This window comes from Cucurbita pepo, chromosome 13 (genome assembly GCF_057944985.1).
Source record: "Cucurbita pepo subsp. pepo isolate OVF chromosome 13, ASM5794498v1, whole genome shotgun sequence".
NCBI classification, from domain to species: Eukaryota; Viridiplantae; Streptophyta; class Magnoliopsida; order Cucurbitales; family Cucurbitaceae; genus Cucurbita; species Cucurbita pepo.
The window spans coordinates 9668644-9740732 of NC_141810.1; the positions used below are offsets into that span (position 1 = coordinate 9668644).

The 72089-nt window shown below is 37.6% G+C and overlaps 2 protein-coding genes and 1 pseudogene across 3 annotated transcripts; 2 read left to right on the forward strand and 1 right to left on the reverse strand.

The window, feature by feature from the left end:
* The first annotated feature begins 29419 nt into the window (after positions 1-29419).
* On the forward strand, positions 29420-31077 carry LOC111808614 (zinc finger protein JAGGED). Of its 2 annotated transcripts, none has more exons than XM_023694704.2 (5): positions 29420-29598; positions 29687-29781; positions 29853-29984; positions 30073-30154; positions 30250-31077. In XM_023694704.2, coding segments are annotated over exons 1-5 (753 nt in total). In that variant the 5' UTR covers positions 29420-29596; the 3' UTR covers positions 30692-31077. The 2 variants fall into 2 exon arrangements, with proteins under 2 accessions (XP_023550472.2, XP_086973183.1); XM_087117057.1 differs by having other exon boundaries at positions 29423-29602.
* Positions 31078-45535: 14458 nt separating this feature from the next.
* Positions 45536-47049, reverse strand: LOC147789706 (uncharacterized). The gene is made up of 3 exons (XM_087116948.1): positions 46623-47049; positions 46239-46385; positions 45536-46143 (listed from the first exon to the last, which is right to left on the reverse strand). The coding sequence occupies exons 1-3, from the start codon at positions 47047-47049 to the stop codon at positions 45536-45538; spliced, it is 1182 nt and encodes a 393-aa protein (XP_086973074.1).
* Positions 47050-51505: 4456 nt separating this feature from the next.
* On the forward strand, positions 51506-52249 carry LOC147789707 (secreted RxLR effector protein 161 pseudogene; annotated as a pseudogene).
* Positions 52250-72089: the final 19840 nt, after the last annotated feature.

Below are 72089 nucleotides of genomic sequence, written 5' to 3' on the forward strand. Positions count from 1 at the left end.
CGATTCAAATCATTCTCTTTAGTAAAGTTTTAGATCATAGTTCCATCTACATCCTACTATTTTTCTTGAAATTTAAACGCTACCAGAGACCAAGTTATGAGCACCGAAAAAGTATCCGCTAACATCCTTACCGTTCTTGGAAGGACTCTCATATCTCTACCTTTGGACCAAAATTTCGGCTAGGTTTCTTCACGAGTCCTGTAGTATTCCCTCTAGATGAACATATCAAGATTTTAGACTTTGATTCACAACAGAAAGTCCTAGATCTAAGAAAAACGCTTATGATCTTACCTCGCTCGTCTTCTCAATTTCTTGATGGAAAAGGAACTCCAACCTATGGACATAAATTTTTTACCTCAAGGTGAGATTGAGGGTGGTATTAAAACGAGAGCTAGAGGTTTGGTTTGACCGTCGCTCATGATCTTAAGGTACTTAGGAGGCATCCTGACCTAGGTCATTGTCTAGTCAACCCAACTTTAGCGCCCTAGTAGATTAATTGTGAAATTATAGAATACATTAATCAATATCGGACCTCGTTTACAAAAGATTAGTTGGTGAACCCTATATAGGTCCATAATATCATGCAAAGTTATGTTGGGAATGACCCTACACGTCTGCCATTTACTAGGGTACTAATGTGGTCCATCACCCCTCTGGAAGTGGGTTGATGGAGCAGGGCCTTCATCCCTCTACTAGGACAAATCATGCTCAAATCTGAAGGCTCTACCCTAGAGGACCCATTTAAGGCAACATTCATGGGTACTCTCACATCATCCTACGAATCAAGTTAGGTACACTACTAGGATTAGCTACCTATCTCTAATAGTTCTCATGATGCACCAACTAGGATAGGTAGGTGGTTTCCCCACTAGCAATACTGATAACAATAACTCTAGGCATTGTAAGCTAAGCTCAAATTTTCTTTGAGTGATGTGGTCTTTAGCTAGGTCTCTCGAGGAAAACACGATGATTTTGTACCCTCATCTCCTTTTGAGTCTAAAATTGATCAGCCCCTATAGATGATCTTTGTCTTAGAGAACTAGGGTTTGATTCTAAAATCATGTGTCGTTATAAAAGAGTGTTCAAGTTACTAAAAACATAGTTAACAAGTCTACAAGACAAATTGTTACATGCATCTATGCCCTAATCATAATAAGGGTTCACATAACATTCTTCAATGTGTAATAAATGTTTAAATACCACATATATCAGCATACAACATCAAATCATGAATTTTCATGCCTAGCAAAATCAATTCAATTAACTTGAAGAACTAAAATCATGTTTGAGAATTAAGGCTTATCGGGTTCTATCAATTAATAAGAGTTTTTATTATGTGGTGTAAGGCCATAAACATGCTTAATCATAGATTAATAAGAGGCCAAACTTATTAAATCATAGTGTTTTCAACTTATTCCTACGATTATATTTTGAAACGAAGGTGATATGGGAACTTGTTCATGTGTGTTAGGAACCTCAATTTCCATGATTTTGATCATCTAAAGCTCATTAAATTTCTTAGGTAGGTTCTAAGTTAAGTGGAGAAAGAAACTAATGGAAACATATTAAAAATTAGCTTAGAAATGACTCAAAATGAACAAAAATAGTGAAAAATGTCACATTTATGGTCCATAGCCACATCACCCATCTTCTACCTTTGAAAAATGAATTTACAAGTGACGTGGTTTCCCAGTGATAAGGATCATGGTGTCGCAAATGTTCCAACTGGACCTATTACACGATCTTAGGCCAAGAAGATTCAACAAGCATTTATTATTTATCTACAAAATTGAATAGGCTCGGTTCAACCATCATTTCATGTGTTACAAGCTGATTAGATTGAGGAAGAACCATTTGGAGCTTCAGAAGTGAATATTTGCATGGTTGAAGTAGCGGATGAAGTTGCAAGCATCATTTCATGAGTTGTTAGAAAACTTTATTTATTATCTTTAATTTCATAATTCTGGTAACGGGTTAAAGGTGAAAATTAATTGTCAAATTTACTTCGTCTTTTACGAAGATTTGAGGGGATTGGGATTAAATCATGGTTGTTGAGTTATGGAGTCTGTTCCCTGTATTTATAGTTTGGTCAATGGCTATATCCGGTAAAGCTATATTTGGTAAAGCCATATATGGTACATAGCTATATATAGTAGATGGTTAAATCTGGTAAAGCTATATTTAGTAGACTGAACCATATATATATCCCGTCGAGTAAAGCTTTGAAATGTACTTTTCTATTCTCTGTACTCTCTCTTGTTGTACATACCTGAAGTCATCAATACAAAATCCTTTTAGCCAAGTTCTCCTTGCAAATTCTCTCTATCCTTCTCTTTGTGATCATCTAGATCGAGCGTGTGCGTTGTTGTGCGATCCTAACAACTGGTATCAGAGCAAGGCAAAATTCACCACGATCTGTGAAGATGGAAAGTTCAAAGATTGGAATTGAGAAGTTCGATGGATCCGATTTCGGTTTCTGGAAGATGCAGATTGAAGATTATCTGTACCAGAAAGATCTTCACGAACCTCTGTTGGGGGTGAAGCCGGATACCATAACCACGGAACAGTGGAAGCTCAAGGATCGACAAGCCTTAGGGATGATCCGGTTGACGCTATCCAGAAACGTGGCGTTTAACATCATCAAGGAGAAGACAACGTCAGATCTGATGAAGGCGCTGTCAAATATGTATGAAAAACCGTCGGCTATGAACAAGGTGTATTTGATGCGTAGATTGTTCAATCTACAGATGTCTGAAGGTGGACGTGTTGCGGATCATATAAATGAATTCAATATGATCATAAGTCAACTGGGTTCGGTGGAAATTAATTTCGAAGATGAAATTAAAGCGTTGATTTTGATGTCATCCTTACCCGAGTCATGGGATACTGTTGTTGCCGCAATCAGCAGTTCCCGAGGATCTGATAAACTGAAGTTTGATGAAATTCGAGATGTAGTTCTCAGCGAAAGTATTCGCAAACGGGAAACTGGAGATTCATCAGGCAATGCTCTCAGTGTTGATCGAAGGGGAAGAAGCAAATCAAAGAGCTCAAACAAACATGGGCGTTCAAAATCAAAGAACCGGGGAAAATCTCCAAACAAACCCAACGTAACGTGTTGGAGCTGTGGGGGAAAAGGACACTTTCGGACAGATTGTACAAAGCTAAAGAAGAAGCAGAATCATAAATCTGAAGATGATGATGATTCTATATACACAACAGAAGATGCTGAGGACGTTTTAATCCTTAGTGTGGATAGCCCAGCTGAATCCTGGATTTTGGATTCAGGTGCATCGTTCCATTCGTCTCCAAGTAAGGAATTGTTTCGAAATTTCAAATCAGGAAATTTCAGGAAGGTGTATCTTGCCGACAATAAAACCTTGGAGATTGAAGGAAAGGGAGATGTCTCCATACAAACTCCAGCAGGAAATCAATGGACATTACAAGATGTCAGATACATTCCTGGTCTCAAGAAGAACCTGATCTCTATTGGTCAGTTGGATAGCACAGGCTATGCAGCAGAGTTTGGAAAGAGTTCCTGGAAGATTGTGAAGGGCGCCATGGTTGTTGCGCGTGGCACAAAATCCGGAACCTTATACACTACTGCAGAGTGTATAAACATGACTGCTGCTGCTGCTGAGAGTGCTTCCAATTCAAGTCTATGGCACAATAGACTTGGACATATGAGCGTCAAAGGAATGAAGATGCTGACTGCGAAAGGAGCTTTAGAAGGCTTAAAATCTGTTGATATGGGTCTTTGTGAGAGCTGCGTTATGGGCAAACAGAAACGAGTTAGTTTCACAAAGGCTGCCAGAGAACCGAAGAAAGTGCGGTTGGAAATGGTCCATACAGACGTCTGGGGACCATCTCCAGTTTCATCACTTGGTGGATCAAGGTACTACGTCACCTTCATCGATGACTTCAGCAGGAAGGTATGGGTTTACTTTCTGAAACACAAGTCAGATGTGTTTTACCACCTTCAAGAAGTGGAAAGCTGAAGTTGAAAATCAGACCGGCTTGAAGATCAAATGCCTGAGGTCTGACAATGGAGGAGAGTACAACAAATTAGAGTTTATAACATTTTGTGCAGCTGAGGGAATTAAATTAATAAGAACAATTCCCGGTAAGGCAAGACAAAATGGTATTGCAGAAAGGATGAACAGAACCTTGAATGAGCGAGCAAGAAGCATGAGGATTCATTCTGGATTGCCAAAGGCATTTTGGGCTGATGCTGTGAACACAGCAGCATATTTGATTAATAGAGGGCCGTCAGTACCCTTGAAGTTCAAATTGCCCGAAGAAGTATGGACAAGAAAAGAACTCAAGTACTCTCACTTGAGAACCTTTGGCTGTACTGCATATGTTCATGTTGATCCAGAGAAGAGAGATAAGCTTGATGCTAAGGCTGTGAAATGCTACTTCATAGGCTATGGCTCTGACATGTTCGGGTATAGGTTTTGGGATGAGAAAAATATGAAGATCCTAAGACACTGTGATGTGACCTTTGATGAAAATGTCATGTACAAGGACAGAGAGAAGATAAACTCTGAGACTACGAAGCAAGTGGGAGTTGAATTTGAGTGGCAAGAAAATTCACACAGTGATGGTACAACAGAAGCTCAAGAAACTCCTGATCCTATTGCTGAAGAACCAGACGTGGCTGATCCTATTGCTGAAGAACCAGACGTGGAGCAAGTTGCACCTGAACAGGTGTTGAGAAGATCATCCAGAACTACCAGAGCACCAGACAGATATTCAACCTCATTACACTATCTGTTGCTGACTGACGAAGGAGAACCAGAGTCCTTTGATGAGGCCCTACAAGTGGAAGATTCAACTAAGTGGGAGCAAGCCATGGATGATGAGATGAGCTCACTTGAAAGGAATAATACGTGGGTGCTGACTGAGTTTCCTACAGGAAAGAGAGCTCTGTTGAACAAATGGGTGTTCAAAATCAAGGTTGAACCAGATGGCAGAAGGAGGTTTAAGGCTCGGTTAGTAGTTAAAGGATATTCACAAAGAAAAGGCATTGATTATGCTGAGATCTTTTCTCCAGTTGTGAAATTAACTACTATCCGAATTCTACTGAGTATTGTTGCATCGGAGAATTTGCACCTTGAGCAAATGGATGTAAAAACGGCATTTTTACATGGAGATCTAGATGAGGAGATCTATATGCAACAACCCGAAGGATTTGCAGCTCCAAGCAAGGAGCACATGGTGTGTAAGCTCAATAAGAGCTTGTATGGACTGAAACAAGCACCGAGACAATGGTACAAGAAGTTTGACTCCTTCATGAGCAAGAGTGGTTTCCACAGAAGTGAAAAGGATCAGTGTTGCTACCTCAAGAAATACACTGATTCTTATGTGTTTCTACTCCTGTATGTGGATGATATACTAATTGCTGGATCAAGTATGAGGGAGATAAACCACCTGAAGGCAAGCTTGTCTTCAGTATTTGAGATGAAAGATTTAGGTGCAGCGAAGCAGATCCTTGGGATGAGGATTTCTCGAGATAGATCTGCTGGCACATTAAATCTATCCCAAGAGCAGTACATTGAGAAGGTGTTGTCCAAATTCAAGATGAATAACGCTAAACCCAGGACTACCCCATTGGCAAATCATATTAAATTGTCAAAGGGGCAATCTCCCAAGACAGTTGAGGAACGTGAGCACATGGCATCAGTTCCGTACGCTTCTGCAGTTGGGAGTTTGATGTATGCTATGGTCTGCACTAGACCTGACATAACACATGCAGTGGGAGTTGTTAGCAAGTACATGGCAAATCCAGGGAAGGAACATTGGGAAGCTGTGAAGTGGCTTCTGAGATATCTGAGAGGTACATCCAATACTACACTTTGTTATGGCAATGGCAAAGTAGTTCTGCAAGGTTTTGTGGATGCTGATCTGAGTGGAGATGTAGACTCCAGCAAGAGCACATCTGGGTATATCTACACTATAGATGGAACAGCAGTGAGTTGGATGTCTAAGCTTCAGAAATGCGTTGCTCTTTCATCTACTGAAGCTGAGTACGTGGCCATAGCTGAAGCTGGAAAGGAGATGATATGGATGACAGACTATCTAGAAGAATTAGGCCGGAAGCAGTGCAAGAAGATCCTTTATACAGATAGTCAGAGTGCCATACAGTTGGTGAAAAACCCAGTCTATCATTCAAGGACAAAACACATTAGAAGACGGTACCATTTCACTCGCAGGTTAGTGGAAGAAGGCGATATGTGTTTGGAGAAGATAGAGGGTGCAAAGAATCCAGCAGACATGTTGACAAAATGTGTTGATGTTGGAAAATTAAAGCTATGCAAAGCCCTAATTGGTATGGTGTAGGATCAGTCTCCAAGTGGGAGAATTGTTGAGTTATGGAGTCTGCTCCCTGTATTTATAGTTTGGTCAATGGCTATATCCGGTAAAGCTATATTTGGTAAAGCCATATATGGTACATAGCTATATATAGTAGATGGTTAAATCTGGTAAAGCTATATTTAGTAGACTGAACCATATATATATCCCGTCGAGTAAAGCTTTGAAATGTACTTTTCTATTCTCTGTACTCTCTCTTGTTGTACATACCTGAAGTCATCAATACAAAATCCTTTTAGCCAAGTTCTCCTTGCAAATTCTCTCTATCCTTCTCTTTCTGATCATCTAGATCGAGCGTGTGCGTTGTTGTGCGATCCTAACAATGGTCACTACCTTATTTAGTCGTCATTTGAATATTTAATTTTTTTTTTTGGGATTGGGATTAAATCATGGTCACTACCTTATTTGTCGTCATTTGAATATTTAAAAGTTTTTTTTGTGGGTTAGTATAAATACCCTACAAATTATGATGCAAGAATCAGATTTGTGAATTAAATCATGTCCACTACCTTATTTAGTCCGCATTGGAATATTTAAAAGAGAGTATAAATACCCCCAAATTGCAAGAATTAGATTTGTGAGGAATGAAATCAAAATCTCAATGGAGCCTTTCACCCTTAGAAATTAGAGCATCAGCTTTGCCATTTTTAAGTTTCATTGCCATTTTTAAGTTTCATGCCATTCTTGTGATAATTTGCATTTGAGCCATTCAATCAAGCCTGGATCAAGTTCGATTGTGGAGTGACAATTTAGAACAAGGTTCCAAATCTCACTTTTAGATCTTTGTTCTTAAGAGATGTCTAATTCTAGTCTTTATCTCTTGGTTGATCCGAATTTTGTATGAGGTTTTAATTTATTTAATTCAACTGTTCTAGCCTCTTGGTTGATCCGAATTTTCTATAAGGAGGTGTTAATTTCTTTAATTTAAGGTTTTTTACTCCAACAAAAGCTTGGATCGTTGGGCTGAGAATTAGAGTTGATTTTATCAATTTGATATCAGAGCCTAGGTTGCATCTTCGTGGCCTACTCCAGAATTGATTTTATGTTTCATTTTTACTATTGTTTATCTTTTCTCCAAATCTTTCAATTTACTTTCTTGTGCCGTTTCCACCGTTCTTTGTCATCTTTTCAGTTTTTATTTTGTTCTCATTTTCTTCCTAAAGATAATATTTAGATCTTGAAAAAAAAAGGAAAAAAAAAATCTTATCATATTTGTTCTTAAGAGTGTGATTATAAACCGTCTTTATCATTTATTTTAGAACATTTGTATGTTTATTTGAAGATCAAATAAACTTCTATTCATATTTTCTTAAACCATGTAAATCTGGAACAGCTGTGATTGATATTTTTTTCTCATAATTTACACTTGAAGATAACTTCTAAATTTTTCCAAATTCTGTGAAAAGGATGGTTAGATCGTTCTCAAAATCTTCACGACTTTCTTTTTGGAATTCATTTTTTTTAGAGTGCAATTCGATCCAAAAATATCTTTGTGTCCCTTATTTATTTGTTCATTTCTTGTTTTATTTTGTTGTTATTTCATAATTAACTTATCTTGATAGCGTTGAATAGCTCGCTACGGTAAGAATTGCTTTATCCATATATTAGCCTACCTTGATCATAATTTAGTCACATTTTCAAATAGCCTATCTTTGTGTGTAATAAACACGAGTTTTCCTGAGTGTAAATCAGTGAGTTGAGTGTGTGAGGTTTTAAGTATATATAACTACTGTTTGTACAATCATGAACCAAGACGAGGAAAATGGAAGGGAGATCAATGAGCTAGTTGAAGAAGTCCAGAAGAATGGGGAGGAATTGGAAGATGAGAGTCATTTGACACTTATTACAAGAAGACTTCTTAAAACTCAAGTTACGGAGAATGATGTTAATGATCAAAGAGACAACTTGTTTCACATATGGTGTTTAGTCAACTGACTCCTTGTAGTCTTGTTATTGATAATGGAAGTTGCACCAATGTGGTAAGTACTATGTTTATCAAAAGGTTGCAAATTCCAACACAACATCATCCTAAACCTTACAAGCTTCCTTGGCTCAATGCCCAAGCATTAATATCTTTTATTTTGGGAAAATATAAAAATGAGGTTTTTTGTGATGTGTTACCAATGCTTGTTGGAGACATATTGTTTGGCTGACCTTGAAAATTTGATATGAGGGTCATATTGTTTGGCTGACCTTGACAATTTGATATGAGGGTCATATTGTTTGGCTGACCTTGACAATTTGATATGAGGGTCATGTATGATGGTTATTTGAATAGGTATTCTTTCGTAAAAGATGATAGAAAAACCACTCTTGTACCTTTGAATTCTGTAAATGTATTTGATGATCAATTAAAGTTGGAAGAAAAAAAAAAAGTTTGAGGAAAAAGAGTCGAAAGACAAACCAGAATTGAGTGAAAAAATAGAGAAAAATCAAAGAGAAAAAAAAGTGAAAAGAAGAACGAAAAAAGAGATTACATTGGAAAAAAAAGGAAAGAAAGTGAGTTTTTTTGGTTGTTCAAGAGGTGAGAAGAGCGATGTTTTCACAAAATACCATCTTTATAAGTATGTACAAGGAAGGATGTTTGGTCTCTAACTATAACAACTTGGATTTGCCTAGTGTGTTTCAATCTCTTTAAAGAAATTTGAAGACGTGTTTCAAGATGAAGTACCTAAAAGACTATCTTCGATTAGAGGTATTGAGCATAAAATAGACTTCATTCCGAGGGTTGTCATTTCTAATAGGCCAACATATAGAGTAAATTCAATTGAGACTAAAAATTCAAATGCTGGAGGAGCTCATGAATGTTGGAATAAACTTAAATGCTGAAGGTTAGTTTTTGTTTAAAATAAACTTAATGTTAACTTTAGTTAATTTGTTACGTTAGTAAAGTTAATTTGAAAAGGCAAGTTGAAAGAAAAGGCCCATAGTTTTTATAAGGAATGATGGTAGAGTTTATGAGCGTTTCTCTCACCCTATTATTAATGTTAGAAAAGGTACAAATACCTAATCCTTTACCTATAAAGTCAGAGCAAAAAACAAAATACAGAGCAACAGAAAATGTTTTTTCAATATTCTTTGTCTCCTTGTCTCTCCCCTCTCGACATTTCCGTCACAAATACGCGAATAGTATTTTCACAAAGCGGTATCGGAGCATTCTATCATTAGTGTGTGTGAGATTACTTCATAAATTAGTGAGTGTTATTTTAACAAATTGGTATCAGAGTCGATGACGAATATGATGGGTCAAATGCCGCTACCGTAATTAACGAAGACGAACTACGAGAATTGGAGCATCCAAATGAAAGCTCTTCTTGGTTCTCAAGATGCATGGGAGGTAGTCGAAGAAGGTTTCGAAGAACCAAAGGATACCATGGATTATACGGTGGCACAAAACAAGGCATTAAAAGAATTGCGATCAAAGGATAAGGTGACATTATACATGTTGTTCCGAGCTGTTGACGAGTCGGGCTTTGAGAAAATTGTCAGGGCAACTACTTTAAAAGAAGCGTGGGACACTTAAGAAAAAGTGTTCAAAGGAACCGACCGAGTCAAGCAAGTACATCTCCAAACTCTTCATGGCGAGTTGGAGAGCATGAAGATGAAGTCAGAAAATGTATCTGACTACATTACGCGCATACAGACTGTGGTAAACCAACTAAATCGAAACGGAGAAATGCTACCCAAGATGCGGATTGTGGAGAAGATCTTGAGGTCATTAACTGACAACTTCAAGAATGTTGTATGTGCGATAGAAGAGTCAAAGGACCTAGCGACGTTCACGGTCGATGAGCTCGCCGGTTCTCTCGAGGCACATGAGCAATGTAAGAAGAAGAGGGAGGAGACACTCGATCAAGCACTTCAAACCAAAGCATCAATAAAAGATGAAAAGGTACTCTACTCTCAAAATATTCAAGGTAGATGTCATGGAAGTCGCGAAAATGGTTGAGGTGGTCAAGGCAGCAGAAATGAAGGACATTATAAGGAGAAGTCGAGCCAAGCAAATTCGCATGGAAAAGGACGCAGTCAAGGATATTATTCCAACATTCAGTACTATAAATGTCAAAAAATATGGTCACTATGTGAATAATTGTAACTCCGACAAATGTTACAATTGTGGCAGAATGGGTCATTTTGCAAGAGATTGTCGAACCGAGGAAAAGGTGGAAGAAACGATCAACCTAGCTTTGGATGACGCAACAAACGAAGGCATTCTCTTGATGTCCCAAAATGAAGAGTTGAAAGCAAAAGAACATGGCGGTGCGAAAGACGATAGCGGTAGTCGTGATGCGATGGAAGCCATTGGAAATGATGTGATATGCAGCGGATTTTGCGAAATCGCGATATTGGAGACGAGAAAATCAAAGAAGGATGAACAACCGGATAACAAAGAGCTTGAACTCGAAGAGAGAGAGCTCCAATGACACGAAAGGGAATTTGAGGAAGAAAGAAGAAAGAGGATGAGAATGGAAGAGAAAATGGAAGAAGAAAATAAAGATTTAGAAATGGAGATTGAAAAGTTAGAGAAGGAAGTGGCGAGCTGAGTGAGAGTTCTTTCTATTTCAAATAGGAAAAGAAAGAGAATGGGAAGGTTCTTTCTATTTCAAAGAGGAGAAGAAAGAGAATGAGAAGATAATCTCTGAGCTCGTGAAGAAAACTGAAGGTGTGGAGAAAGATAATGTATTGTTAATGGAGATTGATGGTCTAGTGGAAGAGCTAGTGAGGGAGTAGAAAGATATAGAGATGCTAACTCAACACAAAGACTCATTTGATGTTAATCTGAATCGGGTTCAACAGGAGACAGTGGACTTACGACACACGATTAAGATAATCTTTCGTGATAAAGTCGAAATGGAGGAGGCAAAAATGGAAGTGAAAAATGTCGTTGCGGACCTACGAAGGGAATTGAGTAAATTGAAAGAAGCTATGACATCTGAGTCGAGCATGGCTGAGAATGGGAGAAATGAGGAGTTGGTGTCTCAAATGGGCAGTTCTCGAGAAGCTCCAAATGAAGTCTCGTCAGAAAAGGACAAACTTAGTTTGTTGCTCGAGGACAAGGAGAGGAAATTGAAGAAACCACGAATGAGCTCGAGAAAGCGATAACGACGCATGTTAAATCATTGAATAAAACATTTAAGTTTATGGCGGAGTTTTGTTGGAATAAACTTAAATGCTGAAGATTAGTTTTTGTTTAAAATAAACTTAATGTTAACTTTAGTTGATTTGTTATGTTAGGAAAGTTAATTTGATTAAGCCCGTTGAAAGAAAAGGCCAAGTTTTTTTTAGGGAATGATGACATGGTTTATGAGCGTTTCTCTCACCCTATTATTAGTGATAAAAAAGGTATAAATACCTAATCCTTTTCCGGTAAAGTCAGAGCAAAAAAACAAAGAGACCAAAGAAATACAGAGCAATAGAAAAGATTTTTTTCAATATTCTTTGTCTCCTTATCTCTCCCCTTTCGACATCTCCTTCACAAATACACGAGTAGTATTTTCACAAAGCGATATCGGAGCATTCTATCATTAGTGTGTGTGAGATTACTTCACAAATTGGTAGAGTGTTATTTTAACAATGAAGAAGGGCTATATACGAGAAAGTTGAAGTTCATGTTCTATACGAGTCTTATTGGTGCCAAAGAAAGATGAAACTTGGTGCGTGCAGATGGATTTTAGAGCCATCAACAAAATCACTGTAAAGTATCGACATCCTATTCCTAGGCTAAACAATATGTTTGATGAATTACATGGTTCATATCTATTTATAAAGATTGTTTTGAAATATGGATATCATCAAATTAGAATGCATGTAGAAGATGAATGGAAAACAACTTTCAAAATTAAGCTTGGATTGTACGAATGACTTGCTATGCCTTTTGGGTTAACTAATGCTCCTAGTACATTTACGCGCTTAATATATAATGTTTTGATGAAATATCTTGGAAAGCATGTTGTTGTGTATGTTGATGATATTTTAATTTATTTGAAGACTTCGCTTGAGCATATGGAGCATGTTAAGTTAGTTTTGATTACACTTGGAAAAGAGAAACTTTATGCTAATTTTAATAAATGTAGTTTTTGCATGGTTAAGTTTCTTGACTTCATAGTTGGTAAAAATTGAGTAGAAGTCGATGAAGAGAAAGTTAAAGCAATCAGGGATTGACCAACACCAAACATGCAGGTGAAGTTCTGAGTTTTCGTGGGTTACCTAGTTTCTGTAGGAGATTTATAAAAGATTTAAGCACCATAGTTGCACCATTGAATGACTTAGTGAGAAAGAATGTTGTTTTTAAATTGGGGAAGATGCAAGAGAATGCCTTCAATGAGCTTACGAAGAAATTAACCATTCATCATTACTTGTCTTGCCTAACTTTGATAAATTTTTTGAAATTGAGTGTGATGCAAGTGGTTTGGTCCTAGGTGCTATTTTGATGGAATATGGAAAAACATGTATTTTAGTGAAAAACTAAATAGGGCAGCATTGAACTATCCTACCTATGGTAAATAATTGTTTGCTTTAGTTTGCATATTACAGGTGTGGCAACACTACTTATGGCCTAGAGAATTTGTGACCCACTCTGATCATGAAAGCTTGAAGTATCTTAAGGGTCAAAGCAAACTGAACCGTAGACATGTAATGTGGGTGGAGTTTACTCAAGCATTTCCGTATGTCATCAAATATAAGCAAGGTAAGGATAATGTGGTATTTCCGTATGTCATCAAATATAAGCAAGGTAAGGATAATGTGGTAGCTGATACATTATCTAGAAGGTACAATGTTTTCACTTATCTTAGTGAAAAAAATCTTGGATTTAGGCATATTAAAGAATTATATAGAGATGACCAAGACTTTGGAATTATTGATGCATCTTGTCTTGCAAAAAGAGCTCTGGATAATTATGATGTGTTTCATGAATTTTTATTTAAGAAAAGTAAGCTTTGTATTGCTAAATGCTCTATAAGAGATTTGCTTGTAAAAGAAGAACATGGTGGTGGCTTAATGGGACATTTTTGGATTAATAAAACATATAATATGTTGCATGAACATTCTTTTGGCCGAAGATGAAGCATGATATTCATAAGTTTTGTAGCCAATGTTTTAAATGCAAAGAAGCTAAATCTAGATCACAACCAAATAGATTGTATACTCCTTTGAATGTACCTAATGAACCTTGGACTAATATATCTATGAATTTTGTTCTTGGTTTGCAGCACACTAAAAGGGTAAATATAATATTTTTGTTGTGGTAGACAGATTTAGTAAAATGACTCATTTTATTGCCTGCAACAAGACGGATGGTGCGAAACATGTTGCGGACTTATTCTATAGGGAAATAGTAAGATTACATGAAATCCCTAGAATAATGGTTAGTGATAGGGATGCTAAATTTTTAAGTCACTCTTGTAAAGTACTATAGGTAAATTGGGTACCAAATTGTTGTTTTCAACCACATGTCATCCTCAGATTGATGGGTAAATTGAGGTGGTGAATAGAACATTAGGAGTGTTGCTTAGGGCTATTATTTCTAAGAATATTAAGTCTTGGGACGAATGCTTGCCATTTGTATAGTTTGCATATAACAGAGCAATTCATAGTACCACTCATTGTTCTCTTTTTGAAGTTGTTTATGGATTTAATCCAGTTACGCCTCTTTTGCTCCCTATTCCTTCTAATATTTTTGTGAGTGAAGCCGTCACAAGTAGAATTTGATCAAAACATTGACCAAAGAGGTGAAGGGGAGAATTGAGAAACAAAATTTCAAAGTTGCTACAAGAATTAACAAAGGACGGAAGGAAATCATTAATCCAGTGACTGAGTTTGGATACAATTTCGCAAGGAGTGATTCCCATATGAAAGGAAGACAGAGTTACATCCAAGAGGGGATGACCCTTATAAAGTCCTTGAGAGAATTAATAAAATACATACAAAATTGATCTTCCTGGAGAATTTTCAGTACATGCTACTTTCAATGTTGCTGACTTGAGTCCTTTTACGTAGTTGATGATTTTTCTTATTCGAGAATGAATCCTTTTGAAGAGGGGAAGATGATAAGGATCACATTGTTTCAAATGTTCCAACTGAACCTATTACATGATCCAAGTCCAAGAAGATTCAACAAGCATTCATTCTTCATCTACAAAAGTGGATAGGCTCGGTTCAACCATCATTTCATGTGTTACAAGCCAATTCGATTGAGGAAGGACCATTTGGTACTTTAGAAGGGAATACTTGCACAGTTGAAGTAGTGGATAAAGTTGCAAGCATCATTTCATGAGTTGTTAGAAAACCTTATTTATTATCTTTAATTTCATAATTCTTGTAATGGGTCACAGGTGAAAATTAATGTCAAATTGACTTCGTCTGTAGATTTAAGGGGATCAGAATTAAATCATGACCACTAACTTCTTCCGTGGGCATTTGAATATTTAAAAGTTTTTTTCCGTGGGTTGAGTATAAATACCACATGAATATTTAAAAGTTTTTTTTTTCTGTGGGTTGAGTAAAATACCATTATTATGTAAAAATCAGATTGATGACGAATGAAATCAAGATCTCAATTGAGACTTTCACCCTTAGAAATCCGAGCATCAATTTTGCCATTTCTAAGTTTTATGAGTTCTTGTGATAATTTGCATCTGAGTCATTCAATCAAGTCTTGATCAAGTTCGATTGTGGAGGGACTCAATTTAGAACAAGGTTCCAAATCTTGTTTCTAAATCTTTGATCTTAAGAGGTAATCTAGTTCTAGCCTCATCTCTTGGTTGATCTAAATTTTGAATTTTGTGTATGGAGATTAATTTCTTTAATTCAAGGGTTCTTGCTTCAACAAAAGTTTGGATCGTTGGGCTGAGGAATAGGGTTGCCTAGTCTCAAAATAAGTAAGATGTCGTTCCCAGCTCAAACCCGTTTTCGGGCTGAGCAACCACTGCAATTGGTTCATGCAGATTTATGTGGTATAATTCCTCCATTGTCGATTATTGATAACAAGTATTTTCTCTTAATTATTGATAATTATAGTCATTGGATGTGGGTATACATGCACAGAGAAACAGACTGCGTGTTCAAGAAATTTAAAAGACTTAAGTTAAAAACCTTGCGCATTGACCTAGGTGGCGAGTTCTTATCCCAGAACCTCTTAAAGTTTTGCAAAGTGAAAGGTATCAATTGTCAACTCACCACACCGTACACTCTATAATAAAATTGTGTGGTCGAGTGAAGAAACAACAACATAATGAACCCTGGAAAAAATATACTCAAGAGCATGCAAACCCTGACGATTTTGTCGAGCGAGGCAATACGACATGCGGTTTATCTTTTAAACTGATTATTGACAAAGACGTTGGCCAATCGCACCTCTTACAAAGCATGATTTGGTAAGACACCTCCTTTCAAGCATCTAAGAGTCTTTGATTGTACAACACATATTAAGACGTCAAAGCCAGATATGAAAAAGCTTGATGATAGAAACCAAAACAGGGTGTACTTTGGCATAGAGAATGGGTCCAAGGCACATAGGTTATATGATCCGCAACATCAAAAAATTCATGTAAGTAGAGATGTTGTAAGGGGATTGGTGCAACGTCAGTGATAACAAATAGATTGTTACAGAGTCCACTGCTCTTGAAGAAGAGGGAGACACAACAAATCTAGAAAGTGCACCGACACCGACACGAGAAAGTCCACATGTGTCATCATCAGATGACACCAAAAGGCATGATAAATTTTCTAGGACAAGAGAGCTCAAGCGAGAGCACAAGAAATTCCACAACAAATAGTGGACCAAGAAGTTTCGTTCTTTCTCTTAAATTTATGCAGAAATAATTGAAGAAGATTTGAATCTCGTCGAGCTAGTAGTGCTCATGGTTGAGGAGTTGAAAAATTATTGTGAGGCAGAAACTGAGATGACACGGTAGGAGGCCATGCAAAATAAACTTGAAGTCATTGAGAAGAACAAGACGTGGGTGTTGAGGATTATTGGAAGTGAGTCCTAAATTGACTAATTTAGGGAATGATCATGGGTTTATAAATGAGAAATACTATCTCCATTGGTATGAGGCCTTTTGGGGGAGCCCAAAGCAAAGCCATGAGAGCTTATGATCAAAGTGGACAATATCATACCATTGTGGAGAGTCGTGTTCGTCTAACATGGTATCAGAGCGAGGTTAGTTTAGGTTATCTGATCTCTTGGAATTCTTAGTATGCTCTGTGGTTGCAACTCTATCTGATCTTCCACATCAGAAACGATTTCTTGAGATTAGTAGTGAGTGAGTTTCTTTTGTGTCGTGAGTAGTCTGTGACTCTGCAAGTCTTGTGTCGAAAGAGCTTGTTTGGTATTACTGAGGTATGGCCAACACGATGGGTGATTTCCAAATCGTTGGAGGAATCAAGAAACTCAACAACAACAACTAAAATACGTGGGCAACATGCAGGATGTCCTATTTACAAGGATAGGATCTTTGGGAGATCATTGGCGGGTGTGAAACTACGCCGCCAGAGGAGGATTCTAACGGCGCCCTGCGCAAATGAAGAATCAGAGTGGCAAAGCAATGTTGGCCTTGAAGACTACAGATGTTAGAACATATTTGGGATGACAAGACACCGAAAGAAGCATGAGACACGTTCGTGATGCTGTTCTCAAAGAAGAACGATACAAGGCTACAACTTTTGGAGAATGAGTTGTTGTCAATTTCACAACGTGACATGACGATTGCTCAGTACTTTCACAAGGTCAAGTCGATCTGTCGGGAGATTACTAAACTAAACCCAAAGTCCGCCATTGTAGAATCTCGAATGAAGAGAATTATAATCTATGGATTGCGACCGGAATACAGAAGCTTTATTACTGCTGTACAAGGATGGCCCACTCAACCATCACTTGTAGAGTTCGAAAATTTGTTAGCCAGCCAAGAAGCCATGGCTAAACAAATGGGAGGCATCACATTGAAGGGTGAAGAAGAAGCACTCTACACAAGTGAAAGTCGGAGCAATAATAGACCATCTACCAAACATGGATACAATGGTGACAAAAGAAGAAGCCACCAAGGAACTGCACAACCTGCGAGACCTCAGAAGAACGACAATAAGAGTTTACAAGGAAAGAGATTTGAAGGTATTTGCTATAATTGCAGGAAAAAGGGCCACAAAAAGAAGATAGAGGATGAATGGGATGCAGAGGTACTATGTCCCACAGTAGAAGGCAAGCTAGCACTCATGGCAATGATGGAAGAGCATATCGATTATGAGCATGACTGGATTATTGATTCAGGATGCTTAAACTACATGATTGACGATCAAAGCGGTGCAATGGAAGAGGGGTGGCCCCGGACAAAAACACACATACAAGGAAGTGATTTTTGCACAATAATGTTATTCTCTAACAGAGACAATACTTAGAAAATAAACAAAACCAACTTATTTTATTCAACTTGTTACATAGTACAGACAGAAAGAAAAACTAACTTCTTACAATCTTAGCCACACATTAATAACGGCTAATAACTTCCCTTGATCTTATCCACAAATACTAAAATGACATAATTTAAAATACAAATGAATTACGGTTAATACAAGATTAAATAAACTAACAAATCATCCCCTTAATCTTGTATTTCGATCTTCACATTCTTACATTCTTCAAACCAATTCTTTCTCGAAGCTCCACAAATTTTTGTCGTCCTATTGGCTTCGTAAGTATATCAGCCAATTGATCCTCAGTTTTTACATGATCCACTTCAATCTCTCCTTTTTGCACACATTCACGAATGAAATGGAACCTCATATCTATATGTTTGCTGCGATCATGATGAACTGAATTTTTCGTTAATGCTATAGCAGACTTATTATTGATATTTAAACGAACTGGATTTACTTCCTTCCCATGCAATTCCTTTTGGTAGTTCTACATAAACCTCTTCCTTCAACTCACCATTAAGAAACGCTGACTTGACATCCATATGATGAATCTCCCAACTCTCCTGCGCTGCTATAGCAATCAAGGCTCGCATTGTTTCAAGCCTTGCAACAGGTGCAAATACCTCATCAAAATCCACTCCATATTTCTAGACAAAACCCTTTACGACTAAACGAGCTTTATACCTCACGATCTCCCCATCCAAATTTCTCTTCAACTTATATACCCATTTCAACCCGATTGCTCGATGTCCCTTTGGTAGTTTTGCGAACTCCCACGTACCATTTTTTCAATAACAGACAACTCTTCTAGCATTGCTTGCTGCCATTTCTCATTATCTCTTGCTTCCATATATGAATTTGGCTCCTCAAGTGAAAGAAAACACATCACAGCTTCTTCATTCAACTCAATAGAATCAAAGTAAATTTCTCTTAACGATCGAAATTTTCTTGGACTAGATGAGACGTATGAATCGTCTCCTGGTGATAAATCATTTGCTGGTGATGAATCGTCTCCCAATAGAGTCCCTGATGATTCTCCCCGCTCTTCTAAAATGTCCTCGTCATTCACATAGACCTGTGGATCATAATGAACAGCGAATTTACCACCTTCCTTCTTATTTTCTTCCAATTGTTGCACATCCCATTTATATTCTAGAAACTTGATGTCTCGACTGATATGAAGTCTTTTAGCTTTAGGATCATACAAACGATAAGCTTTTGAACCTGCTTCAAATCCCACGAAAATCATTGGCACACTTCGGTCTTGTAATTTGGTTAAATTTGGTGTTGTATTTCTTGCATACGCCAGGCTTCCGAACACTCTAAAATGCTCTACATTAGGCTTTCTTCCTCTCCATTTCTCATAAGGAGTTGCTTCAATTACACTCTTCGTTGGAGATCTATTAAGGATGTAGACAGCTGTCTTCACCGCTTCTGCCCAAAAATACATCGGCAAATTTTTGCACTTCAACATGGTTCGCACCATTGCAATAACAGTTTGGTTTCGTCGTTCAACCACACCATTTCGTTGCGGAGAATAGGGTGCTGTTAAATATCTTTTAATCCCACTACTCACACAATATTCTTTGAACTCAATACTTGTAAATTCTCCACCTCTATCAGTTCTAAGCGCTTGCAATTTCTTTCCGGATTCAGTTTCAATTTTATTTTTTACACGTTTGAATCCCAAGAATGCATCAGATTTATTTTTGAGCAATTCAATCCACATATATCTACTAAAATCATCTACCAACAGCAAAAAGAATTTATTACCTCCATGAGTTGTTGGAGTAATTGGACCACACAAATCGCCATGCACCAATTGTAGAACACTAACGGCTCGAAAATTCGCTTGTTGTGAGAATGGTGTTCTTCGTTGTTTAGTGATTACACAACTATCACAAACTTGTTTGATCCTTTCAACATGCAGAATTCCTTTCACCATTTGTTTCGTAGACAGGTTTCTTAAAGCCTCAAAATTCAAATGCCCATATCTAGCATGCCACAACCAAGAATCTTTAGACAACTTACCAAGTAGACATGTTGGTTTCGTTGTTTTTAGGCTAATTGTAGATAGCCTATTTCTTGACCGCTTCACTTTTGCCAAGAACTCCTTTGCCTTTGTGAAAATGACAAGTAAACCATGTTCGATCTCAACTTTACAGCCCTGTTCATCCAATTGTCCTAAACTTATAATGTTACTTTTAAGTTTAGGAATGAAATATACATCGGAAAGGATACAATGATCTCCATTTTCACATTGCAGCATCACATCTCCACGTCCTTTTATCTCTACAAATGATCCATCTCCGAACTTCATAGTGCCGGTCACTGACTCGTTCAATTCCGAGAACCAACTTCGACAACCAGTCATATGATTGCTAGCTCCCGTATCTAGAAACCAAGTGTTGTTTTTCTTCTCAATTTCTTCTGGGACAACCTTCTCTTCATAAAGAGCCATCTCTGTCAACTCTGGTGAACCGAGAGTTCGGACTTCACAAACTTGTGCTGTAAGTAAGGCTGGCTCATCCTCATCACCTTGCGTCTCAGTCAAGTGCACCTGATCCTCCCTTTTCTTCGATCTACAGTGGGATGCATAATGACCAATCTTTTAACAATTATAACACTTCACCTTCCGACATTCTGAGGCATAGTGGCCTACGCCTTGACAATTGTAGCATTTTACCTTGCTCTTGTCACCCTTCTTCTTTTGATGTAACGGGTCGTTTCCACGTCCATGACCTCTTCCTCTCCAGCGACCACTGCGACCTTGCCCTCGGCTATGGCCTCCATTGTCGCTACGTTTTTTCTTTAACGTTGAACTTTCACCTTTGCCTTTCGATTCTTTTACTTTCCATTCTCCTTGAGTCAGTAAGACATGCTCAGCATTCTCTTTGTTGCCACCGATCCGTTCCTCGTATGCTTTAAGATGGCTGATGACTTCCTCCATGGTCATCACCTTTAAATCGACAAATTGCTCTATTGCCGATGCGATATGAAGAAACTTAGAAGGTACTGAGCGGAGAAATTTTTTCACCAACTATGCCTCTTCAAACTTGTCTCCAAAAGTACGTATTTTATTAACAACTTCTGTCAACCTTGCTGCATAATCATCAATAGTCTCGGACTCCTTCATATTCATAATTTCGAACTCAATCTTCAGAGTTTGGATCTTTACCTTCTTTATACGTTCAGCACCGACATGAATAGTTTTTAACGTCTGCCATGCTTCTTTTGCTGTCTCTTTCCCTGCTAAAAAAAACATCTCCTTAGGGATTGCTTGATAGATAGCTGCTAAGGCTATTTGATCCTTCCTTTCATCAAGACTATCCAGAGACTCAGTTGATTCGATTGCGTCCCACACCCCTTGAGCACGCAAATAGACCTTCATCTTCATAGCCCATGCTGAGTAGTTGGTTCTCGATAACGTCGGGTATTAGAGTGATACCAGACCTTCCTTTGTTGCAGACTTCGACGACTCTCCTCTCTCTCTAGTGTTGTTATTATTTCTCGGCATGATCTTTGGCATGTAACCACACTTTGATACCAAATGACAGAAACACACATACAAGGAAGTGATTTTTGCACAATAACGTTATTCTTTAAGAGAGACAATACTTAGAAAATAAACAAAATCAACTTACTTATTTTATTCAACTTGTTACACAGTACATATATAGACAGAGAAAGAAAAACTAACTTCTTACAATCTTAGCCACACATTAATAACTGCTAATAACTTCCCTTGATCTTATCCACAAATACTAAAATTGACATAATTTAAAATACAAACAGCAAATACAAATGAATTACGGTTAATACAAGATTAAATAAACTAACAGCCCCCAGAGAAGGAAGCATTACCAGGCTTTGAGCAAATTGAAGAAATTCTTCCACAGAAGATGGGGGAGCAAATTGAAGGTTTCTACAACAGAAGTCGAGGGAGCAAACTGTACACACTTGCTTAAATGCTAATGTGCATGGAGATTTGAGTAACACTGATGTTGATGAGCAAGAAGTGGCTCAACCAAGCAAACCTGGTGAGAAGGAAATGACACCTCAACAACTTAGACATTCAGAGATATTCCAAAAGTTAAATCCAGAGTATGCCAATGCAGCTATTGTAGAAGTCGGAGTTAATGAGCCAGAGACATGTGAAGCATCACAAAACTTGGCTTGCCAGAAAGCGATGGAGGAAGAAATTATAGCCCTTGAGCAAAATCAAACTTGGGAACTAGTACAACGACCAGAATATATCAAATCCATCTTTTGCAAGTGGATTTACAAAATTGAGTGTACCCTGGATGGATCGATCGTGAGATACAAAGCTCGGACTATAGATTCAGGGTTCTCTCAAGAATATGAACTACACTATGAGGAAACGTTTAGTCCAGTGGCGAAGATCACTATCGTACAAGTTCCTCCAACACTTATGGCAAATAAAGATTGAAAATTTTGGCAAATGGATATGAAAAATGCATTCTTGCATGGAGAGTTGGACCAGGAGATCTACATGAACCAACCAAATGCATTTGAAAATGAAGTTGGAGTCATTAGTCAGTATATGCAAAGTCCGAAGAAGCCTCATCTTGATGTGGCTCAACGGACCTTGAGATATGTCAAAGGTGCAATCAATTACGATCCTTCGTATAAAAGAAGCGAAGACTACAAGCTAGTTAGATACCGTGATGCTGACTATGCAGGAGGCCATGATACTCGAAGATCAATCACTAGGTATGTGTTCAAGCTCGGTTCAAGAACAATTTCTTGTTGTAACAAAAGACAACCAATTGTATCATTGTCAACTAGAGAAGTAGAGTATAGAGCAGCGGTGGGAGCAGCTCAGGAATGTACATGGTTGAAACTTCTGATAGAAGTTGGCACCAGAAAGTTGACTATTCGATACCACTTCAATGCGATAACCAATCTGTGATTTGTTTAGTAGAAAATTCAATGTTTCATGGTAGAACAAAGCATGTGGAGGTGCGCTGTCATTTTATTAGAGACAAAGTCTTGAAGGAAGAATATGGATGACCAAGTGGTAGACTTGTCTACAAAAGAGCTGAATACTTGCACACATGAGAGCTTTTGCTGTGGTGCAGCGAATGAGGACTAGTGCTGAGGGGGAGTGTTGAAATATCATCACTAGCCCAATAGAGTCAAGCCCAATAATTATACGTGAGTCGTGTTCGTCTAACAATGGGCACTCACTAGCTTATCGCACAAACACAAGCCCATCGGTTTGAAGTGGGTGTTTAAGTTGAAGAATTATAGTGAAGAAAATGTCATCAAGCATAAAGGAAGACTCGTGACGAAGGGATACGTCCAACGACAAGAAGTTGATTTTGAGGAAGTCATCGCGCTTGTAGCTAGACTTGACAATGTAAGGTTGATTCTTGCCATCGCAACTCGACATGGGTGGGGTACATCACTTGGACGTTAAATCAGCGTTCCTAAATAGTGACCTCCAAGAAGAAGTGTACATCACCTGGCCTAAAGACTTCTTCATCAAAACTAAAGAGCACAAAGCGTACAAGTTGTCAAAGGCCTCTGTGGGGTATGACAAGCATTGAAGGCGTGGAACATACGCTTGGAAAAAAAGCTTAAAGAGTCTAAAATTTCATGATATGCTCCCAAGAATAAGTAGTGTATATAAGAAACAATGGAGTTGAAATATTCATAGTTAGCGTGTGCATTGATGAGTTGGTCGTCACTGGTACAAGTGCGGAAGGCATCAAAGAGTTCAAGCAACAAATGATGAAAGAATTTAAGATGACTAACCTCAAGTTACTCACATACTATCTCAGTATTGAATTGGACCAAAAAAAAGATTGCATCGTGCTAAAACAATCGATCTATGCAAAGAAAGTGTTGCAACAACTCAAGATGGCAAAGTACAACAAAACCAAGTACCTCACAGAAGCAAATTGTGCTAAAACAATCGATCTATGCAAAGAAAGTGTTGCAACAACTCAAGATGGCAAAGTACAACAAAACCAAGTACCTCACAGAAGCAAAGTTACAACTTGAGAGGATGGTGAAGGAAGCTTGGTGAATTCTAGTGAGTATAGGCGTGTCATCGGAAGTCCGAGATACTTGACTCATACTTGTCCGGATCTTTCATATGTTGTTGGAATTGTGAGTACCTACATGGAAAAGCCAACTATGATGCATCATGAAGCTGTTAAGTACATTCTCCGCTATGTGCAGGGAACCACAAGCTACAAGCTGAAGCATTAAAGAGAGCGGAGTCTTGAAAAACTAGTTAGTTTTACCGATAGTGGTTTAGTTGGAGACATTGACGATAGAAAAAGCACAATAGAAATGTCATTTTATCTTAATGAAAATTTGATCTCTTGGCAATCTAAAAAACGACAAACTATGGCAGTGTCTTCCTATGAGGTTGAGTTCATGGCAGCAACTACATCATTGTGCCAAATATTGTGGGTGAGAAATTTATTGAGCGAAGTGATAGGAAGTGAGCTAATGCCGGTAACTCTATGTCGACAACAAATATGCGATTGCATTAATAAAGAGTCTGATATTTCATGGAAACAACAAACACATTGACACTCACTTCCACTTCATCTGTGAGTTTGGCGAGAAGAGATAGATCGTTGTGGAGTTCATATGCACTAGAACCAATGTACAAATATTTTCACTCAAAATTTCAAACAAAGTCAAGCTTACCAAGGAGATTATGAGCCAATAAACTTATTTATTTAGGAGAATTATGGATGGTTTTAAGTTGAGGAAAAAGTTTAAGAAATTTGTTAGTTCTTCCCCGTATAAGTACTCATCACATGCATGCTCTACCCACACCAACAAAAAGAATTAAAAAGCATAGTTTTTAATGGTCTTGTCAAAGAAACTCTCTCCTCGCCGTCTTATTTTTTATTCGATTATTTGTTTGAGTGGAATTCGATTAGGGGTCAAAACCCACAAACTAACAAGTACGTACCCATAAAATTACCTTCTTTGTGGGCTCGATGAAGGACCGATCCCAAAACACACTTCAATAGAGTTTAAGGGGACAAATATAACATTGAATACATATAATATAAAAAAAAAATAAAAGGGTTGTGCGTGGAGCCATTGGGCGTACTATGTGGCTAGCAGCATCAATAGTAAAGAAAAGAGAGCGAGAGAAAGGACATGTGAGGGAAAATAGGAAGTGACCAAAGACTCCAATCTTCGAGTGAAAATCTAGAGATTTGGTGGGTCGAGTACCATTTAAGACAAAGGGAACCACGAATGGAAAGGAAGAAGAAGGAAACGAAGGGACTCAGTAGGTGGAAGTTGGAGGCAAACCCACACTCATCGAAAAACCTTTACCTCTCAAATTCATGGCCCATGGACGACCGGTTAAGAGCAGAAACGAGGGGGTTTCGTGGCTGCAAGCTACCCATCATGCTGTTGAGATATGATTCAAAGTATTCAAAATGAAGATATGATTTGAAGTAGTTGAGATATGATTCAAATATTCAAACTACCAAGATTTTAGGAGATTTTAGGAGATTGTTAGTAGATTTGAATTTATCTAGATTTGCATGATTTACTATTTTTGGTCCAGTGTATTAGCTATAAATACTGGAATTGTGTAACCCTCTAAGCATCAAGTTAGTAGACATTAATAAAGCACTGCAGCTTCTATCTATTCTCATCTATTCCTATCTATTCCTATCTATTCCTATCTATTCCTATATCCCTTTTTCCAACAATTGTGGTATCAGAGCCAAGTTCGTTCGACACGAGGGCGAGTGATTATTTTCTTTTCCAAAACAAAAATGGCAGTAGTTGGTTTTCTTTCTTTACACCGTTGTTGCCAATCTTTAATGGTGAGAAGTATGAGTGGTGGAGCATCAAGATGAAGACCTTGCTCAGATCGCAGGAGCTATGGGACTTGGTGGAGTACGGGTTCGTTGATATATCAGAACCCACAATTGAAGAAAAGGAGACACTAAGCGAAACCAAGAAAAATGATGTCAACGCTCTATTCATTATTCAGCAAGTAGTTCATGAGACTATCTTTTCACGAATTGCAGCAGCAACCACATCAAAGCAAGCATGGTCAATTCTACAGAAGGAGTTTCAGGGAGATTCAAAAGTCATAACAGTGAAATTTCAATCTTTAAGACGTGATTTTGAAACTCTGCTCATGATGAATGGCGAATCAATTGTTGATTTTTTGTCCAGAACAATGGCAATAGTCAGTCAGATGCGTACCTATGTAGAGAAAATTTCAGACGAAACAATTGTTGCAAAGGTGTTGAGAAGCTTGACTCCAAAGTTTGACCATGTGGTGACTACCATAGAAGAAGCTACTAAGGATCTATCAATACTCTCCGTTGATGAACTGACGGGTTTGCTTCAGGCTCATGAGTCAAGAATCAATAAATCATCAGAAAGGAATATAGAAAAGGCACTACAAGTGGAGACAACCAACAACGAAGGCAACGAAAGAGAAAATATAGAAAAGGCACTACAAGTGGAGACAACCAACAACGAAGGCAACGAAAGAGAAAATATAGAAAAGGCACTACAAGTGGAGACAACCAACAACGAAGGCAACGAAAAAAAAAATGTTTGTTTAGCAAGTAGAAGTTGTGGAAGAGGAGGATTTCGCAGCTTCCATGGCGATCATGATAACAGGGGTAGATGGAGAAGTGATGGACAGAGACAATTCAATGAACAAAGTAATGTCATACAATGTTACCATTGCAGAAGGTATGGGCACACAAAATCTGATTGTTGGTATAAAAATCAACTAATGAATTTTGCAGCAGAGAATGGAGAAAAAGAAAAGTTGTTTATGGCATGCATGGATACGAATCCAAAAGAAGGTAATTTATGGTTTGTTGATAGCGGATGCTCGAACCATATGACAGACATCAAATCTTTATTCCAAGAGCTTGATGAGACGCAAAGAATCAAGGTGCAACTTGGAAATAAAAAAGAGATGCAAGTTGAGGAAAAAGACACGGTGAACGTCAAAACCAGTCATGGTAAGATAAAACTCTTGATAGTGATATAAAAGAGATTACAGTTGAAGTTTCTACCGATGAAGAGACAAGAGTCAACTCCAATGCATCTCCCAGTGGATCCACTGCAACACAAAGTGTGTCAAATTCATCATCTTCAGAATCACTGAACAGCAATTCTTCTCTTGAAGAACTTTCAGATGAGACACCTCCAAGGAAGTATAAATCTTTAGCTGACATATATGCATCATGTCAATTTGCTCTTACTGTTTCAGACCCTATGAATTATGAAGAAGCAACTGAAAAAGAAGACGGGAAGAAAGCCATGGCAGTAGAGATGCAGTTCTTTAAGAAAGATGAAACATGGGATATGGTTGACCTACCAAACGAAAAGTTTTATGGAGATTTACAAGAAGAGGTTTATGTAACACCGCCAGAGGGATTCATAAAGGAAGACAAAGAAACAAAGGTATACAAGCTGAGACATACAATGTACGGGTTAAAGCAGACATACTTACGAAGGCCTTGTCAGAAGAAAAGCTCTGTACTTACATCTGCAACTTTGAATCATGGGGGAGTGTTGAGATATGATTCAAAGTATTCAAAATGAAGATATGATTTGAAGTAGTTGAGATATGATTCAAATATTCAAACTACCAAGATTTTAGGAGATTTTAGGAGATTGTTAGTAGATTTGAATTTATCTAGATTTGCATGATTTACTATTTTTGGTCCAGTGTATTAGCTATAAATACTGGAATTGTGTAACCCTCTAAGCATCAAGTCAGTAGACATTAATAAAGCACTGCAGCTTCTATCTATTCTCATCTTTTCCTATCTATTCCTATCTATTCCTATCTATTCCTATATCCCTTTTTCCAACACATGCCTCAAAAGGTCAAGGCCTGAAAATGCACACAAAGAGAACATGATTATAGGCTTAATTGGCATATATGATGATATCTAAGCCTAGAAACTTAGGTCGGTTTTATAGTTGAACATTTGTATGTGTATACTATAATCGTTAGAAGCATGTAGGAGTTAGACACCTATGTATACCAAGTTAATGCTTTGGATATCCGCTATGTTCCCTAGAGAGTCTAGAAGGCATACGAATAAACGTGAGCTGTTGTCTTATGTTTCCTCCGTCATAAACCTACATTTGGGTACTCATAGGCATTTTAGATTGCCAATTATTAAGTAAGGATGACTATAAGCAACTTACTAATCATAAACTTTTCTAAAGCGATTAGAGTCTACTTGGTACATAGAGTTTAGTTGTTACCTACCTAGAGTCTAAGGAGTCATATTGGATATACTATCAGAAAGCACCCAATAAACTGTATGGGATACAGACAGTCAGAATACTTATATATTTATAGAGCATGACTTCCCTCATACACACGAGATTACTCCTATAATTTATTACAAGGGCAATTTGATTCACACCCAATTAGCGCAAAATTGGTGATAGACTTTGAAATGAAAACCTAGAGATTAAAAAAAAAACTACCTTAAGGACCTCAAGGAAAAGGAGGGTCCTGTATACACCCTTGAGCAGAGGTGTACCAGGTTTAGTTACATTTGAGTCTTATAGGGTTAGTATAGGAGCATATAACTTAAGAAACATCCTTAAAGATGAGTGTTTATTAGTGGGTTGTTTATTGAGTATTTTTATATCCTATTCTTCTTTTCAAATGGAGCATAGACCTATGTTGATAGTGGGAGTGCGCTCTGCATTATGCAAGGAGGACCCCTTTATTGAGTCATCTTTCTTCTATTTTTAATATTATTTTAAATATCGCTGCTTGAAACCGGTGTATTTTGTCAACCGCTTTGATGTGACTCCGCAAATATTATTTTATACTTTAAAATACTTTTATGTCAAATTTTGGGTTATGTTTACCTTTTAAATTCCTTGCATCTCCACTTTACAAATTGAAAAAAAAATTACGGCTCTTTTTTATCACATGGTGATTTGAAAACTAAAAATCAAGTCACTATAACAACCTCCTGAACAATTCTCCTTAAGAATCCGAGCTCAATGTAACCATTGAATGGCTTAATCTTATACTTAAAAAAATAATAATAATAAAAAACTTATTCATACTATTAAAATATAATTAAAATACTAATCTAGCTAACAAGATATAAACCTAAATCATAATCAAAATACAAAATACAAAACTAATTCAAATTATATAATCCAAATCTAATATATTATTCAAAACATAAACACTAACAAACTACAAAAATAGTTGGAAATTAAGTAAATAATGCCCATAATGTTAATTTCCTCAAAATCACTAACATTAATATGATTTAGGACTACCCTTCGTTTTTTTAATCCAACCCTAAAAAATTTGTGTGTATATATATATAGGTGTGTATGAATTGGGTTGGACAAACTTAAATTTTGGTGGGTTGAATTGTGAACTCTGTTAAGGAATTAATTTTTAGTTTAAAAAAAAAAAAAAATCCAACGGAGGCGGAAACAAATCTAACCTTGAATAGGATAATAATAGTTGGAGTAACTTAAAAGGAAGGCAAAAACGAGGTGTGCACAGTGTTTGATTGTGAAGGAAAGTATATAGCAGATTTGCACATAATAACCTAATAACCCTTAAGCCCTTCCTTTCATTTCTTCCCTTTTAAAGTCACGAGAGGCTTCCTCTTGTCTGTTTGTTGTTGTTTCAATTTTTTTGTAGAGAGAGAGAGAGGGAAGAGTGGCAGATGAACTGATAGAGAACTTTCAAAGCTCTTTTTCTTCACCACCCCATTACTCCAACTCCAACTCTCTCTCTCTCTCTCTTTCAAACCTCTGCTTCATCATGTAGGTGGTCTTCCCCACATAAACCAATTTCCCCCCTTCACTTCTATCTTATTCATCTAACTCTTCTCTAATTTTTGTTGGTTTACAGGCGATCCCAACAGAGCCCTTTAGACCTCAACAACTTACCTGAAGATTATAATATCCGAGATGGCAAACAGATTAGTGAAGACACCTCCTCTACTGGTAAATTCAACTACTTGTGGGCTTAAACAAACACAAACAACACCAAATTGAGTAAAAATGTGTTGTTGCAGGTCATCGCAAGAACAAAAGTGGTATGAAGGAGGGCAAAGACGAGGCCGGAAAGGTGTATGAATGCAGGTTTTGCTCCCTCAAGTTCTGCAAATCCCAGGCCCTTGGTGGCCACATGAACCGCCACCGCCAAGGCAAAATTTCACTACTTTTCTTTCTTTTATGTTTCTCTTATCATTTCATTTCATTTTTTGACTTCATTTCTGTTTGGTTTTTGGTCAGAGAGAGAGACAGAGACACTCAATCGAGCTCGCCAGCTTGTTTTCACTAACGATAACCTGGCCGCCCAACCTCCTCATTTAGGGTATTCTATTAATCTCACCCATTTGTATTGGCGAATTGAAAGTTTACACGTCCCCAATAAATTTCCTTTTTGTTTTCTTGTTTTGGGGTGATTAGCTGCTGTCATTCAATGCCCCCGGGAGGAAGCTACCATACGGGGGACAGCGGCGGCGTAGGGGGTGATTCAACGCTGCCACTCAGATTCCCAACCACTCTTCTGCCACCGCAGCCGGCATATCTATACAGCTCGCCGACACGGCCATCCGGGTTCCCCTCATACTATGCTCCTCCGCCTCCTCCTCCTCCTCCTCCACCACCACAAGCCTCCATCAGCGAGTTCTTCGTGGGGCATGTCTTGGGGAACCCTTCCCATTGCACCCATCACACTGTGAACTACGGTTCCACCTCGGTAGAGTCGAGCAGCTACACTTGCATTGGTGCTCCGGTGGGGCATGCCATGGCGTTCAGAGGTAGTAGAGACGGATCACAGAAGAAGCAGCAGCAGCAGCAGAGTTTGGACGTTCCTTCCTCGATCAATCGGTTTCAAGATGGGTTCTAAAAAGAAGATTAGAATATTTTTTTGTTTCAAAATTGCAAATCTGCACGGACACGGCAGGCAGAGAAAGAGAGAGAGAGAGAGAGAGAGAGAGAGAGAGAGACATAAGAAGCTGACAAATGGGGTCATAATAGAAGGAAAAGAGGAGGGGTTTTATTATATTTTATTTTCGTTTCAATTTGGGTTTTAATTGGAAACAGCTTTTGAGCTGAGAGACAAGCTCAGCTAGTTTGGCATGGAGCTGTGGGGGAGGAGGGAGAAGGGGAGGGTGTCTTTCTATTGGTTTGTATTCTAATGCCTATCGGTGAAAAAGGAGCAAACTATGAAACAAGAGATTGATGGGACTAGAAGTTAGATATCAACTCAAACTTCCCAATCCCTTTTTGCAATTTCTTTTCTTTTCTCTTTTTTCTTTTTTCTTTTTTCTTTTCTTTTTGCATGGCTTTTAATCTCTTTTTTTCCCTTCACAAAACTCCCAAATTTCTACTGCAATGGAAATAGTGTTTAGTAGATATGTCCGAGGCATTGACGGGAGAAGTCTTTCTCATCTCCTTTTTTTGCCTCCCATTTTATTCCGATGTGAATCTTACCTCCTACGCTTATGGTTGGAGCTTCTAAGAGAGTCTCCCTAAAACTAGAGTCTTGGTTAGGAAAAATGTGTTGGAAAGAGGGATAGTGAAAGAGATAGGAATAGATGAGAATAGATAGAAGCTGCAGTGCTTTATTAATGTCTACTGACTTGATGCTTAGAGGGTTACACAATTCCCGTATTTATAGCTAATACAGTGGACCAGAAATAGTAAATCATAGAAATCTAGATAAACTCAAATCTAATAACAATCTCCTAAAATCTTGTTAGTTTGAATATTTGAATCATATCTAACTACTCTAAATCATATCTTGATTTTGAATACTTTGAATCATATCTCAACACTCCCCCATGATTCAAAGTTGCAGATGTAAGTACAGAGCTTTTCTTCTGACAAGACCTTCGTAAGTATGTCTGCTTTAACCCGTACATTGTCTGTCTCAGCTTGTATACCTTTGTTTCTTTGTCTTCCTTTATGAATCCCTCTGGCGGTCTTACATAAACCTCTTCTTGTAAATCTCCATAAAACTTTTCGTTTGGTAGGTAAACCATATCCCATGTTTCATCTTTCTTAAAGGACTGCATCTCTACTGTCATGGCTTTCTTCCCGTCTTCAGTTGCTTCTTCATAATTCATAGGGTCTGAAACAGTAAGAGCAAATTGACATGATGCATATATGTCAGCTAAAGATTTATACTTCCTTGGAGGTGTCTCATCTGAAAGTTCTTCAAGAGAGGAATTGCTGTTAAGTGATTCTGAAGATGATGAATTTGACACACTTTGTGTTGCAGTGGATGCACTGGGAGATGCACTGGAGTTGACCCTTGTCTCTTCATTTGGGGAAACTTCAACTGTAATCTTTTGCTGCTCCTGTTCTTTACTCCAATCCCAACTCACGTTTTCATTAAATATTACATCCCTTCTAACTAAAATCTTTTCACTAACGGGGTTGTATAGTTTATATGCCTTTGATTGAGTACAATAGCCAATGAAAATGCATTTTTCAGATTTTTCATCAAGCTTTTGACGAGTTTGAGGATGTTTCAAAGCATAAGCAACACAACCAAAGATTCGTAAATGACTTACAGATGGTTTCCTTCCATGCCATGCTTCATAAGGAGTTCGATTCATAACCGCCTTTGTTGGTGAGATGTTTAATAGATAAACAGATGTTGCTACGGCTTCGGCCCAAAATTGGTTTGGAAGTCTCCTTGCTTGTAACATACTTCTTGCCATCTCCACAATAGTTCGATTTTTTCGTTCAGCGATTCCATTCTGTTCTGGAGTGTAGGGAGCTGTTAATTCCCTTTGGATGCCCTCTTCTTCACAAAAGAGATTGAAATCTTTAGATACGAACTCGCCACCTCTGTCTGTGCGAAGAACTTTAATGTGACAGCCACTTTGGTTCTCTACCATAGCTTTAAAAATCTGGAACTTCTGAAAAGTTTCTGACTTATGTTGTAGGAAGTAAACCCAGCTCATGCGACTATAGTCATCAACGAATAGTAAAAAGTATATACTTCCACCCAAGGACTTCGTTTGCATTGGCCCACATAAATCAGCATGAATTAGTTCTAGATAATGTGAAGCTCTTTTAGCTTTTCCAACAGGAAAGAACTTCCTAGTCTGCTTGCCATAAATGCATCCTTCACATAAATTAGTTGAGTCAATTCTTGGTAATCCGAAAACCATACCTTTATCCCTGAGTATTTTCAGGCCGTTCATATGAAGATGTCCATATCTGAGATGCCATAATGTTGAATCATCTTTCATGCTAGCAGTAAGAGCAAAATCCTCCATGTTAGAAACATCAAGTGGAAACATCTTATTTGAAGTCATGGCAATTTCAACTTTATGGCCTGATTTCTTATCTGTGATGACACATGTGTTATCATCAAATAGAACTGAGTGTCCTCTGGTCATCAATTGTCCAACACTCAATAAATTGTACCCTAAATCAGGTACAAATTGAACATTATCTAATTGTTTTATCTTACCGTGACTGGTTTCGACTTTCACTGTACCTTTTCCTTCAACTTGCATCTCTTTTGTATTTCCAAGTTGCACCTTAATCTTTTGCGTCTCATCAAGCTCTTTGAATAAGGATTTGGTGCCTGTCATATGGTTCAAGCATCCGCTATCAACAAACCATAAGTTACCTTTTTCTGGATTAGTATCCATGCACGCCACAAACAACTTTTCTTCTTCTTCTTCATTCTCTGCTGCAAAATTCATTCGTTGATTTTTATACCAACAATCAGATTTTGTGTGACCATACCTTCTACAATGGTAACATTGTATGACATTCCTTTGTTCATTAAATTGTCTCTGTCCATCACTTCTCCACCTGTTATCACGACCACCATGGAAGTTGCGAAATCCTCCTCTTCCACGACTTCTACCTGCTAAATGAATATTTTCTCTTTCGTTATTGGTTGTCTCCTTCACTTGTAGTGCCTTTTCTTCGTTTCTTTCTGATGCTCTATTGATTCTTGCCTCATGAGCCTGAAGCGAGCCCATCAGTTCATCAACGGAGAGTATGGATAGATCCTTAGCTTCTTCTATGGCGGCCACCACATGGTCAAACTTTGGAGTCAAGCTTCTCAACACCTTTGCAACAATTGTTTCGTTTGAAATTTTCTCTCCATAGGTACGCATCTGACTGACTATTGCCATTGATCTTGACAAAAAATCAGCAATTGATTCGCCATTCGTCATGAGTAGAGTTTCAAAATCACGTCTTAGAGATTGCAATTTCACTGTCATGACCTTTGAGTCTCCTAGAAACTCCTTCTGTAGAATTGACCATGCCTGCTTTGATGTGGTTGCTGCTGCAATTCGTGAAAAAATAGTCTCATGAACTGCTTGCTGAATAATGAATAGAGCCTTGGCATCGTTTTTCTTGGTTTCTCTTAGTCTCTCCTTTTCTTCTATTGTGGGTTCTAATACATCAGCAAACCCGTGCTCCACCAAGTCCCATAGCTCCTGCGATCTGAGCAAGGTCTTCATCTTGATGCTCCACCACTCGTATTTCTCACCATTAAATATTGGTAACAACGGTGCAGAGGAAGAAAAACCAGCTACTGCCATTTTTGTTTTGTGAAAGAAAATAATCACTCGCCCTCGTGTCGAACGAACCTGGCTCTGATACCAAAATTGTTGGAAAGAGGGATAGTGAAAGAGATAGGAATAGATGAGAATAGATAGAAGCTGCAGTGCTTTATTAATGTCTACTGACTTGATGCTTAGAGGGTTACACAATTCCCGTATTTATAGCTAATACAGTGGACCAGAAATAGTAAATCATAGAAATCTAGATAAACTCAAATCTAATAACAATCTCCTAAAATCTTGTTAGTTTGAATATTTGAATCATATCTAACTACTCTAAATCATATCTTGATTTTGAATACTTTGAATCATATCTCAACAAAATGGACCTAGTCATAATTCGTTTAGGTGACTTCAACGTAGTACATGGTGATTACCGATTGCAATCCTACCGTAATTCATGTAGGCATCAAACAACTAGACAACCGCAAAATGATTTTCGCCTTACAACTTATAGGAGGGCTCGCACAAGAGGAGCCCATAGTTATTGTCAAACCTTTGGTAAAAGTGTAACCACTACCTAACTTGTCCCGAGTGAAGTTAGAGATATTCTGAATAGTTATGCTGACATAATGCCAGAGAGCTTCCCAAAAACACTATCACCTTGTCGGGGTATTGATCACGAAATTGAGCTTCTCCCTAGGATCAAACCTCTAGCGAAGAATGCATATTCAATGGCTCCACCACATGAAGTTGAACTAAGAAGACAACTAAATGAATTATTGGCCGGAGGATTTGTATGTCCCATGAATGGGAGAACTGAGGAAGAAGCTCATTCAAGATTGTCACGATACTTTATGGGTCGGACACTTTGGGTGGCAACAAACTTATGTCTTGGTCAAGAAATTGTACTTTTGGCCAAACATGCGTGATAACATAATGGAGTATATAAAGACGTGTCTCATCTGCCAATAGGATAAAGTCGAGAAGAACGGGACTCCTTGAACCCTTGCAATTGCCAACAAGACCTTAGAAAACTGTGTCACCAGACTTCATAACAAGCCTCCCAAAAGTAGGCGAATATGAAGCATCTAAGTTATCATAGACCGGTTCTCAAAATATGCCATGTTCATTCCCACCCCCAAAATATGCTCGGGTGAGTCAACAGCACAACTGTTCTTCAAACATATTGTGAAGTTGTGGGGCATTCCATCGAGCATCATCAGTGGCTGAGACACTAGATTCATCAAAACATTATGAACAGAGTTATTCACATATATGGGGACAACTTTAAATATCTCCTCGAGTTACCACCCCTAAATCGACAGACATACAGAACGGTTTAACTGCTTGCCCAAAGAATACTTGTGTCACTTTGTCGAAATTCATCAGCAGAATTGGGTACAACTGCTAGATGTATCTCAATTCTGTTTCAATTGCCTAACGAGTTCGTCTACTGAGAACAACCTCTTCGAAATTGTAAGTGGACGACAAGTAGCCCTGCCCCCATATTAATGATCATCCATATGCAGGGAAGATCCCTCAAGCCCAAAACTTCTCAAGCACAAGAGAATTGAAGCAAACAACAGATATAGCCCGAGCTTATTTCGTGTAGGAGATCAAGTCCTTATCAAATTGAGGCCTTAGAAAATCAGATTTCGCAATCGAAAGGACTAGAGATTTATTAGAAAATATGAAGGACCAGTCGAAGTTCTAAAAAAGATCAGAACTGCCCAGATGAATGAAAATTCACCCCGTAATTCATGGGAGTAACCTAAAGCCTTACCACCTCGATCCAAACGACGACATTCAAAATTTCATCACCAAATTTAGTGTCGATCTAAAGCAGGACACCAAGGAAGTAGAAACAATCCTAGTTGACAGAGTTAGGAAAGTTGGAAGACCTGTATGGAAGATTCGAGAATTTTTGGTCAAATGGAAGAACCTCCATGCAGAGGAAACAAGCTGGGAATGCATTGATGACCTAGGCTCTGTCATAATCCACATCGATGAGTTTGAAAATAGTCGGTTGACAGGGACGTCAATCAATTAGGTTGGGGAGGATGCCACGGTCATGCTTGTCGAGGGCGAGTTGCCCATAGTTGCATGTCCATGCCACGCCAAACCCTTTATTAACCCTTTATTTGATTTCATGTTAGTTTGCTTTATTATTGTATTTTTTGTTTGTACAATCATTCAGCGAAATCATGTTTACGCTTGTTAGACTTAAATTGCAACAAAATGTAGTATAGGAGGATGCGATTAGTCGTTATTTTTTCTACCCTAAGATATATTCTAAGTCATTGTGTTAGCATTTTTCACTTATAGCCTATAATCTTGCTTTCAAACCTTCTTTTAATCTTGCTTTTAAACTCTCTTTCGAAAATCTCTCTACCCCTATTTTCAAAATGCGACCAGAGGTTTGAGCATATGTCATCCGGCCATGGTGATACGATTTCGAATTGGTTTGTCTCACTCATTGTCAGGAGTGTGTTGCACAATCGCAAAGTTCGCTACCAAGAAAAAATGCGAGGGTGACACTAGACATAGGAAGTTACATACATCAGCCACCATATTGGACGAAGCCATTCCATTGCTGCTTTGAGTTTGGCGGTGTCCACTACTATTCCTTCCATCAACACGAAATAGCCTAAGAATGCCACATCCTGAAGCGAGAACTCTTACTTTGAAAACATTACAAATAGTCCATTTGCTTTTAGCACAGTTAGCAAAGCTCTCAGATGCTCTTCATGCTAGACTAGATTCCATTTATGAACACATGTGAACATGTCAAAGAAGTTTTTGCACACTCTATTAATCAAATCCATAAATATTGCAGGAAAGACATCACTATAAATTTGTAATGCTCATCACAAGTTTAGAAAGCTTCTTTGGGATTCTCTTGTTTGATTCTCTACAAATGATATTTGGATCACAGGTTAATATTTTGAAAATATTGCAACTCCCTATAGTTGGTCGAATAGGTCATCTATCTGTGGTAGTGGAAACTTTTACTTCACTGTGACTTTGTTTGGTTCTTCTATAGTCATATAGACTCATCCTTCTTTTTCACAAACAATAATGGGGCTCCATAACATGATATGCTCAAACGTATGACGCCCTAATTCAATAGTTCATGCACTTGCTTCTTGAGTTCTTTCCGTTTATCCGAGACATTTTGTAAGGAGCCTTGGATATAGAGTTCACCTCAAGATCAAGCTCAATGCTAAAATCGACCTTTTGCACTAGGGTTGTCATGATAACTCCTCCAAAAGTATGTTCAGGAATACGTTCACCACCAAGATGGTAGTTATATACACGTTCAGGCCTCTGGTATCTATCATGCTGGCTAACAATCTCCATGCCCCTTGGTTTAATAATCTACGTTTACTATTAATATCAACCTTGGCACGCTCTTGGACTTCAACCCTTCGAATTTGAAACTGTCTTCAAATGGGGTTGGAATAAGACCTCCTCAGTGTGACAACCAATGTTGGTACGGTTCATTCTCAAGATTATGTCGAATGAAGTCATATCTATGAAAATCAACGTCGTGTTTGTTCTACCACCACTATCCTGCTCGCGCTTATTTTCTCTTCTACTAATATTATTGTGCCAACACAGTTAAACACTGTCAAGCTATATTCTAGAGGCTTTAATAGTTGGGAATGAACACTTCACTTGCGCAACAAAAGTATTGGCATTGAATTTGATTTTATTTAGAATTAAATAAAACTAAGAGTTAAACAAACTTACATTAACGAAGAAATATGAAGATATGAAGAAAGCTCTAGTGGACTTTAATCTACTTACTCTACTTTCTCTAATTCCTCCATTAGTTCGACCACAAGGTCAAGGTTTGTGAGTCTTTTTTTTAAAAAAAAAAAACCATGGGATTGGAGGAGAGTTTTAGAAAGAAATTTTCACCGTTAAGAAAATAACTGTGATTCTTTTTTTCTCAACTCAAATCTAATAGGAAGACTTTAGGATAATCTTTATTAAATAATATATTAAGATATAATATCTTATTAAGTTATATTTAAATATTTTAAATATTCCAATACATATCTAATTAATTTAATCTTATTCAAATTTTAAATATGTATTCAACGTATCTACTCTTTATTAATTATTTTTATGGTATCAAATACAATATATATATATATATATATATATTTCTCTTTTAGATTTAAATATTAGTGTTTAATATATTAAACATGTAACAACCCGAAATTTTCTACTTAATTTAAGGTCACTACTGCATACATATCATAAACATTGAATGCGGAAATACTTCATTTAAACTTTCATAAAACGTCACATTCATCTTAAACACAGTCATAGACTTACTTGTTTTGAAAACACTTTTAAAAATGACATAACAAAAGACTAAATAAAATAAATAAACGTTTAAATTAAAAACATCAAATTCTAGCCTAAGTCTAAGAAAATAAATACGACTACCCTATACATGTGTCATGGTCTCAAGTTGCAATGTCGTCGTCAGCCGTACAAAAATGTCTTGCCTTAACCTGAAATAGAAGTAGCACGTGGTATGAGTATTTAAAAAAATGTGCACTAAGTTGTTAGGAGTCACTGGTCTAGTTTTCTGTTTCAAATATAGTTCTAGTCCCCCGAGAGTCCTATTCTTTGGGACTCTTAGTATTTTTCTGCTGATATTTTTATGTTCAACTACTCTACGTTATTTGTGGTTTCTATCTTTGTGTAAAGGCTATATAATGTCATGCATAGAATTAATAAAACTACACTTGAGATCCAATTGTTTATGTTCTCTGCTCGAACAATCTGCTGCTAAACTTATCAATTGGTATCAGAGCCAGCTGGAGAGAATGAGTGACGACAAAACATTAACGAATTTTCCTCACTTCGATGGTCACTATGATCATTGGAGTGAATTGATGGAGAACTTGCTTAAAACAAAAGGCTTATGGAGCTGGGTGGAGAATGGTTTTTCGGAACCAGTAGAAGGGACAAAATTAACTACTGCACAACAAGAACATCTTGACGATGTTAGAGTCAAGGATCATCAGGTAAAGCATTACCTATACCAGGCGATTGATCGAACTGTCTTTGAACAAATCTTGGACCGTCGCACATCAATGATTGTTTGAGACTCAATGAAGAGCAAGTTTGGTGGAAACCAAAGAGTAAAGAAATCACTTCTTAATGCATTAAGAAGAGAGTTTGAGGTTCTGGAGATGAGAAAGGATGAAACCATCACTGAGTATTTTGCAAGAGTGATGCAGGTTGCTAATAAGATGAGAAACAATGGAGAGGAAATGCCAGAAAAAAAATTTGGAGAGGAAATGCCAGAAAAAAAAATTGTAGAAAAAATCCTACGCACCCTAACGGACAAATTTACGTACGTTGTAGTATCCATTGAAGAATCAAAAGATATTGATACTATGTCCATTGATGAGTTACAAAGTTCGTTAGTGGTGCATGAACAAAAATTTCGACGCCCCAGCAACAATGATGAAGAACAGATGTTGAATGTTGTAGGTCGATCAAGTACAAACAATAGAGGGAGAGGAACGTACAGAGGAAGAGGGCGTGGAAGAGGGAGAATAAATTTCAACAAAGCAACTATTGAATGTTATAAGTGTCACAACTTAGAACATTTTCAGTATGAATGTCCAAAGTGGAAGAATGAAGCAAATTATGCTAAGCTTGACGAAGAAGATGAGATGCTGCTGATGGCCTATGTAGAACTCCATGGATCAAAGAGAAGTGACGCCTAGTTCTTAGACTCGAGTTGCTCAAATCACATGTGTGGTAATGAAAACATGTTTTCAAGCTTAGATAAAACTTTTACTCACAGTGTTAAGCTTGGAAATAATACCAGAATGAAAGTGTTTGGAAAAGGTATTGTAAAACTGTTTTTGCAAGAAAATCGTTATACCATTGGAGAAGTATATTGGGCACCTTAACTCAAAAACAATCTTTTGAGTGTTGGACAACTTCAAGAAAAGTGAGTAGATGTACCGTTAAAAAATGGAGTATGCAGTATTTATCATCCACAAAAGGGGAAAATAGCAGAATTAATTATGAGTGCAAACCGAATGTTCATTTTGCTTGCAGAGTCATCAATCACAACAACGGAAGGGAGCTGCCTCCAAGTCTCTAATACAAATCAATCAACACTTTGGCACTATCGTTATGGTCATCTCAGCTACAAAGGCCTTTGTATTTTGAAACATAAAAACATGGTGGAAGGTTTGCCGCAAATTGTTGATCCAAGCATCACTTGTGAAACATGTATAAAGGAAAAACAACATCGGACTCCGATTCCAAAATGCAGTCAGTGGAGAGAAACTGAAAAATTGGGACTTGTTCATGCTGATTTGTGTGGTCCAATTACTCCGCCTTCAAGCATCCAAAAAAAGGTATGTGTTGTGTTTTATAGATGATTTTTTTTAGGAAGGCATTGATGTACTTTCTTCCAGAAAAATTAGAAACATTTTACCATTTTAAATGTTTCAAAATTTTGGTGGAAAAAGAAGTTGGAATGCCCATAAATTGCGTGAGAACAGATAGAGGAGGAGAATTCAATTCGGCATAATTTAATGACTTTTGCAAGCAGCATGGAGTGAAGAGATAGCTGGCCACAACTTATACTCCACAACAAAATGGAGTAGCTGAACACAAAAATCGTACAGTGATGAACCTGGTAAGAGCTGTGTTAACAGAAAAGAAAGTACCAAAGAGATTCTGACCTGAAGCTGTTATGTGGGTGAATCATGTCTTAAATCGATCACCAACTCTTACCATCACGACCCAAAAAAAAACTGAAGTCGTGACTAACAATGACTATAATGTGTAGTGTGTATGCAAGAAATTCAAGGAAAACATTATTTCAAAAAATGAATCATTTATTTCGTAAGTAAAGCGTTTCAATACAAAGAGGACATATGTGACTAGTTGTAGACAAGGAAAGAAAACATGAAGGACAAAGTGTACTAATCAGTAAGACTGGACTGATGCCCCGGGACACGCTTCCTCTATGACAACCCGCATCGTTCAATGCGCCCTCTCTTGACCCAACGTCTCACGTACCTGAAAAAGAAAGGTATAACAAGAATGAGTATAAAATTATACTCAGAAGCCACCTACTTGTAGGCTCTCATCGCACCCTGAACTTAACAAACATCGACGGACTTTCCTTTGGCTTTAGGACTTCTTGTTCTGGTCTTAGCTCTCATTAGGGCTTGCCCCTTGGGGCTTCTTTCGTTCTAAGTCCTTTCAATTATACCCCTATAGTTCCTCTTATGCTAACCTGTGTTAGACTGGTGCCCTGCGAGTGGCTACCTCGGCATGGCAATGAGATTACCTGGTGTCTTACCTAGGAAGTGAGCTGCAACCCCCTAGTCCCATGGTAATCCCCCTATATTTGGGAGGGCTACCTCCCCTATCCCATCCAGCTAAATGGCCAGTTACAACGTGGGTATCTCGTTCCCCATGCTAAAATGGCTATCCGAGTCCTGATCATGAACCCGTTGGTCCCCCACGAAGCTATAACACCATCCACACACAAGTAGCCTACGGGTACTCTAGAGGTGGTTCATAAGCCGTGGTAGTTTCTTAGGCTCCTAGGGAAAGGTTAGATCTACACTTAGTGACTTGTCACTTTAACCACATATCCTTAGACTTTATCATACCTGTGGGTCATGAAAATTCAACTGAGTGTACACAACTATCATCCATCATCATTATACAAAATTCATGCCAAGTAAACATACATGCTCAACGGGGCGATAACATCCATCAACTCCCGGAGCGTAGATTTCACAAGTTCTCATCCTCCTTTCAGCATGAATTAAACATATATATATAAAGCGGAAGCTTAAAGCATAACAACAATACTCAGATAATTCTCATAATATTTCACACAATACCTTACTTTTAACAATTAAATACCTACATTCAATCACGAAAGGCTACCACCTAAGATAATTAAACTAGCATGCAAGCATTCCAAGCGACTCCTACAAGTATTTCTTCCTCAAGTTCCGTGTGGTGACTTACTTGGATGATGCGTGCCTTTACGCAGCGTTTCCACACAATTAGCGTATAAAAAAGTAGTGATTTTTCCTCAAATTAGATCCTATTTCACATAAAATAGTGTTTCCACCATAATGACTTATTCAACAAAGTTTTATACCATACTACAACCTACGTGCCAATATTTTTTTCTTGATTTTTACTTAATCATACGATGAGTTATGAGCATCTAAAAGAGGTCCGATAACATCCTTATCGTTCTTGGAAAGATTCTCAGATCTCGATGTTTCGTTCAATTTCTTCATAAAAGTAGTGGCGGATCTTCCATAGATGAAGAAAGTAAACTTTAACACTCTATTCCCAAACGAAGATCTCAGATCTGAAGAGTAACGTTTGAGATCTTACCTTGCGGATTTCTCTCGGATCTTGATGAAAGAAGGAACCTCAACAACACGAGTCTTTTTCTCTCCAAGAAGAAACTCTAGAGTGTAAGTCTCAGTAGAGGATGAATTTCTTTAGTGATTCTCCAATGAGGAATCCGGTGATTTACCTTTCCCTCTCAGGTTTCCTCTCAACTTTCTTTCTCACACTTTTCTCTTTTGCAGGTAATGTGTGGAGAATCCTCAAGACCTCTATAATGGGTTGAGGGGTAAAATGCCCATTTTGCCCCTTTGACTTTGACAGTTTTTTTTTTTTTTTTTTTTTTTTTTTTTTTTTTTTTTTTTAGCGTTACAAACTCTCCCCTCCTTAGAAACTTTCATCCCCAAAAGTTGGTATCTCTTGGAGGAGTTCGGGATAGGCTCTCCTTACATCATTTTCTTGTTCTCAAGTTGCCTCCTCATTTCGATGGTTACCCCATGCGACTTTCACCAAGGGGATAACTTTGTTGCGCAGTCGCCTAGTGTCTCGAGCCAGAATTCTACTGGGTCTTTCTCGTAGGACAAATATTCTCGAAGAGGAAGGGTTTCATGTTCAATCACATGAGTAGGGTCTGGGGTGTACTTTCGTAGCATAGACACATGGAACACGTTGTGAACGGCGGCAAGGTTTGATGGTAGAGCAATCCTATAAGCCACGGCCCGAACTCTCTCTAAAATCTCAAAAGGGCCTATAAACCTTGGGCTTAACTTTCTCTTTTTTCCAAACCTCATCACCTCCCTCATATGGGCTACCTTCAAAAACACATGGTCAACCACCTCGAACTCGAGGTCCCTTCTACGCAAATCTACATAGCTCTTCTGTCGGCTCTGTGTAGTGAGGATTCTTTGCTTAATTTTCTGCACTGCTGCGTTGGTGACTTGAACCAACTCTGGTCCCAGTAGTTGCTACGTGCCTACTTCTTCCCAAAATACTGGTACACCATGTAGGCGTACTATCTCAAAGATATACAATTGAGCCCACCGATCCACACGATAAGTGAATTTGCCTGGGATGAAGTGAGCCATTTTGGTAAGTCTATCAACAACTACCCAGATTATGTTGAAGCTCTGCATGGTCTTGGGCAAGCCCAAGATAAAATCCATACAAACTGCTTCCCATTTCCACTGAGGGACCTTTAAGAGTTGTAGCAGTCCCACTGGGCGCTGTCTCGGGGCCTTCACCTACTGACAGGTCAAGCATCGGCTTACAAAATTTGTTATATCCTTCTTCATCCCTGGCCACCAATAACATCCCTTACTCCTGATACATCTTTGTACTTTCAGGGTCGAACGTGTAAGAAGTGTCGTGAGCTTTCGTCATAATATCCTTCAGCATTTTCTTGTCACGATGAACACACAAGCGGTTTTTCCACAGCAGGCCCCCGTCAAAGAGATAGAGTACCCTACTGATCTTTCTGTCTTTGTCTGATTCCACACTTTCCCAAGGTGTTGATCAGACCTCTGAGCGTCAATAATTCGTTTTCACAAGGTGGGTTGCATGGTCATTTGTGTTATCTGAGAAGTACCACCTCTAATACAACATCGATTCCAGCCCTCTTCATCTCATCCTGTATTCTTTCCTGCTTGGTGATCATCGCGGAAGTATGAACAGCCTTTCTACTCAATGCGTCCGCCACGACATTGGCCTTGCCTGGATGATACAGGATCTCGATGTCATAATTCTTTACTAGTTCCAACCATCTCCTCTGTCTCATAAAGCTCATTCTGTGTAAATAGGTACTTGAGGCTCTTATGATTAGTGAATACTTGGATTTTCTCTCCATACAGATAATGTCGCCATGTTTTTAGTGCAAACACCACTGCTGCTAACTCGAGGTCATGAGTGGGATAGTTTCGTTCATATTCCTTCAGTTGTCTAGAAGCGCAAGCAATCACCTTACCCTTATGCATGAGCACGCATCCTAGACCTTTTCTCGATGCGTCACTGTACACCACTAGATTTCCTAAACCATCTGGAACTGTGAGGACTGATGCTGTCACCAACCTCTCCTTGAGTTCCTGGAAGCTCTGTTCGCAAGCTGATGTCCACACAAAGGGCTTGCTCTTCTTGGTCAACTGAGTTAGCGCCGAAGATATTTTGGAGAAATCCTTGACAAACCTTCTGTAATATCCAACTAGTCCTAGAAAACTCCGTACTTCAGTGACTGTGGTCGGCCTAGGCCACTCCATCACTGCCTCTATCTTAGCTGGGTCCACTGTGATTCCTCTACTTGACACCACATGACCCAAAAACGCTGACTCAGATAGCCAAAACTCACACTTGGAACACTTGGCATACAGTCGCTGCGTTCTCAGTACGGTCAGAACTTTTCTCAAATGCTCTTCGTGGTCGGCTTCTGACTTAGATGACACCAGAATGTCATCAATAAACACTATAACAAAAGTGTCTAAGAATTCCTTAAACACCCTCTTCATTAGTTCCATGAAGACGGTTGGTGCATTGGTAAGGCCAAAGGACATGACGAGAAATTCATAATGTCCATAGCGACTTCTAAAGGCTGGTTTAGGTACATCTTCTCTTATTCTCAATTGGTGATATCACCCTAGGGAGCCCCAGTTCTGTTTGTTAAGAGAATTGAACAAGGTCACCATAAAGAATAAGTACCCCTCCCGAGAATTGACGACTTGTTTGATCAATTACAGGGAGCAACGGTATTCTCCAAAATTGACCTTGTTCAATTCTCTATAGTCTATACACAGATGCAGGGATCCATCCTTCTTCTTAACAAACAGAACTGGGGCTCCCTAGGGCGACACACTAGGTCGTATGAAACCCTTATCCAATAGCTCCTGTAACTGTTCCTTCAATTCCCTTAGTTCTGCAGATGCCATTCTGTAGGGTGCCTTAGAGATCGGCGCAGTTTCTGGTTCTAGGTGGATCCCGATGTCAACTTCCCTATTTGGGGGAAAACTTGGCAAATCCATAGGGAAAACATCAATGAATTCCCTGACAATGTGTATTGACGAGACTGTCTGTTCATTTCTGCTGTCTAGGGTCACACTGGCTAAAAATGTGATTGCACCACTACGGATCGTATTTCTAGCCTTTAGTGCAGTTACAACGCTTGGGGTTCTTTTGGACGTGGCTCCCTTATATGTAAAACTATCTCTTGACGGAAGTTTGTGAGTAACTATTCGAGTTTCACAATCTATTAGAGCGCGATTCTCGCCTAGCCAATCCATACCCAAAATGACATCAAAGTCTTGCATACTTAATACTATTAAAGTAGCTTCTATGACACATCCCGACACCGTCACACTACCTCTCTTAACCCTACGAGTAGCCATTAATAACTCGTGAGCAGGTGTGGACACTGATAGAATGGTCTCTAAGGGTTCTTTTTCTAGGTACACTAAGTCAACGAATTCCTCAGACACAAACGAATGTGTAAGAACGAACCCAAACCAAATAGTACAAAAGCCAAATGACCAAAAACGGGTAGTGTACCTGTAACAACTGCGTCAGGTGCGTCGGCTTGCCTGCCCGTGGTTGCATGGGCTACAACTCGCCCCTGCTGCTGTTGCGCACCCCAGCCCTTTTGATTCCTTATTGCAGGTCGGTTAGTGTTATCATCTCTCTTTTTAGGACAGTTTGCTGCAAAGTGTCCCATTTGGCAACAATTATAACATACATCAGTTCCCAGGCGACATTCTCCCAGGTGAAGACGCTGACATTTAGGACATCGATTTATGTTCTGTACTGGGGATCTTCCGTGATTGGTAGTGCCACCACGGGGTGGTCTACCAGTCCTGGGATAGTTCCAGTTTATCTGTCTCCCCTAAACTACGATATGGGATTTTTGGGCTGACCCTGACTGTAATTTGTCAGTACGAGGCGCATCAATGAGGGTCGCCATTTGGAAGGCTGTTGTATAATCTGTGGATGCCTGAGATGCCACATAACCTCTGATGTTCTCCCATAGACCAGCGATAAAATGTTCAGCCTTAAGCTCTTCAGTACTGACATATTTAGGAGAGAATCTTGCCAATCTATTGAACTCCAGATCATAATCCTCCACAGATTGGTCACCCTGCTTGAGTTCATGGAACGCTGCCTGCAGCTTTATTCTAGCCGTAACTGGATAGTATTTGCGGAGGTAGGCCTCTTTGAACTGACACCAAGAAATAGACTCTCCAAGCAGTGCAATCATTTTTTTAGCACCCCTCCACAAGAAATGAGCCTCTCCCTTCAACATATAAGTTCCGCAATGAACCTGATATTCCAACGTACAGTTCATGTAAAAGAAGGTTGCTTCCATAGCCTCAAGCTAGTTTTCTGCTGCAATAGGATCTATTTTGTCACCTTCAAAGGAAGGCGAGTTTTGCCTCTGGAAGCCTTTTAGATAACGAGACTCCACAGTCATAGTCCCAGAGTCTCTGGTCCCTTTCAATGCTGTCTGTTGCATTGTTGCCTGTTGTATTGCCTATTGCATTATAGCCTAGTTAGTGACTAGTGTCTGCATCATCTAAGTCATCTGAGCCTGGTTTTCCATAGAGGTTAACATGAATGTTTGTAGTACATCTGTAGTGAGGTTAGTTGCTGACTGACTAGGTAGAACCTCTACATTACTGGTGGGCACTGGTGGGACCGCCTCAAGAGGAGCAGTAGAGTCTGCGTCGGGTAAGTCTTGAGTCATTGCAATCTTTTGACTCATTCCTGATCTTGGTTCCCATGGTATAGGACTCTCAAACCATTGGGGGTATTTCATCAACCTCCTCTTGAGGTTCAGGTACAAGTTGTTCTGTCTCAGGTGAAAGAACATTAGTGTCCTGAGTGACTCTTCTTCTTCCCCTTCTAGGTCTAGGCCCGAGGTAGGTTCTACATCTCTTTGGTGCCATTTAGCTACCGCAATAGAAAAATTGCGGTTACAATTCATTCAAGGCTCAACCTCTAAGAAATGTGCAGTATAACACAAGAAAACAGTCATGATAAATTCTCTACTTAATAACTTAGGTCTTAATTTCGCAATTCAAATTCATGAGACTATCTGGTCGTAAGAAGCACGTGATTGATGAGTACGTCACAGAGGATACGACTCTCTAACCTAAGTGTCTACAGGACCTATGTCCTGGTGCTCTGATACCAAATTTGTCACGACCCAAAAAAAATAAACTTAAGTCGTGACTAACAATGACTATAAGGTGTAGTGTGTATGCAAGAAATTCAAGGAAAACATTATTTCAAAAATGAATCATTTATTTCGTAAGGAAAGTGTTTCAATACAAAGAGGACATATGTGACTAGTTGTAGACAAGGAAAGAAAACATGAAGGACAAAATGTACTAATCAATAAGACTGGACTGACGCCCCAGGACAAGCTTCCTCTGTGACAAATCGTATCGTTCAACGCGCCCTCTCTTGACCCGACGTCTCATGTACCTGAACAATAAAGGTATAGCAAGAATGAATATAAAATTATACTCAGTAAGCCAACCTACTTGTAGGCTCTCATCGCACCCTGAACTTAACAAACATCGATGGACTTTCCTTTGGCTTTAGGACTTCTAGTTCTGGTCTTAGCTCATTAGGGCTTCCCCTTGGGACTTGTCCCTTAGGGCTTCTTTGGTTCTAAGTCCTTTCAATTATACCCCTATAGTTCCTCTTATGCTAACCTGTGTTGGACTGGTGCCCTGCGAATGGCTACCTCGGCATGAGAATGAGAGTACCTGGTGTCTTACCTAGGAAGTGAGCTGCAACCCCTAGTCCCATGGTAATCCCCCTATATTTGGGAGGGCTACCACCCCTATCCCATCCAGCTAAATGACCAGTTACGATATGGGTATCTCGTTCCCCATGCTAAAACGCCTATCGAGCAGTCGAGTCCTGATCACGAACCCGTTGGTCCCCCACGAAGTTATAACACCATCCACACACAAGTAGCCTAAGGGTACTCTAGAGGTGGTTCATAAGCCGTGGTAGTTTCTTAGGCTCCTAGGAAAAGGTTAGGTCTACACTTAGTGACTTATCACTCTAACCACATATCCTTAGACTTTATCATACCTGTGTGTCATGAAAATCAACTTAGTGTACACAACTATCATCCATCATCATTATACAAAATTCATGCCAAGTAAACATACATGCTCAATGGGGCGATAACATCCTTCAACTCCCAGAGCACAGATTTCACAAGTTCCCATCCTCCTTTCAGCATGAATTAAACATATATATATAAAGCGGAAGCTTAAAGCATAACAGCAATACTCAGATAATTCTCATAATATTTCACACAATACCTCTTACTTTTAACAATTAAATACCTACATTCAATCACGAAAGGTTACCACCTAAGATAATTAAACTAGCATGCATGCATTTCAAGCGTCTTCTACAAGTATTTCTTCCTAAAGTTCCGTGTGGTGACTTACCTGGATGATACGTGCCCTTATGCAACGTTTCCACACAATTAGCGTATAAAAAAGTAGTGATTTTTCCTCAATTAGATCTTATTTCATATAAAATAGAGTTAGGATTGGATTCGAGAGGAAAATAGGGAAAACAGGAGTTGAACGGGATGAAAACGGGCTTACACGTGCTTCCATGCGCCAGCCACGCGCCGGGACAAACTCACTCGCAGGTTCCACGTGCGAGTGTCACGCGCCCATGATTTTCTGCAGTCGCGGGTTATCGGTTCAGATTAGGTGTTTCGCGGGTCATGGCAGTTCGTTTCGTTGCGCGTGTATCGGGTCAGCCGAGGGTCGCGGGTCGGGTTGCACAGTCGGGGACGCTTGTCGCTGGAAGGATGGAGCCGCGTCTTCCCAGGCGACGTTCGACGCGTGTCTAGTGGTTGTTGGCGCACGCAGCCCTCTTGCTGGTTGACACGTGGCGCGCCGTCGTTTTCTCTCTCCTCCTAGTTGAAAATTGAGGTTTCCAATTAGTTTTCCATCATTCTTCTCATTTTTCTATCTCTTGATTGTTAATCCAAATCATAATGACTTCTTGAACAAAGTTTTAGATCATACTACAACCTACGTGCCAATATTTTTTTCTTGATTTTTACTTAATCATACGACGAGTTATGAGCGTCGGAAAGAGGTCTGATAACATCCTTACCGTTCTTGGAAAGATTCTGAGATCTTAACGTTTCGTCTGATTTTCTCACAAAATCAGTGGCGGATCTTTCCTAGATGAAGATAGTAAACTTTAACACTCTATTCCCAAACGAAGATCTCAGATCTGAAGAGTAACATTCGAGATCTTACCTTGCTGATTTCTCTCGAAGATTGACAAAAGAAGAAACCTGGACAACACGAGTCTTTCTTCTCTCCAAGAAGAAACTCTAGAGTGTAAGTCTTAGTAGAGGATGAATTTCGTTGGTGATTCTCCGACGATTTACCTTTCCCTCTCAACTTTCTTTCTCACACTTTTCTCTTTTGCAGGATTTGAGGATGATTCTCAAGACCCCTCTAATGGGCTGAGGGGCAAAATGCCCATTTTTCCCCTTTGACTTTGATCGGTTTTTTTTTTTTTTTTTTTAAGCGTTACACTTGGAGTAAAAGATGTGACACTAAAAGAGGCTTGAAGCGGAGTAAAACCATCAGTTGACTATTTTCGAGTTTTCGAATGTGTGAGATATGTTCATATTCCAGATGCTAGGAGGAAAAAGCTTGAAGATAAAAGTGTAAGTTGTGTTTCATTTGGAATCAGTGGTGAATCCAAAGGGTACAAAATGTTTAATCCTGTTGCAAACAAAATCATAGTTAGCCGCGGTATAATTTTTTATGAGGATCATGAATGAGATTGGAAATATTCTAAAAATGAAACTGATTTAGATTAGGGAGAAAGCATTGAAATTTCAACTGCTACTGAAGAAGACACAGAACAACATACAGGTTCAACTTCATCGATTAACTCAGATGATGAAATTGAACCTGTTGTTGCACCTGCTGCTGAACCTACTGTTGCACCTGCTACTGCAATCGAACCAGGTTTGGCTATAAGAGAGGGTAGAAGTGGACGCCCACCTATATGGTCAACTGATTATGTTTCCGATGAAGGTTTGTCCAAAGAAGATGATGTTAAAACCTATTGGTTGGAAATGGATCTATAAGAGGAAATGAGACCAAACCGGAAAGGTACAGACCTTTAAAGCTCGACTAGTAGCAAAGGGTTATACCCAAAGAGAGGGGGTGGACTATGAAGAAACCTTCTCTGCTATTGCTATGCTTAAATCGATTAGAATACTCTTGTCTATTGCCACATTTTATGATTATGAAATTTGGCAAATGGATGTTAAGACAACCTTTCTAAACGGCAATCTTGAAGAGAGTATCTATATGGCTCAACCAGAGGGGTTCATTGAACAGGATCACGAGCAAAGGGATTGCAAGCTTAAAAGATCCATTTATGGGTTGAAGCAAGCATCTCGATCCTGGAATATAAAGTTTGATACTGCGATCAAATCTTATAGCTTTAAACAGAATGTTGACGAACCTTGTGTTTATAAAAGGATAGTCAACTCTACAGTAGCTTTCCTGGTGTTGTACGTTGATGATATCTTACTCATTGGAAATGATGTGGGATTTCTGACTGACATTAAGCATTGGCTAGCGACACAATTCCAAATGAAAGATTTGGGAGAGGCTCAGTTTGTTCTTGGAATCCAAATTGTTCGGTATCGCAAGAACAAAACACTAGCATTGTCTCAGGAATCATACATCGACAAAATGTTGATTCGATATAAGATGCAGGACTCCAAGAAAGAATTATTACCTTTCAGGCATGGAGTTCATTTGTCGAAGGAACAAAGTCCTAAGACACCTCAAGAAGTTGAGGATATGAGACACATTCCCTATGCATCAGCGGTCGGTAGTCTGATGTATGCCATGCTATGTACCCAACCCGACATATGCTATGCTGAGGGAATTGTTAGCAGATATCAGTTCAATCTGGGACGTGCTCACTGGACTGCCATTAAAAATATCTTCAAGTATCTTAGGAGAATGATGGACTATATGCTAATGTACGGTGCTAAGGATCTGATCCTTACAGGGTACACTGACTCAGATTTTCAAACCGATGTAGATACGAGGAAATCGACATCATGATCTGTCTTCACTCTGAACGGAGGAGCAATAATATGGAGAAGCATAAAGCAAGGTTGCATTGCTGATTCCACCATGGAGGCTGAGTATGTTGCTGCTTGTGAAGCAGCGAAAGAATCTGTATGGCTTAGGAAGTTCTTAACTGATTTGGAAGTCGTTCCAAATATGCATCTTCCCGTCACTCTTTATTGTGATAACAGTGGAGCAGTTGCAAATTCAAAAGAACTAAGAAGCCATAAGCGAGAAAAACATATTGAGCGCAAATATCATCTCATAAGGGAGATTGTGCAATGAGGAGATGTGATCGTCAAACAGATAGCTTCAGAGCACAACATTGTTGATCCATTTAAAAAGCCCCTCACGGCCAAAGTGTTTGAAGGGCACCTAGTGAGTCTAGGACTACGAGTTATGTAATCTAGAGCAAGTGGGAGGAAAGGCATGAGTATGTGATGCCCTAGTTTATTGTATTTCTCTCTACTCAACGAGTTTGAGTCCAAGTGGGAGTTTGTTGGGTTTTATGTCCTAAAACTCATAGTTTGTAAACAAAAACATATTCTATTTTCAATAAAGTTATTATTGTTATTTATTCAATAAAGATTGTTATTGAATAAAGTGAACTTTACGATCATTAATCTAAATCCAATAAACTAAGAACACTCTGGCTATAGTATGATTACTTGAACTATATGTAGAGACATAAGAGTGGATCAAGTTCAAGTATATAGTCAAAATGATCTATAGTATAAGGATAAGGCTCAGTACCTTATTCTGGGGACACTATTGATGCAGCCCACTTTTGTATATGATATAAACAATGTGATCACTAAATTGTACATGTGGAGACATGTGAGTGGGGGCATCCTATGCAATGAGTATTGCATAAGATCGGACAATGAAGAAAACCACTCTCACTTTATAATGTCGTTTACTGTTGAGACTGATTTTCTTTTCATTCGATAACCTAGGTAACTCGGTTTTAATCCTAAGCTAACCATGAACTCTTGTTTATTCGGAATTATCCTTAGATTTGCATGGGTGAGAGTGGCTCTAGTTCGCTGACTCAATAGGCCTCCCGTTTCAGGGGTAAGACTGGGTGAATGGCTGGGGACGTGGGGTGCAAGATGGAATTCACTCCTACCCACTTTTAGGGATAGAAGAGAGGTAGTTCTCTTAAGCACTGACTCCAGGTCTTGAACAAGGGGCCCCACCCTCTCATTGGCCTGAGAGGGATTCGGTTTACTGGTTGGACCACAAACCAATTGTTCATTAGAGGATCTGTGAGACATAAGGAACAAGAAGTAACTTCAGGGGTAAAACGGTAAATTGACCCAGCTCTAGTTACGAACAACCTGTGAAGGATCGACTTACTAATCATGGTTATATCAAATGGACAGAAATATATCTATAGTGAGGGGAGTGCAACTACTAGGCTATAGTGGAGTGTCCTAGTAGTTAACGAATGTTGGTTAACAAGGTTAATGAGTTTAACCAGTTAATCTTGGATCATTGGAGCCCATGATCTATAGGTCCATTAGGTCCCTCTGCTAGCTCATATCGGACTAAACCATAGAACAGTGTGACGAGTGAGTTCGAAGTGTTCGAATTCAAATTAGAGAATATGCACTACATATATACGATATATTTAACCGCATTTTTGTTTTATTTACGAATTAAACAAAAAGAGAGAATCTGCGATATTTAAATAATATTTAAATATCTTAATCAATTATGTGTCGGAATTGATTGGGATTGACATTTGAATTAATATTAAATATTAATTAAATAGTTTAATTAATCATTTAGTGTTACTTTAATTTGAAATTCATTTTTCAAATTAATTGTTGAATTAAAATGAAGAAAATCAATATGTTGACTTCATTTAATGGAAAAATCCATGTTAGTGGAATTTTGAGGTGTCAAAATTTTGTTTAACCAAACTTGCATGCTTGACAAATAAACCCCACAAGTTTGAGTGGAATTTTGAGTGTCAAAATTTGGTTAACTCAAACATGCATGCTTGCCACATAATCCCAAACATTTGAGTGGAATTTTGAGTGTCAAAATTTGGTGATCTCAAATTTGCATGAACATGCAAACATGACTCTTTAAATAGAGTTATCATGGTACATGAAAAGTTTTCTTCTTCTTGGTGAAAAACCTTGAGAAAAATCTCTCACAAGCACTCTCTTTATACAAAATCCCTCCCAAGTTTAGTCACTCACCGGATTCCACAATCCCGTTCTAAGGTCGGAGGATAGTGGAGAAGACATTAGTGGTGGTTCGAAACCGGTTCGTGAGGAAAAGAAGTTTGAACTACAAAAGGTTAGTATTCAAACTCATTAAGTTTTAATACTTATGAACATGCTTGTTATTTACTATAATTGATGTTCTAAAAGTGCCTAAGATCCAAATGGCTTCCACATGTGTTATATTAACACCATCACAACCAAGAGGCTATGAAAAAAGGGGGAGTGAACATATGGTGTATAAGCTCAACAAAGCACTCTACGGGTTAAAACAGGTACCTAGAGCAGGGTTCAGTTGAATCAAATCCTACTTCATCAAAGAAGGTTTTGAAAGCAGTTCTAGTGAGTATGCACTCTTTATTAAAAGGAAAAAAGGTAACATTTTTATTGTAAGCATATATGTTGATGATCTTTTGTTTACTAACAATGATGAAACATTACTAGGACAATTTAAATGTTCTATGAAAAAGGAGTTTGATATGACTGGTCTAGGACAGATGATGTTTTTTCTAGGGATTGAAGTAATACAACGATCATATGGCATTTTTATATGTCAAAGGAAGTAAACAACTGAGGTTTTGAAGCGATTTGAGATAGAAAATTACAACTCTGTCTGTAATCCCATTGTTCCAAGACAAAAAAATTGGTAAAGATGAAAATGGCGTTAAAATGGATGCAACTTTTTTTCGAACAGATAGTAGGAAGCTTGATGTATCTCACTACCACTCGTCCTGATCTTATGGTTGTTGTCAGTCTAATAAGTCGTTTTATGGCTTGTCCAACGCAACAACATGGTGTATTCTACAAAAGGAGAGGAGTGAGTGAGCTGATTGGTTTTACTGATAGTGACTATGACGGCGACATAGAAGACCGCAAAAACACTTCAGGTTATGTGTTTATGATGAGTGAAGGAGCAGTGGCTTGGTCATCTAGAAAGTAACCTATAGTCACTTTATCAACCATAGAGGTAGAGTTTCTTGCTGCTGTTGCATGTGCATGTCAACCTGATTCGATGAGAAGAATACTTAAGGAGATCGGTTCTTTACAGACAGAAGGAACCAAACTTATGTGTGAGAATGCTTCAACTATTAAGCTGTCAAAAAATTCAGTTCTACATGGTCGTTCTAAGCACATAAGCGTGAGATTTCATTTTCTTTGAGATCTTACAAAAGAAGGCACCGTCAACTTAGTGTTCTGTGGTACTCGAGACAACTTGCTGATTTGTTAACAAAGTCTCTCAAGTTGGAAGCATTTCAGAAACTGCGTAAAAAGCTTGGTGTATGTGATATTTCAGACTTAAACTAATTCTTGTAAAAAAACTCGAATAATTTCAAGGGAGGAAATGTTACTAGTCTAGTTTTGTGTTTCAAATATAGTTCTAGTCTTTGGGGAGTCCTATTCTTGGGGACTCTTAGTATTTTTCTGCTGATATTTTTATGTTCAAGTACTTTGTTATTTGTGGTTTCTCTTTTTGGAAAGGCTATATAATGACAGGCTTAGAATTAATAAAATTGCACTTGAGATCCAATTGTTTATGTTCTCGGCTCTAACAATCTGCTGCGGAACTTATCATAACTGACCCCACTATTGGGGGTCAGACTATTTTCCTACAGCACTATCCTAACGAGTAACTTGGATGTGTGCTATACTCTACAGATAGCCCATACGTGCGAGTATGGACTCACCAGTCAGTTCGCACACTGCTGGGCCACTTTCCTTGTCGAGCAAGCATACTCTGTGATATGAACCAAGAGGCATCAATTATACAATATGCTTCAATGAAGATGTGAAGAAAATGTTGTTGAAATTCTCGAACCAAGAGGCATCAATCATACAATATGCTTCAATGAAGATGTGAAGAAAATATTGTTGAAATTATCAAAAGATATTTCAATTCATGCCACATTGAAGAAGAATGAAGTTTCATGTGATAAATTTTGGGTGGATTACAATTTAGAGTTATTGTATTTCATTAATGTAGTTTAAGAGTTTTTATTTACTTTAGGTTACAATTACATAATCGCTAATTATGGCCATTAAGTATGAATGTTACAACTCTTGGAATGCCTTTAATAGTTTCATTTTAAGGCTATATAAAGCCATGTATGTTGTATTTGTAAGTAGACTTGGAAAATGTAGTAAAAGAAGCATTTGTGCTTTTCTTTAGCCAATGGCTAAGTTTCTTTGCAATTCTATGTACTTTAGGTTGCTTGTAGAATCATTCAAGCTCGACATGATGAATCTTGCTTGTGGAGTGATTCGAATCTCAAACAAGTGTTTGAGATATTTGATCAACAAGAATCATTCAAGCTAGACATGATCAATCTTGCTTGTGGAGTGATTCGAATCTCAAACAAGTGTTCTTGCCTTGAGATATTCGATCAACAAGGTAATCCGAATCTTACTCCCCTTGTAGTGATTACTTATCTTTGTTGGGTTTTATGTCCTAAAACTCATAGTTTGTAAACAAAAACATATTCTATTTTCAATAAAGTTATTATTGTTATTTATTCAATAAAGATTGTTATTGAATAAAGTGAACTTTACGATCATTAATCTAAATCCAGTAAACTAAGAACACTCTGGCTATAGTATGATTACTTGAACTATATGTAGAGACATAAGAGTGGATCAAGTTCAAGTATATAGTCAAAATGATTTATAGTATAAGGATAAGGCTGAGTACCTTATTCTGGGGACACTATGGATGCGGCCCACTTTTGTATATGATATAAACAATGTGATCACTAAATTGTACATGTGGAGACATGTGAGTGGGGGCATCCTATGCAATGAGTATTGCATAAGATCGGACCATGAAGAAAACCACTCTCACTTTATAATGTCGTTTACTGTTGAGACTGATTTTCTTTTCATTCGATAACCTAGGTAACTCGGTTTTAATCCTAAGCTAACCATGAACTCTTGTTTATTCGGAATTATCCTTAGATTTGCATGGGTGAGAGTGGCTCTAGTTTGCCGACTCAATAGGCCTCCCATTTCAGGGGTAAGACTGGGTGAATGGCTGGGGACGTGGGGTGCAAGATGGAATTCACTCCTACCCACTTTTAGGGATAGAAGAGAGGTAGTTCCCTTAAGCACTGACTCCAGGTCTTGAACAAGGGGCCCCACCCTCTCATTGGCCTGAGAGGGATTCGGTTTACTGGTTGGACCACAAACCAATTGTTCATTAGAGGATCAGTGAGACATAAGGAACAAGAAGTAACTTTAGGGGTAAAACGGTAAATTGACCCAGCTCTAGTTACGAACAACCTGTGAAGGATCGACTTACTAATCATGGTTATATCAAATGGACAAAAATATATCTATAGTGAGGGGAGTGCAACTACTAGGCTATAGTGGAGTGTCCTAGTAGTTAACGAATGTTGGTTAACAAGGTTAATGAGTTTAGCCGGTTAATCTTGGATCGTTGGAGCCCATGATCTATAGGTCCATTAGGTCCCTCTTCTAGCTCATATCGGACTAAACCATAGAACAGTGTGAAGAGTGAGTTCGAAGTGTTCGAATTCAAATTAGGGAATATGCGCTACATATATACGATATATTTAACCGCATTTTTGTTTATTTACGAATTAAACAAAAGAAGAGAATCTGAGATATTTAAATAAGATTTAAATATCTTAATCAATTATGTGTCGGAATTGATTGGGATTGGCATTTGAATTAATATTAAATATTAATTAAATAGTTTAATTAATCATTTAATGTTACTTTAATTTGAAATTCATTATTCAAATTAATTGTTGAATTAAAATGAACAAAGTCAAAATGTTGACTTCATCTCATGGAAAAATCCATGTTAGTGGAATTTTGAGGTGTCAAAATTTGATTTAACTAAACTTGCATGTTTGCCAAATAAACCCCACAAGTTTGAGTGGAATTTTGAGTGTCAAAATTTGGTTAACTAAAACATGCATGCTTGCCACATAATCCTAAACATTTGAGTGGAATTTTAAGTGTCAAAATTTGGTGATCTCAAATTTATATGAACATGCAAACATGACTCTTTAAATAGAGTGATCATGGTACATGGAAGGTCTTCTTCTTCTTGGTGGAAAACCTTGAGAAAAACCTCTCACAAACATCTCTTCACATATACAAAATCCCTTCCAAGTTTAGTCACTCACCAGATTCCACAATCCCGTTCTAAAGCCGGAGGATAGTGGAGAAGACACTAGTGGTGGTTCGAAACCGGTTCGTGAGGAAAAAGAAGTTTTAACTACAAAAGGTTAGTATCTAAACTAATTAAGTTTTAATACTTATGAACATGCTAGTTATATACTATAATTAATGTTCTTAAAGTGCTTAAGATCCAAATTGCTTCCGCATGTGTTATATTAACACCATCAATTGGTATCAGAGCGAGGTTTTAGGCACTTTATTTACATTAATTTGATCATGGTGGGTACCATTTCATGAATGAAATTTGTGGTTGCTAAAGTGGATGGTTTTGGTTTTGGCATTTTTTTATACTTCCATTTGATACAATTATTGTAATAAGCTTAATTTGTATGGGATTTAATGAATGAAGAAATGTCTGTAATTTTATGGAGTCATTAGAGTCAATTTTAGGTTGTAATTGATCGAAAATGGAAGAGATAGCAAGCTGAACCGAAGAAGATGGAAGAGGCGGTTCGAGTGTTTTTTCTGCCGTTGGGGTCCGATTCAACGTTTTTAAGGGTTGGTTCGCCCAGTTCGTGATCCTCGGGAACGGCTCAAGTTATTTTTAATTATTAGTGTAATAATTTAGTTAATTGCTTGCTTTAAAATGCCAAAACCAACCCACTTTGTGTTTAATTAATTATGCATTATGAATGTATGTTTTAATTAAATAGAAAATGTATATGCATAAAGTATGTCATATAGATTTAAAATCCCACCATAGGCTAAGCATGTTTCATGCATTCCAAGTATGTTATAAGTGTTATAATGTATAGTATGCATGTTTAGGGTTCCATGAGTGAAAGATATAAATTGTTATATTATTGCATGGAATGAATGATTATATAATTGTTATATAAAGCATGTTAGATGCATGTTATAGGTTATTTTCAACGTCATAAAACGAGATAGACGTTAAAATCTATAATAAAGATAAGTGTTTGCTCACTTAGGGTCAAGACTCTAGCACGATCAATTTTAATAGTTAAAATAGGTCGATGTCTTACGAAATTGCGGTTACGAGAAAGCTCACCTGGCACGATCTTGTCTAAGGCTGGAGGTACTTAAGTTGACGGTTTACGGAACACCTACTACCTGGAGATCGGACCAGTACTTGAGCTTAGTTAGCCCAGTTTTATGAGCATGCTTAAGTGATGTAAGATTTAGAAAAATCACCTAGACTTAAGTTATATTTAATTAGCCGGAATATACTTAAGTAATGAGTACCCAACCATCTAAAATACTTAGTGGGAGGAAAAAGGTGTATAAGATACATCGTTTTCTTTTCACGCTCTCTGTAAAATTCACACAGTGAGATTCATGCTCGGCCTCGTGTCGCCCTGGGAGCGTCCTCCATTCGGAAGGTATTTGCATGAGTCAATAACAAGGTGAATAGAGAAAGTATTTATAGTAAGTGGGAGAAGGAAGTATGTCAAATACGTCCTATGGTCTCCACCACTAGGTTGCACCGTGAGGTTCCCATGTTCCACCTGCATGTTGCTTAGATATAGCCATGTTTATAATGTAAATATTGTAAATAATAATAATAATAATAATGTAAAGATGTATGGATATATTTAGGTAGTCAATGTTTATGAATTCCATATCATAATTTTAAATTATGTATATATTAATTTAATATAATTTCAATGTTCATTAGGATTTAAGATCAATGATCAATTATATAATTTAAATACTGATTTTGGGATTTAAACAATAGAGTCTCACCTCCTCACTGGCCTGAGAAGGACTTGGTTTATGATTGAATCATAAACAAATTGTTCATTAGAAAATTAGTGGTACTTAAGGTGAAAGATGTAATTACAGGAGTAAAAACAGACTATTGACCCTAGAGCAACTACCCATTCGGAGGGTCGTAACATGGGAGTCGAAACAACGCAAACTCCAGAAATGGGATAGGATTTCTTAGGTCCGTTCCCAACTTTGGCTTTTTCATTCGAAAGCATTGTTGGGACCGATCTATGAGGTCTGAAAATGGTGGGTCACACTTACGAAGAAATACTAAGAGTTGGTATATTCTTGACCAAAACAGCGATAACTAAAGAACACTATAGGAACAAGAGTTATTCTGGGAATAGTGTTTAAGTCAAGAATGTCTTGGTTTAGTGAATGAGTGATTGACTGCCCCTCGGTAGCAGTTGCTCTAACTCACTAAAGTATCGTTGCAAATTAATAATGATTTGGGCTAAAACTGATTGGATTAAACAGGATTAGGTCAAATCACTAATAAAATTTTCTTTATATCACAGCATGACAAACTCAATAGTACAATTACTCGCTTCTGAGAAATTAAACGGCGACAACTACACAACTTGGAAATCAAACCTAAACACAATACTGGTCATTGATGATTTAAAGTTTGTTTTAACTGAGGAGTGTCCTCCAAACCCCAGCTTAAATGCAAACCGAACAGTTCAGAATGCGTATGACAGATGGATAAAGGCAAATGATAAAGCCCGAGTGTACATTCTAGCTAGCATATCTGATGTTTTGGCTAAGAAACACGATGTTATGGGTACCGCTAAAGAGATTATGGAATCTCTAAAAGGGATGTTTGGACAACCGTCCTTCTCCCTCAGACATGAAGCCATAAAATACATTTACAACTGCCGTATGAAAGAAGGGACCTCAGTTAGAGAACATGTCCTGGACATGATGGTCCATTTCAATGTGGCAGAAGAAAATGAAGCTGTCATTGATGAGAAGAGTTAAGTCAGTTTTATCATGATGTCTCTTCCGAAGAGCTTCTTCCAGTTCCGCACAAATGTGGTTATGAACAAAATTGAATATAACTTAACTGCTCTTCTCAATGAGCTACAGACTTATCAGTCCCTCTTAATGAACAAGGGACAAACAGGAGAAGCAAATGTTGCTATCTCCAAGAAATTACTACGAGGATCGTCCTCCAAAAATAAGTCTGGACCTTCAACTTCTAAAAGTTTTGATGAAGAAGAAGGGTAAAGGGAAAAATAAGATTCCTACTAACCGCAAACACAAGGTTCAAAAAGCAGATAAAGGAAAATGTTTCCATTGCAACGAAAACGGGCACTGGAAGAGAAACTGCCCAAAATACCTTGCAGAGAAGAAAGCCGAAAAGACACAACAAGGTAAATATGATTTACTCGTTGTAGAAATATGTTTAGTAGAGTATGACAACTCAACTTGGATACTAGATTCAGGGGCGACTAATCATATTTGTTCTTTTTACCAGGAAACTAGCTCCTGGAGAATGCTTGCGGACGGCGAGATAACACTCAGGGTTGGAACCGGAGAGGTTGTATCAGCAAGATCAGTAGGAAATTTAAAGTTGTTTTTTGGAGATAGATTCATTATATTAGATAATGTACTTTTTGTTCCTGATTCATTATATTAGATAATGTACTTTTTGTTCCTGAAATGAAAAGGAATCTAATATCCATCTCTTGTTTATTAAAACAATTGTATAAAGTATCTTTTGAAATCAATGAAGTGTTCATTTTCAAAAGAGGTATTCACATTTGTTCTGCAAAACTAGAAAACAACTTATATATGTTAAAACCGAGCGAAACAAAAGCTATTTTAAATACCGAGATGTTTAAAACAGCTGAAACTCAAAATAAACGACAAAAGATTTCTCCTAGTACCTATCTTTGGCACTTAAGACTAGGCCACATTAATCTCAATAGGATTGAGAGATTGGTCAAAAGAGGACTTCTAAATGAGTTAGAAGACAACTCTTTACCTCCATGTGAGTCTTGTCTTGAGGGTAAAATGACTAAATGATCTTTTTCTGAAAAAGGTTATAGAGCCAAAGAAACCTTAGAACTCGTGCATACAGATCTCTGCGGTCCAATGAATGTCAAAGCACGAGGAGGGTATGAATATTTCATTAGTTTTATTGATGATTATTCAAGGTATGGCTATCTTTACCTAATGCATCACAAGTTCGAAGCTCTTGAAAAATTCAGAGAGTATAAGACTGAGGTTGAGAATCTATTAGGTAAAACTATTAAAACACTTCGATCAGATCGAGGAGGAGAGTACATGGACTCAAGATTTCAGGACTATATGATAGAACATGGAATAAGGTCTCAACTCTCAGCCCCTGGTATGCCTCAACAAAATGGTGTATCAGAAAGGAGAAATAGAACTCTATTAGACATGGTTCGGTCTATGATGAGTTTCGCTCAATTACCCGATCCGTTTTGGGGATATGCAGTGGAGACTACTACATACATTTTGAACATGGTTCCTACTAAGAGTGTTTCAGAAACACCTTATGAGTTATGGAAAGGGCGTAAAGGTAGTTTACGTCACTTCAGAATTTGGGGATGTCCAGCACATGTGTTGTTGCAAAATCCCAAGAAATTAGAACGTCGTTCAAAATTATGTCTATCCGTAGGATACCCCAAAGAGACGAAAGGTGGTTTGTTTTATGACCCTCAAGAAAATAGAGTGTTTGTATCAACAAACGCTACATTCTTAGAGGAAGATCACGTAAGAAATCATCAACCTCGTAGCAAACTAGTATTAAGTGAGATTTCTAAAGAAGCTACTGATAAGACAACAAGAGTTGTTGATCAAGCTGGTTCTTCAACAAGAGTTGTTGATGGAGCTGACACTTCTGGTCAATCACATCCTTCTCAAGAGTTGAGAAAGCCTCGACGTAGTGGGAGAGTTATAACTCAACCCGATCCTTACTTAGGTTTGGCAGAAACTCAAGTCATCATACCTGATGATGGCGTTGAGGATCCATTGACTAAACCATGAATCTTGAAATGGAGTCAATGTACTTCAATTCAGTCTGGGAACTTGTAGATCAACCAGATGGGGTAAAACCTATTGGTTGCAAATGGATCTATAAGAGGAAACGAGACTAAACCGGTAAGGTACAGACCTTTAAAGCTCGACTAGTAGCAAAGGGTTATACCCAAAGAGAGGGGGTGGACTATGAAGAAACCTTCTCTGCTATTGCTATGCTTAAATCGATTAGAATACTCTTGTCTATTGCCACATTTTATGATTATGAAATTTAGCAAATGGATGTTAAGACAGCCTTTCTAAACGGCAATCTTGAAGAGAGTATCTATATGGCTCAACCAGAGGGGTTCATTGAACAGGATCACGAGCAAAGGGTTTGCAAGCTTAAAAGATCCATTTATTGGTTGAAGCAAGCATCTCGATCCTGGAATATAAAGTTTGATACTGCGATCAAATCTTATGGCTTTAAACAGAATGTTGATGAACCTTGTGTTTATAAAAGGATAGTCAACTCTACAGTAGCTTTCCTCGTGTTGTACGTTGACGATATCCTACTCATTGGAAATGATGTGGGATTTCTGACTGACATTAAGCATTGGCTAGTGACACAATTCCAAATGAAAGATTTGGGAGATGCTCAGTTGTTCTTGGGATCCAAATTGTTCGGAATCGCAAGAACAAAACACTAGCATTGTCTCAGGCATCGTACATCGACAAAATGTTGATTCGATATAAGATGCAGGACTCCAAGAAAGGATTATTACCTTTCAGGCATGGAGTTCATTTGTCGAAGGAACAAAGTCCTAAGACACCTCATGAAGTTGAGGATATGAGACACATTCCCTATGCATCAGCAGTCGGCAGTCTGATGTATGCCATGCTATGTACCCGACCTGACATATGTTATGCTGTGGGAATTGTCAGCAGATATCAGTCCAATCCGGGACGTGCTCATTGGACTGCCGTTAAGAATATCCTCAAGTATCTAAGGAGAACGAGGGACTATATGCTAGTGTACGGTGCTAAGGATCTGATCCTTACAGGGTACACTGACTCAGATTTTTAGACCGATGTAGATTCGAGGAAATCGACATCAGGATCTGTCTTCACTCTGAACGAAGGAGCAATAATATGGAGAAGCATAAAGCAAGGTTGCATTGCTGATTCCACCATGGAGGCTGAGTATGTTGCTGCTTGTGAAGCAGCGAAAGAATCTGTATGGCTTAGGAAGTTCTTAACTGATTTGGAAGTCGTTCCAAATATGCATCTTCCCGTCACTCTTTATTGTGATAACAGTGGAGCAGTTGCAAATTCAAAAGAACCAAGAAGCCATAAGCGAGGAAAACATATTGAGCGCAAATACCATCTCATAAGGGAGATTGTGCAACGAGGAGATGTGATCGTCACACAGATAGCTTCAGAGCACAACATTGCTGATCCATTTACAAAGCCCCTCACGGCTAAAGTGTTTGAAGGGCACCTAGTGAGTCTAAGACTACGAGTTATGTAATCTAGGGCAAGTGGGAGAAAAGGCATGAGTATATGATGCCCTAGCTCATTGTATTTCTCTCTACTCAACGTTATAAAACCTCACTAGAGTTTTAGTCCAAGTGGGAGTTTGTTGGGTTTTATGTCCTAAAACTCTTAGTTTGTAAACAAAAACATATTCTATTTTCAATAAAGTTATTATTGTTATTTATTCAATAAAGATTGTTATTGAATAAAGTGAACTTTACGATCATTAATCTAAATCCAATAAACTAAGAACACTCTGGCTATAGTATGATTACTTGAACTATATGTAGAGACATAAGAGTGGATCAAGTTCAAGTATATAGTCAAAATGATCTATAGTATAAGGATAAGGCTGAGTACCTTATTTTGGGGACACTATGGATGCGGCCCACTTTTGTATATGATATAAACAATGTGATCACTAAATTGTACATGTGGAGACATGTGAGTGGGGGCGTCCTATGCAATGAGTATTGCATAAGATCGGACCATGAAGAAAACCACTCTCACTTTATAATGTCGTTTACTGTTGAGACTGATTTTCTTTTCATTCGATAACCTAGGTAACTCGGTTTTAATCCTGAGCTAACCATGAACTCCTGTTTATTCGGAATTATCCTTAGATTTGCATGGGTGAGAGTGGCTCTAGTTCGCCGACTCAATAGGCCTCCCATTTCAGGGGTAAGACTGGGTGAATGGCTGGGAACGTGGGGTGCAAGATGGAATTCACTCCTACCCACTTTTAGGAATAGAAGAGAGGTAGTTCCCTTAAGCACTGACTCCAGGTCTTAAACAAGGGGCCCCACCCTCTCATTGGCCTGAGAGGGATTCGGTTTACTGGTTGGACCACAAACCAATTGTTCATTAGAGGATCAGTGAGACATAAGGAACAAGAAGTAACTTTAGGGGTAAAACGGTAAATTGACCCAGCTCTAGTTACGAACAACCTGTGAAGGATCGACTTACTAATCATGGTTATATCAAATGGACAAAAATATATCTATAGTGAGGGGAGTGCAACTACTAGGCTATAGTGGAGTGTCCTAGTAGTTAACGAATGTTGGTTAACAAGGTTAATGAGTTTAGCCGGTTAATCTTGGATCGTTGGAGCCCATGATCTATAGGGTCCATTAGGTCCCTCTGCTAGCTCATATCGAACTAAACCATAGAACAGTGTGAAGAGTGAGTTCGAAGTATTCGAATTCAAATTAGGGAATATGCGCTACATATATACGATATATTTAACCGCATTTTTGTTTAATTTACGAATTAAACAAAAGGAGAGAATCTGAGATATTTAAATAAGATTTAAATATCTTAATCAATTATGTGTCGGAATTGATTGGGATTGGCATTTGAATTAATATTAAATATTAATTAAATAGTTTAATTAATCATTTAATGTTACTTTAATTTGAAATTCATTATTCAAATTAATTATTGAATTAAAATGAAGAAAGTCAAAATGTTGACTTCATCTCATGGAAAAATCCATGTTAGTGGAATTTTGAGGTGTCAAAATTTGGTTTAACCAAACTTGCATGTTTGCCAAATAAACCCCACAAGTTTGAGTGGAATTTTGAGTGTCAAAATTTGGTTAACTCAAACATGCATGTTTGCCACATAATCCCAAACATTTGAGTAAACTTTTAAGTGTCAAAATTTGGTGATCTCAAATTTGCATGAACATGCAAACATGACTCTTTAAATAGAGTGATCATGGTACATGGAAGGTCTTCTTCTTCTTGGTAGAAAACCTTGAGAAAAACCTCTCACAAACATCTCTTCACATATACAAAATCCCTTCCAAATTTAGTCACTCACCGGATTCCACAATCCCGTTCTAAAGCCGGAGGATAGTGGAGAAGACACTAATGGTGGTTCGAAACCGGTTCGTGAGGAAAAAGGAGTTTGAACTACAAAAGGTTAGTATCTAAACTAATTAAGTTTTAATACTTATGAACATGCTAGTTATATACTATAATTAATGTTCTTAAAGTGCTTAAGATCCAAATTGCTTCCACATGTGTTATATTAACACCATCAATCTTATCATTAATGATATGAACCAAGAGACATCAATCAAACAATATGCTTCAATGAAGATGCGAAGAAAATATTGTTGAAATCATCAAAAGATATTTCAATTCATGCCACATTGATGAAGAGAAGTTTCATGTGATAAATTTTGGGTGGATTACAATTTAGAGTTATTGTATTTCATTAATGTAGTTTAAGAGTTTTTATTTACTTTAGGTTACAATTACATAATGGCTAATTATGGCCATTAAGTATGAATGCTACAACTCTTGGAATGTCTTTAATAGTTTCATTTTGAGGCTATATAAACCCATGTTTGTTGTATTTGTAAGCAGACTTGGAAAATATAGTAAAAGAAGCAGTTGTGATTTTCTTTAGCCAATGGCTAAGTTTCTTTGCAATTCTATGTAGTTTAGGTTGCATGTAGAATCATTCAAGCTCGACATGATCAATCTTGCTTGTGGAGTAATTTGAATCTCAAACAAGTGTTTGAGATATTTGATCAACAAGAATCATTCAAGCTAGACATGATCGATCTTGCTTGTGGAGTGATTCGAATCTCAATCAAGTGTTCTTCTTGCCTTGAGATATTCAATCAACAAGGTAATCCGAATCTTACCCCCCTTGTAGTTGATTCCTTATCTTATCATTTGGTATCAGAGCTTCAGGCTCAAGATCGGATATATGTTTCCTTTGCGTTTCTTTTCAATTTGTTTTTATCTTTTTCGTTTTTAATCAACAAGGTAATGCATGAGCACACAATAATGCATGAGGTCCCAACCTTTTTCCATTTTCATTACCATTTAATACAACCTTGCTAGCGTTCCGTACATATCATATCAACTCCTATGTCATTACCAGGTAGAGATGTTCCATATCCGTCCGCTTAAATATCTTAGTCTAGCAAGAATCTTCCTTAGACTACTTTAAATTCATTAATTTTTAATTAATTATTAATTACTAGATTAATGGAGTAAGTGAATAAAACTACCTTTAATCCTATTAAAAACTAATTCAATTATGGAATTATATTAAATTTTTACTATTTTAAATCTTCTAAAATCAAATTTAGGAGATTATTCAAAATTCTAATCATATAGAACAAATCTTAATCCTATTAATTCTATGAGATAAATATCATCCATTCAATTTAATAAATAATACCCAATTTATTTTGAGCATAATAATTATAATATATATGGAAAATATATGCTAATTAGGAAACATTAGGAAACAACCTAATAAAAAAAATTCAATAAAAAAATTAATAATTAAGATGTATGATTATGACCTAAATGACATATCTTATGCAATTAACCAATCAAGTTAAAACATACATTATAGGCGTAATTAAATTAAAAACAAAGCAAAACTGATAAGCATATATTCTAGAAATTTAAAATAAATTAAATTATAATAATTTAAATTCAAAACATATCTTAGTTTTCAGCCTCTTTTCCTTATGGGACAATTTCAATTTAATAAAATTATATTTAAAAATCTTTCCCTTTTGTAACCATTCCAAATGTAATAAAATTAGGATCGGAAATCTTCCCGTTTTATAACCATTCTAAATATAATAAAATTAGGGTTTATATTTTCCTTTTGGAACCATTCCAAAGGTAATAAAATTAGGGATTATCTTTCCCTAGTAACCACTGCAAATATAATAAAATTAGGGTTTGAAATATTTCTTTCCTACCACCATTCCAAAAGTAATAAAATTAGGGTTTAAGATTTTTTTTTAATTGTGGAACAATTCCAAATGTAATAAAAATGAGGTTTTAAGATCTTTGAACTTTTCCAAAGGTACATTTTTTTTCCTTTTGGAACAATTACAAAAGTAGTAAAATTAAGGTTTTAAAGACCATAAATTCTACACCAAACAGATGAATCACATCCAAATTTCAAATATATTTTTATTTAATGTATCAATATACATTTAATATTTAATTATATCAAATATAATAAATATATTTTTTCTTTTTAATATATGTAATATATTAAATATTAATTTCAACCCTTCAAATTAATATATTTTTTTTCCAATTATGTTTAACATATCTAATATATTAGATATTAATTTAAACACTCCAAATTAAATATACATTTCTATATTTATTTAATATATCTAATCTACTAAATATTTGAACATTTCAAATTAAATCTATTTTCTTTTTTATATTTAATATATTTAATATATTAAATATTAATTTGAACCCTTCAAATTTTATTTTCATTAAATTGAACGCGTTATTATGAGCTAACAAGGGGCCTTATGGACCTATAGATTATAAGATACAAAATTAATTAATCAATTTTCATAACTTTCATTCATAACTATAGGTCACTCCACTCTAGACTTAAAGTTGCACTCTTAAGTACTAGTACAAGTTATGTCTATTCTCACAAGTCGTTCATAATTACAACTGGGTCAATAGTCTGTTTTTACTCCTGTAATTACATCTTTCACCTTAAGTACCACTAATTTTCTAATGAACAATTTGTTTATGATTCAATCATAAACCAAGTCCTTCTCAGGCCAGTGAGGAGGTGAGACTCTATTGTTTAAGTCCCAAAATCAGTATTTAAATTATATAATTGATCATTGATCTTAAATCCTAATGAACATTGAAATTATATTAAATTAATATATACATAATTTAAAATTATGATATGGAATTCATAAATTCTTCAAAATAAACATTGACTACCTAAATATATCCATACATCTTTACATTATTATTATTATTATTATTTACAATATTTACATTATAAACATGGCTATATCTAAGGAGGTAAAGCATGTATATGTTTGGACATCTAAAATTTAGATACCTAAAGATTCATTAAAGAGCAATTTGCTTAATATTTGTTGCAAAAGAGAGTGAGGAATGCAGTGTGAGTGGGAGAAGAAGAAGCAGCTTTTTCAGTGATAATTTTAGTTAGTAATAATAATAATAATAATAATAATAATAATAATAATATTATATGTATAAATTTTAGAGAAAACTAAAAGTGAGCATTTAAGGGTAGGGGTGCGGATGAACAAGATGTTGGAGAATCAGGTCCTGGAAAGTGCAATACCCATGTTTTAAAAGTAGCTGCAATAGGCTGCTGAGGTCTATATTACACATAAAAGAGAGAGATTTGTGTGTATTGGAAAACAACCAAAATAAAATAAAGCACATAGGGGAGCCCTAATTGAGGAGCCCTAATTGAGGAGCCCTAATTGTGCAGTAACATGTTGAGCTTATATATACACATGCAGGGTATGTTAGGTAGCTATTCATTGGGCCCTTCCTGCTCTTGCTTAACCACAGGGGTTGTGGATGGTTGTGAGTTATAGGGCCAGAAGTAGTACACTAAAAAAGTTGCATTTTTTTTTAACTGTCAGAGAAGAGAGAGAGAGAGAGAGAGAGAGAGCGGGGAGGATTACATGCAATAGCTTAGCCGCAGGTAAAGTGGAGGGCGATAGGGTTGGCTTGGTTGATGCAATAAATGAAGGAATGTTTAAAGCTGCTTTCTAGGCCTTCACTAGCCCCCCCCCCCCCCCCCCCCCCCCCCCTTCCCCCGAGTATCCATTTGCTCAACTCCGGCTTTGTTCAACACAAATATAGGCCACAGAGCTCTAGGATTTGACGCCCATTTTATTCCATATGCATGTGCAACTATTGCTAAGGTAAGTCTTCAAACCTGCCTTTCAGAATCTGAATTTTAATCCATTGACTTTTGGGTTTCATTCATACGTCTATGCAGCATGGATATGTGTGCTAACTCGCTGACATCCAGCATGTATAGTGTGCTATAAGGGTTGGCTAAGGCGGCTGTTGAGTGACGGTATACTTAAAATATTATTAGTAAGGACCCAAATCATCAAGTTTACGACTAAAAAATTTTAACTTTGAAAGTGAAGTAATTAGATTTTTGGGACGCTTACAACAATGACATGTCCATCAAGCACTGTATTGAAGCTAGAACCCCCAACATTGTTCTTGGAGTTACCTTTCCTCATAGAAATCATTAAGATGGTCGTCCCCACGATGCTCAACCACATTGACACATGTCACGAGAATACTCACGCAGGCACAGGGTGGTGGAGAGCCAATGTGATGCCTCCACCTATAATTCATTTTAAGGTAATTACAAATTTTCACTTATGAACGTTGACACAAAATCATGGCATAACCTCGACTAATACAATTGTTGTCGACTCCATAATTACTTTTATAGTCACGTATGATTGTATACCATCCTCTATGATTAAATAACCATACTTCTCTCTTTAGTCCTTGGTGTATTTTATGACATCCTCATGTGTCGACATGTTTGCTTGTGCCTGTCAGTCAGTATGCATGCTTACACGTGTCGTTGTGCTTGCTTGGTGCTTGCTCCATCAATGGGGAGCCTCAACCCACCCTCTAATAGTAGGGTTGAGATGATAGCTGGTGTGTCACGAAGGCCCTTCAGTGTCCAACCTATATGCTAGCTCAACAACATATAGGCCCTCAAGCGCAAGCTTGTAACCCATGCGCTTGCCCCATGGACAACCACTACCCAACACTTGTTTCCTCTTACATGTACGCTCTAGCATGCATTTCCCAACCCAAATTTGTTAAAATTCTACATTCAGACTAAACAACTCAAGAAGAGAAATGGCCTATGGAACTTCCAATCTGAATCTATGTGATAATGTATTTAGATAGATAATTGCTCAAAAAAACTCCCTTTAATGTCAGGACAAACCTACTCACTTAATCCCGCCTTCTTTTTCTCAAATCTTCCACGATTATAATGATTTGTGATGAAGAATGAAGCTTTGTTCCTAGATTACTTAAATTTATTAATATATTGTAATTTTATTTTCATTTTTTACACAAAAGTAAGAACAAATTTAGTTTCAAATGAATTATTTTTATTGATATACTTATGCCATGTAAAATTATTTTTAGGTACAAGAAGCTTCATATTGTTTATAATTATATTGCTTTGTTTGTCAGGAATTACGACCCAACATAATGGTATCAAGTTGCCTACCTTGAACTGAGATTCCCCAAAAGTTTAGCCATAATTGTTATCTTCTAATTAGTCATTAATTGTACGTTTTATTCAAAACACTTTCAAAAGATTCTTAGTACAAAGAATCTCTCCTTTTAGGTACTTCTATTAGATTAGTTAAAAAAGAGAAAAACCATGAATATATATGGGTCATTGTTTTCTCACTTATAATTAGCCTTCAAATGTACCCTTCTTTCATAAAAATACCAAAAAGAATTGAAAAACATAAGTGTTTAAAAATTTTTTAGTGCAAAGAATCTCTCCCCTCAAATTATTCTACTTCTATCAAGCGTCATATCCAACCTATTAACGTAATAAACATGATAAATGGTGCTCGAATCTATTAGTGTGGTGGACTTTGTGGAGTTCCCTCTTTCCATACATCCCAAGTTAAAAGTGAGACAATTTGAAAGCATTAAATTAAAGTTAGATGCATGAAAGATGTAAGGGTT

Excerpts from the sequence above, each read along its gene's own strand:
- LOC111808614 (XM_023694704.2), top strand. Across the intron at positions 29,782-29,852 it reads TGAAGACACCTCCTCTACTG|GTCATCGCAAGAACAAAAGT; the intron begins GTAAATTCAACT and ends GTGTTGTTGCAG. Across the intron at positions 30,155-30,249 it reads GCCCAACCTCCTCATTTAGG|CTGCTGTCATTCAATGCCCC; the intron begins GTATTCTATTAA and ends TGGGGTGATTAG.
- LOC147789706 (XM_087116948.1), bottom strand. The coding sequence starts at position 47,049 with ATGGAAGCAACCTTCTTTTACATGAACTGTACGTTGGAATATCAGGTT. Across the intron at positions 46,386-46,622 it reads GACCCTCATTGATGCGCCTC|CAAACTGTCCTAAAAAGAGA; the intron begins GTACTGACAAAT and ends GACACTTTGCAG. Across the intron at positions 46,144-46,238 it reads ACCTGACGCAGTTGTTACAG|TGTACCTAGAAAAAGAACCC; the intron begins GTACACTACCCG and ends TCGTTGACTTAG.